General features: G+C 41.0%; 1 protein-coding gene and 1 long non-coding RNA gene across 2 annotated transcripts; both read right to left on the reverse strand.

Moving 5' to 3' along the window:
* Positions 1-6,436: 6,436 nt before the first annotated feature.
* On the reverse strand, positions 6,437-17,447 carry OSGIN1 (oxidative stress induced growth inhibitor 1). Its single transcript, XM_009469229.2, has 6 exons — positions 17,318-17,447; positions 12,977-13,079; positions 10,446-10,582; positions 9,932-10,123; positions 9,504-9,595; positions 6,437-8,830 (listed from the first exon to the last, which is right to left on the reverse strand). Exons 2-6 carry the CDS (start codon positions 13,059-13,061, stop codon positions 7,837-7,839), a joined length of 1,500 nt encoding a protein of 499 aa, XP_009467504.1. The 5' UTR covers positions 13,062-13,079; positions 17,318-17,447; the 3' UTR covers positions 6,437-7,836.
* An 8,657-nt stretch (positions 17,448-26,104) lies between these two features.
* On the reverse strand, positions 26,105-27,698 carry LOC148050991 (uncharacterized). The gene is made up of 3 exons (XR_015700808.1): positions 27,637-27,698; positions 27,386-27,448; positions 26,105-26,207 (listed from the first exon to the last, which is right to left on the reverse strand). It is a non-coding gene; the product is annotated as an uncharacterized LOC148050991 (long non-coding RNA).
* Positions 27,699-58,469: the final 30,771 nt, after the last annotated feature.

Here is a 58,469-nt window from a genome sequence, read left to right on the forward strand (position 1 = left end):
AGGGGACAAGCAGCCTGGGAACGGGCAATTCCACCTCCCTTTGATTCGCTTTCCTTTGTTTCAGGGTGAGAACATTTCACTTGGCCAGCTCTCGTCCAGCTTCCCCGTTATGTCATATCCAGATTACTCAGTGGATGAGGTATTTGGAGTGTTACATCAGACAGATAACATTTGTTTATATAACTTTATCTTTTTCTCAGAGACTTGCTTCTCCATCTTCCTGAATAATATTTATAGAAATATTTATATTTTCAGGAATGTGAGCTTATTTATATGAACCTCAGGATGACAGTCACCTTAACTATAAAATGGTAGAAGTGGTTGCTGCAGACCTCTGCAGCATCGACTGGGAACTTTTTTTGCTTCCTACAAACACCAGTTCACCAAAACCAGAATTATGCAGGGGAAGAAAACAGTTCTGGTGAAACACAAATCTGGAAAAGTCTCTCAGCCTTGAGAAGGAAGCACAAGCCAAAAAGGGAACCAGAAATCCACCGTAAAATCCCAGAGGTTACAGCGTCCACTGCAATGTCAAAGTGCTGCGTCTGAGGCTCTGCTATAAATCCGTGATTGAACACTGGTTTCTGTCTCTGTTTCTAATGAAAAATTTCCACAGGTCTTACTTCCACCTCTATGTAAAACAGAGGGAGGATTTTAAAGCTTTCATTTTCAGGGGAGAAAGCCTTGTTACTATTACACATTTGATCAGGTCAATATATTGCAGAGGTTGCATGCTGCCTGCTTTAACACGCTGCCTTAAACCATCTTAGTTATACTCTGGCCAGTAAAAATACTGCCAGTTATTCAGCTCCTGGGAAATCTCTTTTGCTTAAACTTTGTGAAAGTGCAATATGATAAGGTATGTTCTTGCAAATAGGTTACTTCAGGCAGTGTCAAACACATGTAATTCATTCATGCGAAACACCTCCCTTCCCTCTCACTGCTCATGTGTCTTATTGCTCATTAATTGCCTAAATTTCTTGGGCAGCTGCCAGAGATGCCGTGGCAAGAACAGCATTTGCAGGAAAGCTGCTCCAGCAACCTCTCTGAAAGGGCGTTTGGCAAACAGGTGCTGGAAAGGGCTCAGGGAAAACTTGCATTGCAACATCTGAGCTTGGAATCCGTGCTCCCACCACAGCACCCAGGACGGGCTTTCACCTTTCTGGCCATACCAACACCGTCCTTCCCAACCAGCTGCAGGAAAACTGCTGGGGAGTGGATCTCCAGTTTCCCTTTCCTTGCATTTCCCACATGCAGGGGCAGACCCTGCCGAACCTCTCCCACCCGCACAGCCCCCAGACCCACACAGACACCCACACGTGCCCTGGGGAGGGCTGCCAGCTCCGAGCAGGGCTGCCACCCACCACCCTCGTAGGAGTGAGCCCGCAGCACATCCCACCCACAAAGCTGTTCAGAAGCATCGGCTGTGAAATCCCTCTAGCCCTGAGCCATGACATGTCAGCATCTGCTGCCGCTGCTTCTTTTCCCAGGCTGTGGTTTGATAAAACAGTAAATCCAGCACTGGCATCCCAGCAACCAGATTAAAAAAAAAAAAAAGAAGAAAAAGAAAACTCAGCTGCACAGCACAGGGGATTCACATGGCATAAACCTTCCACCAGTTCAAATTTGCTTAGAAATGACACTGCTAAGTTAACTTTGCGCAACTTGACTTGTTCATCTTTTTTGCAGCCACTGTTGCAGCTTGGGAAGATAAACCTCTCACCCCCCTCCATGTCACGATGCCCATCACACGTACCCCTTTCCTTCCAGCTGGACAAGGCCGTACAGCCCCTGTGTCCCCTCTGGTCCCCAAGCAGGATGCCCTGCGAGGGATGGCCTGAATCCGGTGCAGCCCGTGGTGCTCCCAGCAATGCAGCCACTGGGGCTGCATGCACATTCAGCATCCAACCACTTTGTCATTTGCTTGTTTTTGCTAGACCTTAATGTTTAAACTGAAAAGTCCATTTATTACCCCAGAAAAACACCAAGGAATTTTTTCTGACACACAAATTCCCTGGCTTTTTCAGCTGAAAGATCTATCAGTCGGTTTATATTAGCTTTGAAAGCTATCTTTGCCTCTGAGATCTCTGTTCACTCGGAGTTATGGTAATACTGGATAACTCGGGTATTAATGCCAAGTTGCAAATGAGGTTTACTCTGCTGGGCCGGCTCTCAAAAGGAATGAATGTTTCAGGCCTGAAACTGTGTCTGTGGTCTCATTAAAAAGCACAGCTCTCCTGGTTTTCTATTTCTTTGCCATTAAAGGAATGATTTCATCCTGTCCTTTGCTTGTCCTCTGGTTAAAGTTTGCCTCCCTGGCAAAAGGTTCAGTGGCCTATAAAAGTGCAACTCAAATTTGGAGACTTACCCAATATAATATCCTCAAATCCGCACTTCGTCATCAGCAGTAACTTTACACGCTCACAACCCCTGTTGAACTGTCTCTTCATTCCTGGCTTGCAGTTAGCCGCTATTTCACCGAGCAAACCCCCTCTGACCTGGCTCCGGTCTAACACTGCAGCCAAATCAGCTCTATTTACCCCCGGAGATAGCCAGGCTGTAATCAAACACCCCAGGTCAGCCAGCCGCCACAGGGACTGCAGCACTTTGCAGCTGTGTCCCAGTTCATAAAGGTGGTTCCTGCGGTTATTTCACCAGCCCCTTCATTCCAGCGAAACCGAGATGTGGAAATTCACCTGCAGGGTAAATACCTTAAATCAATAGTGCTTGCACCTTCCCAGCAGGGTTTCTTGGCTGGCAGTGCCGCCTGTTACAGAGCAGGGCCACGCTGCCCATGCGCGCATGCTGCCTGGCTCGGGATTCCCCTCCTTTCCCTTATTCCCAGCTTCCTGCAGCGAAGCCGTAAAACCAGGCAGAACCATCAACAGCGCTTCCAAGAAATGAATGCAACCAGCAAAAATTGGGCTGGAAAACAAAATCCATTCTGCTTCCTTTGCAGAAGTTCATGGGAGCTGCCTGCTCTGCCCCTCCTCAGACAGGCTTCTGTAAATTGATATATTGGTAGGTCCTGCTTCTCTGAGCCAAGCCTTGCAACGTGGGTGCCCATAAGGAGCAGAAGGGCACGTTCATACAGCCAAAGGCCGAAATGCTGTGAGATGTTTTCTTTCCCATGCCAGAGCAGAATCTCTCTGTCTCCGAGCTGCACAGCAGAGGATCCAGGTTTTGTCCTGGCCCTCAGGGCTTGGTCCCCAGGGAGAGCAAAGGAAACTCTTCCTGGACAGCGGATCCATGCAGCTTTCCAGGCTCTGGCACATGGCAGGATCCAGCCAATAACAGCAACATAATTTGTGCTCCCTTTTCTTACTCCCCACTTAGCCACTCTCTAGCCAGGAGCTTGCTTTGACCCTCGTGGCTTACTTCTAGAGCCCTGGAAGTCAGATGTTTTTCCCCGAAGTCTCCAGGCTTGGTTCCAGCTTGAAACCCTTTCTGCTAGAAGACGTCCCCCCACCGTCCACCCCCCAGGTGCCCCCCAATTACAAGTAGCTTAGCGCAACCTCAGGAGCTGTTGGTTAGCAGTGATGTGCTGGCTGCTGGCCTGCCCACAAATATCTATATTTCACAAATAAACCAGGTTAATTTAAGCCACCACAGTCTGCAACAGTCTGACAGCTCCCTAAGGGCCCTTATAAAGCTAAGACTTGGGCAATCATTGGACTTGCAATATACTGTAATGCTCTGTAGACCTTTTAAATAGAGTGGTCTGGCCAAGATGTGGCTGTATTTAGTCCTGTGCTCAAAGACAGAAGTGTGGCCAAAAAATGGATGCTGAACAACCAAAGGGGTTCCCAAGACTATTTTACTGAAATAATTTCAATCTGGATGATGTGTAAAAGATGGCTTTTTTTAAAAAGAGGGTACCCTTCCCTTCATTTACGAAGCAAAAGTTCACAACGAACATGCTCTTACATCTTATAAGTCCTTCACCGAAGCAAAAAGTAGAAGCAGTAAGTTTGTATGTTAATTGGATAATAAAAGGTACCCGAGTTTAGACTCGTAGAGTCAGTTCTGCCACACCCGCAAGCATGTTTATTTAAAACACATCTACCTTGACTACAAGGACTCACTAGCACAATAAAATAAAAAAACGCAATTCTTTTTTTTTTTTTGTCTTGTTGGTAAACTTCAAATCCTTGTTTCTGTTCTGGGTGCATAATTTTCCACTGTTCCTGGCAAGTGCCAGCGGGTCTCAGGAGTTTGTTCTGCAAAGACACAAACTGGGCACTGATCAGTTCAGAGAGGAAACCAAAGGAGGCTGAGGAGCCCTGAAGAACTGAAAATGGGTGCCTGATGTGGAGCCCTTGTTGTGGAGTGACGAACATCACCTCTTAGCAGCAGCCGGAGATCTGAATAAAAATAAAGCTGCTCTATCTGAACTGAGCAGAGCAGGGAGTTGGCTGAGGCTTCCCAGACTGACCTGCTCTGGTCACTGCAGCTGCAGAAGGTTCCCACTGGGCAGCAGGGAGAGGACACCAAAGGACTTGCAGAGTGGTCTCCAGATGTAAATATCTAGCTAACTCACCAAGGTATCCTCCCGGCTGGGCTTCGCGTGCAGCAATGGAAACAGTGGTGAAAGCGTTTAGTATCTCGCCTGACAAAGCTGCGTCACTCCCACCGGTGGCGTGTGATCTGCAGAAGGCCCAGGAGGAGACTATTTTTTTCCTGGTCCCATCACATTCTGTAGGTCAAGGTTATAATGCACGGGTGAATCCCACACATAACAAAGCTGGTATCTGTTGACTCTCACAGCTGATTGTTTTGGAACAGTAATTCACATTTGCCTCCCTGGATACGGAGAACTGAATGACAACTTGGATTAGCGCTGCGCAGCCTCGCCCTGAGGACTTGCTGTTGATGAGTAAGCCACCACCTCTGCTATTGAGATCGGCTGCTTTGACATCCCTCCGGGGCAAAATGTAGGATATTTTCTAAGCATCAGTTGTGAAAAACTACTTCCCTTTCCGGTCCTACACAGGGCAGGCGATCACCTCATCCCTCGGGCAAGAAAGCCAGCTATTTAAAACACAGTCATCCAAGCTCCCCCGATGCAGGCACAGGCTGCCGCCCTAGTTAGGAGCTCCCCAGTGCAGGGCAAGTTAGATCACCGCAACCCAATACGGGATACAGGAACAATCAGCATGAACACTGTGACTCTGACAGTGACAAGAGGAGCAGCATTTCACTTGATACCAATCCTATGCCCTTATTCCTGATGCCCCTTGTTTTTTTAAGATGCCCTTTGGCTTTTGTTCTCCACTTCATTTGCTTTTGATGCAGGAATTTGAGACCTAGCTGAAAATGGTATTTTTAGAAAGGTGAGTATTGATTTTTTTTTTTTTTGAACACTGATTTTTTTCTAGCAAAGGTCAGCTGCAGGAGAGGAACAGCACAATCCTGCACTGCTTGGGACCTAAGCTCCTAAGAGGATCATAAGGCAGGGTGAAAGGAGTATCAGCTCATCTCTCCTGGGGAGTACCAAAAACACGTAAGATGGCACAGGACCACGTTATCCGTACTCAGGAATCCCCATATTGCCAGGATAACAGATTCAGGGAAACAACTACCACCTCATTTAGAGCAATGATGCCAAAGAGAGCCCTGGGGGCACTGCCACCCCTCTGGCCAGTGAGCAATTACACAGACCAGGAAACTCATCCACACCAGACTTCTGTGCCCACAAAATCCTGAGGGCCCTCCAGTCTCAGCTTTCAGAGAAGAATGAGGACTGGTGTTTTAACACATTGAGCCAGACTTTTCTCAGAGCTGTGCAGTAAAAAAAACCTCAACAAACAAAAAAAACCCCAAACAAACCAAGAGGCAGTAGATAAGCTGCAATAGGGACACTTCAACTAGTTAAAATACCTCACAATTCTCAAAGGTGATCAAATGTTGAATGGGGCAATCAAATGTTGCTAGTGCAATCTTCATCCTGGGGAGATATTCAAAGCTTTCCCCAACAAGGCACTGAGCAATGAGGTCTGACTTTAAAGCTTGCCCTGTTTTAGGGGGGTTGGACCAGAGACCTTTAAATGTCCCTACTGATCTAAACTGTCTTATTGACTTACTGGACTAGGCCCTAATTCAGGATTTTTCCAGACAGGAGAAGACAGTAGGTAACAGGAAAGAGATCTAAGATGCCCTAGGCAAGAACACACTTGGCAAATATCCTGGTTTAGTATTGCGTTTTAGCCTCACAAGAGAGGCCGACAAAGCACTCTGCAAGGATTCTCCATCCTACTGGAGAGAGGAAGATGGACAGAAAACAAATCCATAGTGTTGTGCTCCTTAGGGAACAGAAAGATGCAGGATTTGGCAGGCACAAACCACACCCTGGTGCTTGCCAGGAAGCTGATGAACAGTTCACTAGGTCTTCTCTGGGTCAAAGATTCAAAGTCAGAGTTAAAAAACAAACACAGACTAAGTCCAAAATCAGTTTATTGAAAAATTTCATATAAGAATAGTCAGTGGCCAAAATATTCAAGTGTGATACAGCAACACCACAGACAAGCTCCTTACACATCCCAACTTGAGGCCGATTCATTTACAAACAGCCACTGTCTCCACATACCCAGCTTTCCAGAGACATGTGCAGCATCCCATCATGTCAGCGAGTTTCAGTGCAGCACAGGGAGCAGAGTCTGTCTTTACATCAAATACAATTAGCTATGACTCTGATTTTTCCTGTGAGAGGTATGAAAGGCCCTGTAGGTCTGTTGAGAATGCTGTTTGCAACATAAGGCATCATTCCCACCCACCCCAGCTCATTCAAAAGACTGAATGAAAGACTAACAAAATATTTTACCAATAAAAATCTTTTAGAAAGCTAGTATAAAAAGTTGCTATACAGAGCATAAAACTATCAAAAAGTGACTGTCCCAATTTCCCCTTTACACAAATAGTATTCTTTAAAAAAAGAACCACATTACATTAGAAATTCACACAATATATAACATATTGCATCTTTCTGAAATACTCTGTGCAGCAGAAGCCCCATACAGTACCTGGGCAGTTACAAGACAGACCAGTAGCTCCCCTTTAGTTCTGCTGTCTCTACAGCAGCTGCCAAGAATTTGGCTATCACAGTTTTCAGATTTAGAAAGTAGAAAGCTCCAAGATGGCAAACCAAGTGTTTGTAAATCACTACCATTCCTTCTCAAAGAGAAAAAAAAAATCACAGGAATCTCTTGATTAAAAAGATCTTACGTATTACTTGTTGCTGGTGTCAGTGAGACAATACAGATTTGACTGTTTCTATGTCAGTTTTTATTTGCGGAGTACCGCTTCATGTGCCAGAGAGGTACCTGCAGCATCTTTCAGTGATTTCTGGTCTAATAAGAACATACAGCTGAGCCACAGGAGCAAATAAAACCACATCAGCTTACATTGCTTCATGAAAAAACACTGTAAGACACTGACAGATACAGGGTTGTCAGCCTGCTGCCTGGAAATAATTAACATGGATTGTTCCCCAATTCAGTTTTCAGCAACCTGGAAGGTGTTACATAGAAGAGCAATCACTGTCTTGCCCCCTGCTTTTCCAGGCACAAGACTCAAAGCCCCTGCAGCCTTCAGGCACAGCTATGCAGGAGAGGAACTGAATCCCCAGGGACTGAAGATACTGCCGTATGTGAAACCCACTCTGTATTTGGTGACTTAATCTTCTCAAATAACTCGGCAAGAACTTAGTAACTCTCTGCATAATCTTGGAGAACACCAGGAGTGGGCTTTACATTTGAGGATGTACAAATCGGATGACTTGCTTCTCTAAGAAAACAGCAGTAACCCATTCAGACACAGTCAGCATAGGGATTTTTTTGGTTAGGGGGGATTTTTGTTTGCTTTCTTTAACAGAGAGCTGGCAACAGCCAGAGCCCCTCCCTGTACAAAGCGTACAAAGTTATCTCCAGCTAGAGGTCCTAGAGCATAAAGCCCTTTCTCCTGAGTGCATTCATAGGTGAATGGGTCAACATCTATGGGATTCCTCTTTGGACTGACTGGCTGGTCATTGTCCATTGCCAAGTCAATGCCATTATTTGGCAGAAAGGAGAGGTTGGGGTTTGAGCCCGTTAGAACAAGAGCCATAGAAATTTTATAAGCTTTCTGGTAACCATTCTTGTCTTGAAAAATACATTTCTTGTCCTTGCCGAAGGATAGCACATGATGTTCAGGAAGGCTAACGTAACACTCATAGGGCCCAGAACAAGCAGCTGACTGTTCTTTCATCATCTGATGGACTTTGTGGTATTCAGGGTACATCATTTTGGGGAGCTGGTTAAAAATAAGACCAGGATCACTGACTCGTCTTCGAAAAACATGGATTACTGGAATATTGCAATGGTGAGCAAAGAGAATCGCATCAGCAGCTGTCAGACCAGCACCTACAATCAAGACTGGATCTGACATGATGCCAATGATGTTGTTCTTCACTGCTTCCTCTAGGGCAGACAGCTGGTGATGGACATAGGAAAGGTTCTCTCCCTTGACCCCAAGCCAAGTAGGACTATCATATGTTCCTGTAGCTAAGACCACATTCTCTGCACAGATGGAGAAGGGCTCTTTATCACCTTTCACAGTTTTGAAAAATCCATCCACCTGAAAGACCTCTGTACTTTTCTCATTGAAGTTCCAGAGTGAGTCACTATTCTCCTGCAGATCTTTCTGTGCATGGTTGGAGATGCTCTCTACACTTACTTTCCTCACAGAGGTCACAACAGTACCACATCTGAAATTCTTCTGCAGTCCTTTCTTCATCACATAGTGTTGGTAATATTGAGCAATGTCTTCTGCTGTGGCTCTATTGTTTCTGAGGCATCTGTAATATAGTACAAACAAAGGTCAAGCAGCAGTTAAGTAAGAGACTGGAATTTCTCCCCTCTTCCACTGAATGTATCCTAGAGCCATCTATCCTGGCAATACCAGAGAAGACTTATCTAGTTTCCCTGACTTCAGCAAAAATTATTCCTGGTATATAAAGCTAACACTCAGGTCCACAAGCTGTTGGGCAGAGGCAGCTTTCTTTAGCATGAATCCCATCCCTAAGAACATGGTTGCTCATTTAAACCTTCCTCTCACATCTTGCTTCCATTCCATTTTTAACTCCTGGACTTTAAGATTAATTGTTACACATCTCAAGAGCAGAAAGCACCTCAGAGACTGCAGAGTAACTGAACTGATTATAGTTGTCATTAGGGACAGCAGCAGTAGACACAGAAGTCAGATGACCATGCCTTTACCAAGCTTTATTCAGAACTCATGATTGCTATGATCCATCTCCCCAGTGGGTGTTGAGAACAACACATTCCAAGCAGCACTGCAACTTTACCTGAATCCCTGAATGGATTTTTACTGGGGGGTGGGAGGGTGTTCTTTCTCTCACTAGAATCATCCATTACCAGATGGGTAGCTACATTCAAGGAGTCCACTCCACTCCAGGTTCTCAGATAACCTCCAGATGTTTGCAAGTAATCACACCATAGATATCTTACCTTCTCTTTTGCTTTAGCCAGTCTTTGAACGGGAGATCGGGGAGTCCCATCCATTCCCCTCTGCTCAGGGTAACCATAGAGCCCTCAATAGACTAGAACAAGAAATACAGTAAGAAGACTTTCAGTTATTTAATGTAAAAAGTGAAATGCAATTTTGTCATGTTTCAATATGGCACAGATCATGAAATCAGTCATTTCCTCTGATCTGCTGTCATGGATGAAGCCATCCATGTTCTCCAAAAAGAACAATAGACTGGAAATATAAATGCCTCTCATGCTTTTTTACCCTTTTAAAACTTTCACTTGTCTATATACATAAAATCAAACATGGCTGACCTGCACATTAGAGGAGCTTTTGCCTCTCCAGTCAACACATTTGGCTATCTTACAACATGCAGACCTAAACAGTTAGGCTTCAATGCACATACATGCCAGGCACCTCCAGGAGCATTTCTGCCAAGAACCAGATGGGGGACGACTCTGTCAGCCTCGTGCCACCAAGTGAGGACAGACTCTGCTGTTCCACCAAAGTCTGTGTCTGGACGCTGAAGAGTATCAAACAGAAGAGCCACAGGGCTGTGGGATCGTCCCTCCAAGCCTTCAGACAGATACTCCAAATCCTAAAGAGAGGAAGATTAGATGTTCAAAATGCATGTCCTGCCAGGCAGCAGACTACTTGTTACTCCAGTATTTCCAGTCAGTGGTTTTGGTGTTCCGTGAAGCTCATTTACTGGCACACAGACCCTGTTATTGCCCAAGGACTACCTCAAGGATCTTTGCAGCAATGCTGGCATTTCATACAAGGAAGATGTGAACAACTAAAAGTACTTTGCTTAAGGCTCATTCTGTCTGTGTACTTTGAAAATTCAAATGAGGTTATCACTTATAATATACCCCTAGGATGCTTTACTATGATGTTACACTGTTTCTCTTCACACAAACCTGGTCCAAAATGGAGACATCTGGTGCCTCTTCCAGTTTCCTCTGAAGAATGGGATGAGGATGAAGAGAGTCTCTTTTGAAGTAAGGGATGTAGCCTGAGAGCAAATAGGAGAGACAAATTCCTGAAGGTCCATTCCCTAAAAAGACACAATGGAGAAGAATTTATACTCCTGCAGATAAAGCAGTCCTTTCAGAAGGGTTTCTAATATCCAGACCAATTCAAAGGATAAGACACTGCTGCAGATACAGGGGACTTTCTATTCCAGGTTGACCACTGACCTATTGGATGGAGTTAGGGAAGTCATTTTACTCTTATGTCCCCTTCTCCTCCTCAGTTGTATCTATTTGCATTGTAAGGTCTTCAGAACTTGCTGAAAAAACACTGAGTTAAACAAGCCAGATGTTAACCTCACCTGAAGCTTGAAGTCTCCAGCATGCTGATGAATTGAATTATTGAAACAGCTCTGCTCAGTAACAAATACCATCTAGTAAGGGATATCTGACAATAGCAGTTTTGACTAACTGCTCTTGAGGACACTTTCAAATGGGAACCAGCCCTACCATGGTATCACAGAGTGTGTTAAGGAAAAAAAGTCCCTCTGCCATGCCAAGACACCCCCACCCCAGAATACAGCACTTTGAACAGATTGCTGGATGACTGAACTCCTCCTGCTGACCACCAGCTGCCAGCGGAAAAACTTGATATATGTGACTCCAAAGCCCAGTGAGAGTAGCCCATGGAAAGTTTGCACATGGCTCTTCTCCAGTATGTTTAATATTTTACAGTGTCTGCATAACTAGGTGTCAGCCTCTCTGGCTGCTCAGGCTTTGCTGCTCACTAGGATGTGACTAACCACCATTACATAATGCAGTGACGATATAGGGGAGGAGAGCTGAAGTGACACAGCAGCCCGCAGCAGGCTGCGCTGACCCAGTGCCTGTGCTGCATGAGTGACTGGAGCAAAGGCTGCTTCCTGGGGATTTGAGACAGAGGGAGGCTCAGGCTGTGAAGCTAACAGCGAGCTGAGCTATGTGAAGGGCAGTACACGCCACAGCTGGGGCCAAAGTCTGCTGTGCTGAGCAAGGACCAGCAGCTGCAGGTCAGTGCGTGGAATATTCCACTTGCAGGAAAAGTTATCTAAAACCAACAGCAACAGAAATTAAAAGCAAACTAAACTGCAGCTATGGTAAAATGTAACACCTTTCAGCTTACTCCTTTGCTTTAGGAAGTACAAGGAGATACCTAAGCCAAACTTAAATCATTTAAGTGCACAACACTCAGCAACACACACAGAGGACTTACTCGGAACCACACCTAAGTTTCATATGGATAGTCACAAGCACAGCTGCCTCTGCGGCTCAAACTATTCTAGAAAGCAACTGCTTTCATGAAGCTGCCCAGTGCAGCAGAGGGAATCCACACCCTTCTCAGAGCAGGGCCTGGGGAAGCAGCTGGAACCTGCACACAATGTCCAGCTGCAGTGAAACAGCTGAGCTGCTTCAGTCCAACAGCCTCCGTGGAGTGCACATCTTCACACTGGTGCTTCTGAGGCTTTCGCGATATAGCCACATTGGGTCCCTGCGTAGGTGCACTAGGGATGTACCAAAATGTCCTCCCTCCTACCTAAAGACTTGTTCAACTGGGCAGTAGAAAGTCACTCTCAGACTAGAACCTGCTGGTAGTAGTGTCCTTGTCAAACTCACTGTTAGCAAGGATTAAGTGCTATTTATGTGATGTACTAACTTTGGACTAGCTCTCTTGGGGGCCATAAATTAGATGGCAGATAAGGAAGGAACCCAGCTCTACAAGGCATTTAAACACGTCAGATGAACAGGGTCCAACACCTGCGCTTGAGCAGAGCTCACGATTGGTCACAGAGGGGAAGGCACCGACATGACTACTCATGCTTTACTCACATTACAAAGCTCTTGCAAGGGAGACAAGACAGTTACTACATAACTTGTTTTCTAAACTGGTAGAAAACCCACAGCTTTTTACCGTTCTATTAAATCTGTATAAAATCAGTGTAGCTGACTTGCATTTTAAAAGAAATCTGTGAAAAATTTCCAGATGCTTTAACAGCATCTGAAGCACTTTCTAAACACACACCATGGGGAAAAGAAGATAACACAAACACACCTTCAGTTCAAGCACTACAGATAGTTAATCAGCTTGCTGTGAAGTGGTTATCTGTAGTGAAAATGTTTCAACCCCTTCTAGATATCCAACAGAGAAAAAACAGGCCCAGCTGAACTGATGCCCAAAAGGTTACCAATTTTTCTATTAAAAAAGGTATGTGTTTTAGTTTGTCAAATACCTACTACTTCCTACAAGTAGGTTCCTACTTCCCACAACTCTTTGTGGTCTGTCTTAGTACTAGAGATAGTTTGGCTGTCAGGGAAAGGAGACAGAAATAGCGGCCAGGCATTTCTGGTTTGAGTAAGAACATGCAGAACAAGAGCCGAAGACAGTAAGTCCAAAGCAACAACAGCACTAGAGAAAACAGCAATGCTGGCAGGAGAAAACTTACCTATGATCACGACAGGCAGCGGCTTGAACCCACTCTTATTTTGGGGTCTGTTCAATAATGCATACATCTTCCCGTCTGGAAGCATTTAGGTCCTGGAGTCTACCTGTTTAAACAAATAAGGTTTGAATTATTTGCTTTTTTGACAAAACACACGACTCTCCATAGCCTACAAACCCAGGCTGATCTAAAGTACTATCCTTGCATTGCAGACCACCACATGACACTTCCACACTCAGGACAGACCTACTTAATCTTTTTCTCCTCCCGCCCCCAAAACCAAAGGATGATTCCCTGATTATACCATAAAAATAAAGGGAGAGGACCCTTATCTCTCTCTCCCACACACAAATTCCAGGCCTTCCAGAACAGCTGGCAACTTCAGTAACCCTTGACTACAGTAACTGATGGCTGCAGCTTGTTAAAGAAAACTTTGCTTCTGACCATACTATGTAGAAAAATATTATTGCCATAATTATCATGAATCCATTAATGAATGCTTTGTACTTTTTAAAGCAACTTGCGCATTTCTTGGTAAGTAGAGCAAACCTCACTCAAGACTTCTCCCCGAAGACTGGAAATCTCTTGGCTGCATTTTCAAATATGTGCCATTCCACCACTAAAGGGTTTTGAGAAGTGCTAGTTTAGTTCCTGAACCTTCTTTCTTAATTTTCCAGAAACTAGAGAGTTCTAGGTCTGAACAAATAAATAACAGCAAGTCTTTAAACAAAATATACAACAAATTTATTATCTTGGAGGTTAAGGTGTCATTAGAGTGGAATCTACAAAACTCATCTGATTGTTGTGCAGATATTCAATGAACAGTGAATCAAAGTTTTTTGCCATTCCTGCAGGAATCCTACCACCATGTCAAATAATGACTTCTTTAGTTTTTCAGGGAATTCAACTATACTGTCACTAATCTAGAGAAGTTAAAAAGTTATCTGTACCATAGTAAAAATGAAATTTTCAAAATTCTGCATAAGCTTTTAAGTTATTCCACAGAGAACAGTCTTTTCTAAAAACATTACTCTCATTTTGGAAAGCTAAGTAAAAATTCACTGAATGGCATGACTTTTTTCAGTGGGGCATGCTCTCCACACCCTTTTCAAGTGCAGAAAAATCTTTGGCAAGCACACTGCACACTCCCATAAGGTCTGGCACATCACTGCCTCTGACACAGGTATTGCAGCAAATGTCATCCTACATGTGTAATGCTCCACTTTAAGCCTGACATTTACATCACCAGCAACTACAGTAATGCAGTAAGACCCTGGTGATTGAGTGAGCAGCCAGAAAACCACTGGTGAGTTTAGGATTTGCAGAATACCAGGCTTCAGAAGTCTTTAAGTGCATTTGCCTGCAAGGATGTGACAATTCTCATGTATACCAATATACAGCCATCACTAGGCTAGACAGAGCTATTCCAAGAGGACTGGGTTCATCCAAGTTAAGGCATGTAAGGCTTACAAGTTGAATTCAAAACTTTCAGAACTAGTAGCTTTGTCCAAGTTTTTGGATTACAATTCAGGAATACTTACTGGTTCCCTATTACCGCTTAACTAAGCATTTGTCTAAGAGACTCATGTATTTTGCCTGACAGGGCAAAAACCACTTAAAATAGTCATGCTTTCTAATTTAAGTAATTTCAAGCATCTAGCTTTGAAGGGAGTTGGATTTCAAGGGAGCTTAGGTTCCCAGTTTAATTGAGACTTGAAGGTAGATGCATACACTACAGAAGATGAACACTTTGTGTGTTGTGTCTATACCGAGGCATGCATCAACCCCTTAAGGCATATTAACCCAACCCTGGTAGCTGCAGGAGCACAGCCTAACTGCTCAAGTATTTCCCCAGCCTTTTGGGTAGGTTCTGCCACATGAACTAAAACCTGCACCACCTTCAGCAGATTGTCGTGTAAATTTACCCCCAAATAATTCCCTACCCCAAAGCTCCAGAGTTGCAATTGGTAGAATTCAGCACTAGCACTTAGAATGGCCAGAGACACCAAAGGAACAGGACACCTGTGTGACCAGTAAGGTATTCCCCTCAAACCAGCTAAACCACAGTACCTATCTGAAGGTTAACAGAGGTTTCTTCTCCTTGGTAACAAATAAATTCCTCTCCATAGCTGTATTACATAAGATGACAAGTTCTTATTAATTTTTCCTATTACAGAGTGCACATCTTATTTCTGTGAAACTATTGGGAGTCTGGAAGAGGGAAGAAGGATTTCTAGAAGCAACCTTCCAGGTTTCTGCACCATAGCACTCTGCAGCAGCATGCATGGAAAGACTGTATGCACTCTGTAGACAGTGGTAACCCAGCAACATCCATGGGATTTTTGCTGGAAGCAAGGACTGCTGAACCAACCCAGTATAGCACATGGCAACAGTTCCAGGACAGCAGCAAAGCCAGCATATAAATAATGAGCCTGCAAGCCCGTCTGTAAGACTTGGGCACAAAGTCATGCCGTTGTGTGCCAGCATTTTTCTGGGGGAGCCTGAGGGGGGTAAAAAAGGCACAAGACAGTAAAAGTCGGCCTGGCAGTCTTGTTTGCTTTACAGGAAGGTTGCCTTGGCTCCTGGCCGTTGCACCGTGCCACCCTACCCCACCCTGATATAGAGCAAAGCCAGCAGCCGCAGGCTCAGTGATAACGCTCTCATTTCACCCTCCTCCTCCATTCTGTACCTTCTGATACATGAAAAAGGAGCATTTGCTGGAATTAAAACAAACACTAATGCCTAGAGGAGCACAATTGTTATTTGATGAAATTACTAGATCTGTGCACATACATGACCATTTTTTATAGACTATGGTTTTATTCAGCATCTGGGTTCACAAAACCCCATAATGACCATTGTAGTGCTACATGCTTTGCTTCCTGAAGTTTTGACACTGGACAATTCTATAACACAAGATTAACCATCAGAAATACTTCTGTTTATCCTAGCATGCCTCTACAAATGGGAGAAGTCCCTTCCACATCCTATAGCTGCTGTGTCTGTAATTCGTAGTTAATAATTCTTCTTTTCAGGTAGAAAGTGAACCAGATGCTAAACCTGTTTATAGCTATTCCCATCCTGTAGGCTAGATGTTTGACTTCTGGGGGTAAAACCAAGCTCATAGCATCTCAGGCATTTCAGTTTCAGGCCAAATGTTCACTTTTCCATTAGAAGTAAAGGTGGATTTTTTTTTGCAATCTTAGGATCAAGGGACCACATATACCTCGATAACTCATACAGCTAGTAGTGTAGCAGATGAAAGCTTGTTCTTACAGAGGCTATTGGAAAGCATACTGGACGTTGAAGTTCATTTCAAATTATACGGAACTAGTTAGCAGCAAGAGAATGCCTGAGCTAGCAAGAAACTCAAGACTGCTCTTCTCACCCTCCTTTTATGTAGAGTAGGCTGCTGGGCACTCACACTTAGTCAGCTTAGTGACACTGATCCCTGTTCTGGCTCCTGCTTTAGGCTTCCTACTTTAAATGGGTGTCTCTTTCCTCCTCTTCATTTGGGAGCATGCTGCAAACTCCACAATTTATCTCCTCGCTGCTTCCAAAGCATTTCAGTGTCTATGTGATGTTACATAATTGTTCTGGCTTGGAAAAGCACCCAGCTCATTCTGGGCCAAACTCTGCATACCTCCCTGACACAGCCTTAAGCCTAGAGGGACTAAAACTCAAAATGTCGGTCAGTGTGGCCCCTGGTAGTTCCAGGCTGCACAACTGAAACAGGTTTTAAGTAAGTAAAAGAAAAAGCAAAGATGCGTTTAGCAAGACAGTGACACTAAATGATCTTCAGCAGAAATAAAAAGCCAGGTCACGTCAGCCATATGCAAACAGCTCTCCCTATAACATCAATGAGACTTTGCTCAAGTAAGGACCACTAAGTGTGGCCTGTACAGCACATGGGGAGAGTTCAAGAGAGCAGTGCAGTCAGTATATATAAATAATGGAAGTGACTGAAAGTTACCATGACACTCAGGTTTAAACAAGAACAATGCTGACAAATGCAACAATTTTCTTCATCTTCTTTTCTTCATCAACCCACTCATTTCACCAGCAGTTTTTAAAATGTAATTAATTAGTGCTTTTAAAAAGCAGAAATCTCAAGAGCTTTTACATTTTTTACTTGCCTACAAGTTTCAGAAATTTCCCTCCATTTGCATTATCACTCTTACATGCCAGGCCAGTTACCCCACAAACACAATTAAAGTATGTAGAAAAAAATTCACCTTTATGGTACATAAAAATAATACCTTCCTAAAAACATCCCTGTGATAATTCAGAAAGCAAGGTTACAGTATGCCAGACAGAGCTCTACATTTACTTATAACTTCTTACCTTTAGCAGCAGGACTGATGAGAAGCAAGATCTTTATGAAAATGCCTGTATAGTCAGGAAAGCCAACCAAACTACAAGCCTTGAATCCTGCCTCTGCTCTAAGACAGCTGTTTAAATATAGTAGGCTACCAGCACTAAGAGAGGAGAGGAGGAGCTGAAATGAATGGAGGCGGAGCAAGGAAAATACTTATAAGCATGAGTCAGCAGGAATATTTTCCTTCCTAGCTTGTGAATGAATGATGTAGTGATTTTCCTTTAGTAATGTTCAGCTGACTACATGACTACAGCAAAAGCAGGCTTATAGGAGCCATGGATGGCAGAAGTCCTGCATTGAACAAGTATCTTTGTTTTTAACCCTCAGGGCAAATTAAAACCTGAGACTTCATAAAATACAATGCTTCCTGTGGCAGAACTGGGTTTTTCCTCTGTATTTAAAAGAAAAACTGCTAGTTATAATTACAGGTGATACTTATAAAAGTGATAGGATACACTGTATGCTTGTTTTAGAGCTAGTGATCTTTTTGGCCACAAAAGGACAGGAAAATGTGATGACTTTCTTCCTACTTTGGACAGTTTGTGGTTTTAGTTTCACCTTATTATTATAGCATAGATATAGTGGGTCTGAAAAATACAGACTTCAGTTTATATTTTTTCCTTCAGTGAGATGAAGTCTTATAAGCCTGTTGCGCAGTAGCAGTAAAATGAGTCAGACAACTTCCTGTACTACTTACAACATATCAGGATTTTCATCCAAGGTATCTTACTCAATTCAGCAGAATAATCAATAAAACTTGCTAAATTTAAAGTGCCCTTAACAAATGAAATAAATTTGTGCCAAAGCATTCAGTTCAAGTAGGAAGTGCTGCATATTTTTGTCTCTGAGTCCATCTGTTTTGAAACTAGTTTCCAGGGAATCAGGAGGACTGCTGATACTCAGTTAAGATGCATACTTTCAACCATGTGATATAAAAGATAAGAACAATTCATGAGAAGGAATTCTATACTCTCAAGACCCACATCAAGGTAAAATACTTCATAATCTATTTTAATTCCACCAGAATAAGTTGTTTTAATAACTATGAAGCCATTGTTTCGCTTAAAACACTAACAGTGACCCCTCTGAAAATCTGACTCAGTAAATACTTTGCAGACTGAGGGGTGGGTTTAAGGTCCCTTTCAAGTTGTTTGGGCCTTTATCCAAGGTAGCATTTGCACAGAGGTCTTAAATAACTCATACTGGTTTTTAACAGGAGCAAAGACTTTTATATGCATTATCCAGATATTTATTGGCAGGTAACGAATGTATCCTTATTAGTCAAGGAAAAATTAAGCTTCCAGAGAAACTAAGGTATTTGTTTAGTTAGGTGATTTAAGACTGTCCTGTTACTAGGTTTTTCAAAAACTATCTTCAATATATTGCAGTGTTGCATGTCAAACATTTTAGAACAAAGATGTTCAAGTCCATACTTGCTCATAGCACAGATACAAGAGGAAACCATATGATGGTTTGGCAGGCTTTATAAGCAGTAAAATCAGGAATACCTCCTGTGTGCAAACCTGCAGAAATAAAGTTGCCCTCTATGTACAAGAAGAGGAGATATCTCAATTTCCCACTGGAATTTGGAAAACTAGAATCTCTATTACCTCTGCAAATAAAGCCAGGATGCCTTTCCAAAACCACAAGCTCTATCATATTTTTGCACACAGTACAATTCTTCACAGGAAAGTGTTCATGTACAACAATAACCCACTGTCCTGTATTTGCTTGTACAGTAAGACCATTGAATACAGCAATTTGGGGGTCTCTTTTATAGATATCCCAACAAGCACATCACATCATAAAATATATATAAACGTTTCTGTTTCTCCTTGTGTACCTTGTCTGGAAACAAATAATTCAGCCCAACACTTTGTCTGCACAAACTTTCTAGAAGTAATTGTGCAATCTGCACTTGGCCTGGCAGCCAGCCCTTGACCTACTAATTTATGCAATTCACTTAGATCGTCTTCGTGATTTACTGCAAACAGTATCATTCAGATTAGTTAAGTGCCCAAGTAAAAAGCTTATGTAGAGATTTCCAGCATGACTTTGCACTATCTGTATTCATAGCTGTCAGAGTATGCAGCTGACTAACAATACTAACTTCTTTCTTTGCACAAACTGACAAAAGCATTTTATTGGTGCACAGATTTAAAGGTCTTTAGAGAGCTTCAGATTTTTACAGAAAAAAAACTCTTCTAAACCACTGGTCTGTAGGCTCTTTCATTGAGGTGTATTGCACTATACTCCAGCTGAGATCTGAGGAATCCATATCTCTATCACACAGGATACAAATAGATTTGTCAGACTTAGTGGAAACTAGCAATAAAATGAATTATTTGCAAGGGTTTCTCTTCTGTTCTTTAAGCTTTTTCCTTTTAGAAGTAAAATAGTAAAGCTTAGCCTCTAATGAACATTATCCAGAAATCAGATCCTAAGCTAGATTAGCAAGACACCACCAAATGATCTAGCAAAAGCAAAATAATACTTAGGCAGCAGCTTGTGAAAAGCTTCTCTTTAAAAAAGTTGTGGTTTTTTGGTGGGTTTTTTTTGTTTAAATGGGACCCATGATATTAAGGACTACCTTCACATAATGTAAAGGATCAATTCTATCTTCGACTGTACTTGCAAAAACACAGGGTACAGGGGTAGAGCACTACATTTGCTTTTATATGAATGAGCCTTGCCCATAATATAATCATAGCTAGGCAAATCATCCCCTATCAGCGTGTATGGAGGAATTCAAAACACTGCACTACTCATCGGTCCCCACCTGAGAAGGTTTTGGCCTGAAGAAGAGGGGCAGCCTTCACTAATAGTCATTTATTCCACCTTCAAGTCATATTCTGCAGTTCACAGTATCAGCAATTCTGGGTGCATTTGTTGCCAAGGTCAGTTTGTTTCCCTTTAAGTCAGCTGCAATATAGTTCTCAGAACTCCAACAAGTTGATGCTATGTTTTACCAAGGTAAAATTTGAAGAATATGCCAGGAAGCATGGACAGAGCCATAGCACTGTTCTGGGGGAACATTTTGCACCTGAACCATTCCTTATTGCAAGAAATTTCTTTGTTACCAATTGACTTTTCACTTCAGGTCATTAAGTTCTACACATCCATATCCTACTCACACAACCTGTCAGATAGCCCTGATTCTGCTGTCTCCTGATTTGGGGGAGCTTAAGGAGCAACATCCCTCTGATGTCAGAACTCATTGCTGCTACCTCTGCTGCTGACAACTCATGGCAGAACACTTCTTACAGTACCACGCAAGCATCCACCCTCCCCTGTAGCCAGACTTAAGGTATACTATCACTCTGCCAAATTATCATGACATACTACATTGTTTCACACATTAGAACTTCATGTTCTGCTGGTTTTTTGTAATTAGAGGAACATTCCCAGTGTGATCCTCCATGGGCCACAGTAGTACTTTGATGCTTTGGTGTTTCTTTCCATTATGGTAAAACACAAATATAAAATCCCACATGTTTTCTGTCTAAGGGAACATTAAGTGCTTCACCCACCTCTCCAGTGCAGACCATTTAATCTAAGGCAGAATCTCAAATTCAAGCATTTGAAGACCTGACCAAGTATTTTGGTTCTATATGATATCCATGCAGTACCTGAAATCCAGCTTCACTCTGCTACTGCCAAAAGCATCTCCACCTTTTTCACACAGGAAAAATTCTAGTTACAAAACTGTATGTTAGCTTATCCACCAAAACCAGGAGCCACATATTTAATGACAACAAATGGTTTGACATCAATATTGAAACATTTTACCTGGTTTCTTTTTGCTTCAACTAGAAAACCCACATTTGTCACCAAGACAATAACCCGGACCCGCATCAGCAAGATGCTCCCTATAGATGTCCTGGCACCCTCCAAATCAGAAGATGCAAGCTGTGGCCATGCCACCTCTGGCAGCAGCTGGATCTCTGAAGTACATTACTTGCTCTGCTAAATGATAGAGGTAAAAAAAGCCATGGGGAAGCCTAGATAATTGCTAAGCTTGACAGAAAAAGCAGCTTAGGCAACTTTGCAAGTGTGAGACCCAGTTCTGCTCCCAGTTATACTTGTGACTTCCTACATGTGTTTGTGCTTTCACATGACTTCCTCTAAAGAAAGATTTGGCCCAAAGCATGTGTCCTACTTTCCTGTGCCCCTGCCAAGGCCATATTTGTGCTGTGTTCAAACTTCTTTTTGCAGTGTTTAGGCAGCTGGGTCCAAGGGGAGACAAGTAAAGGTTCACTGCACCCATTTGTTATTCAAAGGAACATTGACCTCCCAGTCAGATAAATGATTGAAATGATTTTGTCCTAGTAACCTGGAAAATTGTTTGAGGAAAGTAAAAAGCAAGACCTTACATTTTGCTGGAACTATTTTTAAAACAGTGAATTCTGCTTTTCCCTGCTCTCAATTCATCACCGTGAAATTGTTCTTTGTCTGTTCCAAGAGGGTTGTCTTTCTAAATCAATGAGACCAAACCAAAGATTTTCACCAGCCTTCATTGCCCAGAAGCATCAGCCACTTCCACCACTGTGTCCTGAAAACATCTGTTAAGAAATAAACTTGGGAAGGTGAGAATCAATCATACTACCTAGGAGGGCTATGAAGCTCTACTGTCTGCATTCATGCAGTCATATCTTTGGCTACTCTGCAGTAAAGACTTAATGTGGGCATTCCAGTGCATACTAAGAACGCTTTATTGGGAGACCTCACACATCTTATCTACCCAGGCTAACGGAACAATAATGGAGACCATTAGCAGAGATCTAGCTAGTCTGCATAAACACACCCTGAAAAAGATGCTTCTAGCAAGCACAAAGTAGCCCACTATACTGTGAGATAGCAGTGGATATCTTGTGAAAATACAGTCACTCTGAGTTCACATGTGAGGTGTCCATGTAGAGAAGTAGTGCAGAGTGCTGGGTGGCTGTGCATGCATTTCCTCTGGTGCCCCTTAGAAAAATGGGCCAGGATCACTGTTCTCTCCTCAGATGACAGTGTATGGGGATGATAATCAAATCTAGTCTGCTTTCTACTTCCCAGCACATATGCTTCCTTTCAAAAACTGGTAGGATGCAAAGTACAGTCCTTAGGCTCAAGGGACTACAGCCATGCTTGTTTCCCAGAAGGACCAGGCCTTTGCAGATTCCTTGTTCCCCAAGTGCAACACACAGAGGAAAGCTCAGCTCACATGCACTGCAGAGACCTGCATCATGATCTCAACATTGATGTGGTTTGGGGAAAAAGTAAACACATGCACTGTCATTTCAAACAAACAGCAGCTATCACCTAGTCAAAGATTAAACTGCACATGAAGCTGGTAGGGAATTTTCATCTTTATCTTAATGTCAATATATTCATAAATATTTACATGAGTTCAGGATAGCAGGATCATTTGAAGACACAGCCTTTAGCCTCTACAGTCTTGCAGTCAGTGTTTGGTTATGTTCTTTTAATCTGTACTGGCAATTGGCAACTGATAGCTTAATTTAATAGCTGCTGTATCATATGATGATATGCCAGACTTAGCAACTTGGCAAGCACATGCCCCAAAGCAGAAAATATCCCACAAAAGCCAACGCTCATAGCTTCTTGACTGGAATAACCAATAGAGAAGAAACCTTGAAATAGAAGGTATAGCCTAACTGTGAGCACTAGGCATCTTTTCTGTATGTATTTTCCCCTCAAGCCAAAACAGTGATTTTCAAATAAAAGTGGGTAGTTCGAAACTGGAGAAGAAGCATGTAATGCAATGACGTACTTAATTCAGTAGCACAAAATTTCATAAGGAGGGCTGCAGAAAGCCTTTGGAGATTCTTGGATTCATTTCCTTGCCACAGCTTAAGCCATTCTGCAGCTCTTTAGCCTAACTTTAAAGTTTTCTTTCCTTCACTTCATCAAGAATCACTTAATCACAATAAAGAATTTAGTAGCATTCCTGAAAGGCTTAAAACACGCTAAGGGCACCCAGAGCTAATATAGCCAACATCTATTTCCTCAAAGAATAATAAGCATTTCTGCAGCAGAGCACAATAGTTTTTACCTGTGAGTGTTTAAAAAAAAAAAAAGGACTGTACTGGAGTTATCGCACAGCTTCCTACCCTCAGGGTTTATTTTCACCTTCCTCTGAAGCAGCTGATACTGACTATCAGAGGTAGATACTGCTTAGATCCAGGTCACCAATTCTGATGTTCCTGACTTGCAACGTTTTCTTTCTGCTGTAACTTTAAGAGCCTCTCCAAAATTTTAAGAGATTTTAGCATTCAAGTCCCTTTCTCTTAAGAGGGCTTTCATGCACATTGAAAGATCAGCTGAAGTGATATATTCAAATGTAAGCTTTTCTTAGACCCCAATTTCCCTTCACAGTAGCATCACATGCTATAACACTGACTCCCTGAAGTGAAATTTCAAGTCCCTTGGAACTGTTCCACATAAAACTGGACAAACGAGTATCTTTTTCAAAGACAATCTTATCACTCAGTCACAGCATAACAGCAATGCATTAAAGTGTAACAAAATTATTTCATAGGTCAAGGTTTCTCACTTGTAATTGACAGCTCTGTTTCTAGACTAGTTTAAGGAAGCTGGAACATGAAAGGAGCACATTCTATTTTACAGCAAGTGGCAGCTATTTTGAAATACATGCATATATTCCAGGATCATTTCTGTGCTTTGGGAACATACAAAGTACTCCCTATGAACTCTGAAAAGATTTGGCACAGTTAATTTGCAGGAAAGAAAGAGGCAGGATTTCTGCAAAAGAATAAAGCCATTCAGTAATAACTCCCCAATGCATTTGTTTTAGAAATACCTAGCAATTTGTGTAATTCCACATTTAGCTGACAGTCATCCAGTTTTTGCACATGTCAAAGCTTAAAGCTCAGCATAGGTCAACGAAACAAGTGTGCAGTCCTTCTGTAGCAAGGATTATCTTTCAATATATGTATTCAGCATCTAACAGATTAAGAACCAAAATACCCTGAAGATCCTGTTCAAGTTGCTTTTTTGGGAGAAATTTCACTAAAGGTGTCTTCCTTGCTTCTCCTCCCCAGCTATTTTGCCAAAAGCTTATTATTCTTGTTTCAGGTATATTTTTTCACTTGAATTACTTTGGGTTTGGTTTGATTGTTTGGGTTGTGTCATGTCCCTAACCCTCGTGTTTGTTGTTTGTCTTTTTTTTTGTCTATCAGGCAGCTATTTCTAGACTAGAGATCAGAGACTCTAGATTAGTCCTATGCCCTTGCCAATAATTATTCTATAGAGAGAAATAACTTATTTATAATCCACTTGCATTTTTGGCAGCTGTCAGACCAGCTGCAGCATGCCCCAATTTTTCTGTTTTTCCACAGAGAAATTGTCCCAAACAGGGATGAAAAGGAGGAGTTGTTTCCAGTTCTCTGGTCAATATTTGTCTTGGTTGTAAAAATGCTAAGTTTGAATCATCAAGCAAAACCTCTACCAAAGAGCCTGAGGACTGTAATATTAAGTGACCCTTTACCTCAGGGCTGAAGCCACACAGCAGAGCTGTGACAATGAAGTACCTGACTTGCTCTGTTTATCAGTCCAGACTGATATGTGCTCAGCAGGGCAGGATGGTATGGCACCAAGGTGACCAGAAGCACGGGCTATCTTTGCTATCAATTCCCTGGGAGCTCTGACCAGCGTGTTATCTAAAGCCTTCTTTTGCACTCCTGACACTCTGAAGGTTAACATTCAAGGCTATCAGCAATAACTGCAGATCAGAGATATTCTGCCATGTCATGGGGAGCTTATGTCCTTGCCTGTGCTGTCACAGCTTGCTGTGCCTGAACACGTGCCTGAGTTGTCACGCTAGGTAACTAGAGCTCACTGTATCTGCACTGTAGGGGCACAAACACGAGGCAGGCCAGACTGACTCAAAGGGTCCATCCAGCCTGGTATCCCATCCTCAGCAGTGGGCATTAGCAGACACCCACAGAAGAGAACAGGACAAGCATGTGATGCTTGTCTTGTGTCTTCCCCTACCTCCAGCTATTTGCAGCAGAGGGAACTGGCTGAGATCTGATGAGGTTTGTTCACTTCCTAGTGCCTTCCATTTATTTTCATCTAGTTGCTAGTAATTTCACATGTGGCCTCTAGTACTTGTATTGAAGTGAGATTACACAACTGATCCCCCTCCACACCACTCAGCTCTATATACTTCCACTATATTCCTCTCAGTCTTCTGACTTATTCCCAATACAGAAGCTGTTCCATACCTTATATCAACCTGTTTTGCCCCCTCTAGACCTGCTCCAGATCTCTCATATGCCGAGATGAGAAAACCAGCACATCATCCAGTAATCTAAGCACATACGAACTATAGGTTTATGCAGTAGCCCTCTGGCTTGGCCTCCATCCTTTCCTAGCACTTGATTTGCTTCGCTACCAGTAAGCACTGAGCTGACAGTTCCACAGGACTATTTATCATTACCTTAGATTCAAGTTCAAGCTAGTCCATACTTTAGCTGATCTTCTTTGCCAGGACCTGTGCCAGAGTGTGAGACAACACATAGGAATTGTGCAAAAGTGTGAAGTAATATGACAGTACAGAAGCATTGCACAGCTTGTTCTTCAAACCAATGCAGTCACCCTGGTGCCTGATAAAAAGCAAAGTGGAAAGCCTTGGAGACTTTCTGGATACTTGTTGTTCACAAAGAAACCTCAACAAAATAACTGAAGTGCCAGCATGTGGGAGGAACTATGTTCTCACCTTGTACCGCAGGAGGAAGGTGGCCTTAAGTAAACACGGTAGAGAAGTGTGAAGATCTCATGTTGCACTCCATCTCCTGGCCTGATCTTGATCTGCTCTTATTCTCTCACCTGGAAAAAGGCATACATGCAGAGCTTATACAGAGTCACTCCTAGGTTTGCCTCAGGAGTGGCTGTTACTCATGCATATGTGAAAGAGACAAAGTACATGCACGGCCAGTGAATGTACTAAACCCTTAGCTAATCTAGAATAGACACAACGGATATTAAGCAGCACCAAGGTAACGTGCAAGACTTCTAAGGTGCTCCCTACCCTTATTGCAACCCAGAAACACAGACAAGGCTGTTGAGCCTGGGAGAGCCAAGCGTTCTGTGTGTCTGCCACCCACACTGCAATGTTAAACCTCCTTTTGCATGCAGGCTTGCTAGAAAAGCAGCCCATTCTGCTGGCCTTCCTGTGAGTTTTGTTTCTCCACTTCAGGTGAACAATCCCAGCATATGACTAAGTACTGTAGTACTGTTGTACTACATTCTCCATCTATTGTCTCTTACCCCATCTTCCACTGTGGCCTACTGTGTATCTTCATTCTTCTCTCCCTGCAGACATTCCCTACTCTTTTCTCATCTCTACAGAACCCACTGAGTTATGTTAAAAGCTTTTCTACTAGTGACCATGAAAAAAGCCAGCCAGACATTGATAAATGTCTCAGCAGCAACAATAAGCCATGTGCCAGTTGTCGTGCCATGCTCATGTTTGATGTCCCCAATATGGCAAGCTGTGACAGAAACCTTAATTCCTAGATTTTTGGCACTCAGTATTCAGTGCATTGCAGTGTCAGTGCCTCTGGAAAAAAATCAAGTCAAGCACTCTGCCATGGGCATGTTCTATGGCACTTAGGAATTCAGTTTCTAGCCCAGAATTGCTCCAGCATGCTGACTGGCACTGCAAAATGCTACTCTAAACACTGTTGAGACTTAAAATTTCACCAGAGACTTCTTATTTGTAGTGGAAAAAGGATCAAGACTCCAGAATTGAGAGCTGAGTTTCTAGCCAAATGTTTTCCACTGAAAGTACTGTTGAAAGAATTTATAAATTCAGTGGAAAACGCATAATAATTTCAGTTACATCTAAATATTTAGAAATTTTAGCACCAAGAAAGCACATTGTTTCTTTACTTCTGTGATTTTTTTTAAATTCTAAAAAATCTAAGCTTAAGATTAAAAAGCCAAGCACAGTAACATGCTTCACTCAATTCTAAAAAGGATTTTCATTTTCTCACATCACTTACCACACCTACCACCATCAGCATACATGAGTACACCTGACACTTTATTCAACTCTTCAATTCAGCCTGTGAATAAAAATATCAACTATGACCATAACTATATTGGGAAATAAATTGCCCTTCATACAAGCTTTACAAGGTAGCAAAAACTATCACTGTCAAACAGTTATCTTGAATTACTTTCCTTTTCTGTTTCATGGATTTTAATTTGTATTTAAGCGTACATTCAATTACAAAAGAGCAGCTGCACTCACAGTTGAGGGTAGACATGTGATCAAGTACTTTTGCTGAGGAAAGTATTTGTTACAATGCATAGTATCCTCAAGTTCTTTGCTGAATCAAAGCTTTCCACTTCAGGTCAAATGTTATGGCAGTCATTGATCTTAAGACAGAATGAGACAAAAGTAGCTTTAGCAAAATAATTTTAGTTACATGCATCTATAGAATCATGCAAGCTCACCATATATCCCTCTGTTTTTATGAAATTTTTCACTGGTGTTATTTCTATAAACTATTACAATGGAACATAATTTTAGAAAATATGCATGTTTTTAGTTTCCCATAAAACCTTGCTACAGGATTGAGTACCACTTAGCTTTGAGATGCTTTCATATCTTGAAAGTGAATTGCATTCAGTATAAAGTCTTGAACTTGTGACAGCAGGACAATACTGCTGTTAGTCTTGGAACACCATTAGGAGTCAGAGTGTCATTACTAAGCTGTGTCCTGAGTGCACTCAAAGATTGCACAGTTCAAAAATATACAAAAGTGTAGTAGAAGAGAAAAAAGTCTAATCAAATGACTGAGTGGCACACGAACATATAGCAGAAATCCTCTTATAAAACAATAAGAGAATTTCACAATATAAGGAAAACCTCTAATCTTAACAGGGTGCCAGTTTATCACGAGTATCATATAGGTGTGACTGGGTGTCAAATAAGTTTTTCAGTCATTTAAGGACACAGAAACAGTTCAGAGAGATTAAGTGTCTGCTTAGTAATTGCCATAACAGAGCCAAGGAGTGAACCCAGATCTCCTGGCCTGTGCTTCAGCCACAGTGCTACTCTAGCACAAAAATTATCCACATTTCTTGGTGCCCTAGAAGAGAACAACCTCTGTTACACCTTTCTGTGCCTGATCACAAATACTGAGCATCTCATTAAAAACTACTAAAAAAATTTCTAATACAATAGACTAAGTGATTCGTAACAGTTATTTACCATACAAGTTCATTTTTAGTTATAGAATATGACCCCCCAGGAATGAATTCACATTTGCATGCTGTGAGTAGGTTTTTTTTGGCCTGAGATGCCTGTGCAGTCTCCTCAGCCATGCAGCATCCCGTAACATACCCAAGCACTGTTCAGGCATGTTCTGCTGTAAACAGGCATCTCTTCTGCCACAGTTGCTAAACCCTTTAGCATCACCAGGATGGAGTACATTTTATATCAGTTATTCTTGCTGAAACTCCCCAACAATCCCTGTGTAATAGACCACTACAGGAACAGTCTATGACTTAGATATTCCTGCATCTTTATAGCTACATTATTTTCCCATTTCACATCTCTCCAAGATGTTGGAATTTTCTACAGAATTGCAGATTCTACAGAAACTACAGAAGCATTTATTTCCTGATATATATGTGAATAACTAAAACAATCAGTCTATTAAAGCAAGTTTGTTGAACTTCGTGTTAAAACTATGTTAAGCTGCATTTATTCTGGAGGCATGTTTGTCCTACAGGTTCTGATCTTATCTTTAGCCTGTACTGAGAAATTACTTCCATGAACTCTGGAAGGTCAACTTGTTAAACATCTATCCACTCTCCCCCACTCTTCCTAATCTTCTAGCAATAATAATTAACTTAATTTTCTGAGAAGGGGCTGGTGACCTACCCAATTCATGTTATGTATTTCAGATGACTCATACTATGCTGCCTCCAAGGCTTTTTCCCTACAGAAATTCCTTACTGAAACTTACCAAGTGATTTTTTTTTCTGTTCCTTATTTCTTCAGCCAAGAAGTAACATACTTTTCTAAAACTTGCAAAAGATGGCTTCATGCCCTGGTGCAGGTATAAGCTCATCCAAAGCAACATGCCACAAAGCAGAGGGCTTGCATTTGGGACTCTGCTGGGAAATGAAACAATTGAGGCAAGCAGAACTCCATGCCAAACATCTTCTGCCTAATATCAGCTCCAGTCCTTTAAAGATTCTGCCGAAGTCTTTGGAAATCAGTTGCCCAATACCACTTTGGGAATAATATTGGCATATTCACTGGAGCAGAGCAGATATTTCAGCAGCTTGCTGAAAGAGTGTTCGGTGCATCAAAAGAACATGCCTAGCACAGGAAGGCAGGTTCACTAGTTACAGCTGGCAGAGGGAGAAAAAGAGCCTTAAGGGAAATAAGCCCATCTCCACCTGATCAGGTGCCACAACTCCTTGGAGGAAACTTGCTAGTTTCAGCAGCAACTGGCTTCCACCAGTGGGGAGAGGTATCACACAATACATCCTATTCCACAGGACATGGCTCACTACAGAATCGCTCTAAAAACTGGGAGATACAAATCAGTGTATTGCATTTGAATGACACTAGCCCACATCTCCAGAGATGCCTTGTCTACTGAGGCAATCACCTGTTGGGAGGCAAGCACGTACCCACATCCCTCTAACTCAAAAACAAAACCTTGCTGGTTTGTTTATTTAAACTCCTAAACATAAAGCTGTTTTGAAAGAAGTCCAACACATACAAAAAGTATCTGAGCAACACATTAAAACAAGCCTGAATTTCAAGTTTATAGAGTTTCATTATAACAGCCTAGTATCAGGTATCACAAATGAGTTCTTTCTGGCTGAGTATCAGTGATAGATGAGAGGGAATTTGTTAGCCAAGATACCATACGATAGCTGCCAAATTGCATACAACCGTAGCCAGTTAGTTCCTTACTTTCAGAAGTACATTTTTCATAAAACCTAGGATCATTTTCCTCCTGGTTTTGCTCAGTTTAGTGTTGAGCAAGGCAGTCAGTCTTGAAGGTTTAAAACAATAAACATTTTTTCAGCTTGTAAATGCAGCTCATACATGTTAATTACGCACTTCAATCTCCTCATCTGAAACACTAACAAGAATTAGGCTGTTGGGGCAGAAGGTGCCTGTCAACATTCCTGAAAACTTACTTTTGGAACACCTTGTGTGTTTTGTTTTTAAGAGGGGTCTGAGCCAAATCACACCACATTAAATAGAAAGGCCTGTTGAAGCAAAGGTAAGCATTCCAATTAGTTTCAAGGGCATTTGGATTAGCCTTCCTATATAATTGATATATTATGATGTTTTTGTAATATAGGAAAAGGTACGATGTTTTTCCAGACACCAAGGCAGTAATCTCAAAGTCTTAGGAAGAAACCTGGTAAAGAGAAGATTAATCAAACTAGCATCAGATTGCTCCTTTTCTAGTAGGGCTTTGCGTTTTCCTAGAAAATGCACTTGCATTTCTACACATGGAAAAAGACAATATTAATAATGAGCATAAGTCTTTCCTAGACCTTTGAGCTGGACCAGTCTCCCTCCATCCTACATCTACCCAAGGAAAGCCTAGAAACACGTTTTCCAGTCTATGTACATAGGAAAAACACAATAACACTAACCAGCTAAAGTACAGCTTATGGCTCTGTGGGCTGCCAGTCCCTCTCCATTTCTTAGGGATGTGCTCCTAACCTCTCTCTGGAACAACCTCTACCAAAGACATTTATTCAAACTCTTCTCAGAGGAGAACTGAAAGAAGGTGCATGACTACTCATGCAATAAATACACAGCCCTATATGATGCAAGAGTATTAAATGTTTGTGCAAAACATTGAGTTAATAAATAAAAACAAACAGACCTTAGAAATCTTGACCTGCTTGCAGCTGTATTTATCATAGCAGCTTCTTTAAGTTATAGCTGCAAGTCTTTTCTTCCCCTGACTCACAGCAGCAGCCCGTGCAAATAATTCAGAGTTGATCCGACCACAGTCTGTTGCAGTCCACCACATGCTGCTTCCATTTATGTGAAAACAGGAGTTCAGAGATCCCTTTCTTGCTTTCGAAACATCTTCAGCTGCTCTTTCAATTCCCTAACTGCTGCTGAGAGCAGTACAGATGGGCTCTAGTTTCTCCAATCTAACATCTGCACATTTTTAGTCCCTGGCAAAAGCTGGGCAGGCAACTCCTAAAGTGCCAGTTTGAGACTGACAGGTACATTTTAAACTTTTCAGCTCCAGGGTTTTATTCATGCTGACAAAGCCAGGATGATGCCCTCAACCACACTGATGAGACCATACTGATCACTTCTCTTAGCTCTCTCCTCCCTGACTCATCATATTAAATGTCTGCCAGCAAGTTCACTTTACCCTTATTTAACTGCCCCATTCAGGGGCAGTTTTATTAGATCTCAAAAAAAAAAAAAAATCAAGTTGCATCTGAAAAGGCCTGTTTATATTATAAGCTGGATTTTACCTGCATCTCACACACACACACTGACCAACCAAGGAATGGGCAAATAGAAATCTCATCATTGGTGATTAACAACCAGCTATTTCCTATGATTCAGTTGGCAGAAAACACTTGCTGAAAACAACTCACATACGAAGCTCAGCTGCAAGCAGTACTGAACTCAATCAAGACAACAGTACCCACAGTTTTGCAATCACATTCCCCTCACTTCCAAGTTCAATTTTACTATATAATCAAGGAATAAGACTCAGATCTCAGAATTCAAAAATGGAAAGGGTTCCAATGTTTTGTTGAACTGGAAGTATCTAATCTGAAAAAGACTGAGATACTGTGAAAGATAAAAGACTCACACCCAGAGAAACTAGAAGCCTGTTACTTTGCAAAGGCATCCAGCTTCCTAAGATAGTGAACTATATTAGAGCAGAAAACATTGGCACCTGGTCTGCCCAGGGACATGATCTCTTATTGACCTGTGCATCCTCAGTCAGATCAACAGTAAGTAATGAGTCCTATGAGAGGGATAAAAAGGTTTTCATGCTTGTCAAGGATTAACTCAGTTACACAGCTTGTTATAGCTCCCTGGATGTTCTCTATTCACTATCCAACACTCAAATTGTTGGAAGATGCAACAGTACCAGTCACCTTAGAGTAGCAGAAGGGGCTTTACCTCTCTCTCTCCTGTGCTTCACAGCACTTTTCAGCTATGCTTAGATATTAAAAGTGTTAATTTAAATTCAGAATATGATTATAAAAGCAATAGGTAGAAAGATTTGGAAGTCCTGTATCTTGACACAATCACTCTAGCATAAAAAGACTTATTTCCTGACCTCTTTCTATAGCAAGTGGGAAGACGCAGAGAAATAACAGAAGACATCTCTGAAAGGAAGAGTTTACACTGTTAGTTAACAAAAGCATTACCTGATAGATATAAGTAACCCAGATATTAAGGTTATCTCCAGACTGGAGTGACATTTAATAAGTCACTTGAGCTCTCTGAACTTCCTGTCCTCTGATTGTAGTTATATTGCATGGGCAGGGAATATTTTTCAAAGCATGTTTGTACAGCATTGAGAAAAATGAGATTGCAATCCCTGTTACAGCTTCAAAAGCTAATACAAACAGTTTAAACAGATCATTTCTGCAGACCTATGATGATGAACATCTGATTTTTTTTTTTTTTTTTACCACATAATTAGAGGCCTTTTCCAAATATGTAAGTATACTTTTCATGCTTCTGGATGAGTAATCTGAAAATCCCAGCACTTGGTATATTAACACCACAATAGAAACTGAACATATTCCAGAATTACATATTCATGGTTTCTTGAGGGCTTTTAAAGCGATATAGTTACATTTGTATTGAATCAATAAGATATATTACTCTCCATAAAAACACTGTCTCTCTTCCTGTGGTATTTCATTGTCATGTCTCTAAACCCAGCATGGTTCCTGTGAACTCCAGCTGACACACTCAGAAGACTTCTGGCCACATATCTGTATTAAGTGGCCTGCAGCCATACCTCCTAAAACTTTCATCTCATACAGCTTCACAACAGGACTGACCAAGCCATATTTAGATGGAGATTTCCAAGGAAAACAGCTTAACAAGCATAAAAGCTGAGCAGGATAGGCTGAATGAGGTTACACAATATGACTGCATTCAGAGGGTCTGCACCTGGGGGTACAGGTGTCCATTCTGATTCCAGTCCTAGAGACTAAAAAAAAAAAGCAGCACATCATTACAAATTGAGATATATAATGCAATATGGTTTTCTGTATGTTAGTACTGAACAGATTCCATCAGGATGCTTGAAGTGCCATCTTGTGGAAGGTCAGTCTGAGCTACTGAGCAACATTAGCAACCAAAAAACCACTGAATACGTTTTAAGTCCAGTTACAAGAGAAGTTCAGACATAGTATCATCATCAAATTCAGATTTTATCATTACAGCCTGAGGAATTAGCAAAATACAGTAACATTCAACAAGCTGCTGGCTCTCAGTCCAGTATTGTTTGGATTATAGATACATATTGTGAAGATAGTTTAGCTAGCCCAGCTCAATCAGAAACCATCCCACTGCAGCCAAAAGAGCTAAAAAAACAATAGATGGTGTGAAAAGAGGGCTCTAGACTGGTATGAGGTACTTTCTGGATGAAAGGCACTATGTAGGAGACTTTGCTTTTGAAACAGTGTAGCTGTCAGTTACAGCAGACAGAACAAATCCTGTGCTGACACCACACCACCGCATTCCCGAGGAAGTAACAATGCATGATTTTGCTGCATAACTACAAGGTGAATAACAAACTCAACTCCAGTCCATATAGCATAAGCGTAAGCCAAGAAAAGGTAGGCTGAAGTCTGCCTCATGAAACTCCAAGAAGAGCAAATGTATATTTTAAGATTAAGTATTGTCTTTTCAATAAAAGGAGGCAAGAAAACACCAAGGAATTCTTTAAAATAGCACACTGGGCCTGTAATCACTGCCTGCATCAAACCAACACAGCTGCTCCTGCAGAAGGTAGAGGGGAAGGTACACGACACAAGTTACACAGCTAATAAATAATAGCAGGCATTGCACAGCTGCAACATTATATAAGCTTAGACTTTCATATGTTTAATAAGATGTACTTTAAGATGATGAGGAGAAAACCCTTAACTATTCACATCTCGAGAAGACATTAAAAATTAAATTTACAACTTAAACTATACAAAGAAGAAAATGTTCCAGAAAAAAGAATTTTCCATTTTATTTACCACATCTACTTTTCTCTACTGCAAGACTGAGCTTACAGAAACTTTATAACATTCCAGTCCAATATCAGAAGTGTTCATTTTTAGGTGATATCAATATTGTTTATGTACAGTAGTAAGGCATACTGTTATGATTCCCAAATATATATATATATATACACACACACATACACACACACACTGAGACACCACTCCAGCCACTTCAAAGATAACTAACCAGTTTACTACAGATACCAAGGCAATAATAGAAAGATCAGTGTGTTTTACATTATAGCGTCTTCATATTAGCTCCACCTTTCATGTGTCAACTACAAACCAAAGCATTTCTGGTATCATTAGTATGTGCATAAAGACAATTAAAGACCTGTATTTTCCCAGCTACGTGACTTAAAAATCACAAAGCCCTTGTTTCAGAGACTACACCCTGACAGATATTATGGATTTCAGTAGAATCTGTACTTTGAGAATCACTGAAAAAATAGTTTAAAAAAATGGCCTAAAAGCAAACTTAAGTGCCTGTCATTAGGCATTCTCAGTCAAAAACACGGGCAGAAGTTTCAAGTCGCTAACACTTCCCACTTTCAGATTTTCTATCAGAAAGATAACACCAAGAAAATCAAAACTTTGTTCACAACAGCTGCCTAACATTGCTTTAGAGATTAACTGAAGTGTTAACATAGAAAGGAAGGGTTTGTCTCACACTATGTTATTAGCACTGCATTTAGTGCAACTGACAACTGGATGTTACTGCAACACAAACACGGTTATCCAAGGCTTGATTTCAGCTCCTGTGAGTTCCTGCCCTGGCAGCTCCACAGAAAACAGTTACATATGCAAGATGCCCACCGCTAGCCAGAGACCTGAAATAAAAACATATTTCTAGAGAGGAACACTCAGCAGAAGATTCAGATCCAATTAAGCTGTCACAGATGATATCACTACTATACAATTCCAGATGGGTTTCAAGAACTATTTAACCCATATTTGATCTTGTACTGTAATCCTATCAAAAACTAAAGAAATGTTCAAGTAATTTGCTTTTAATTAATGCTCATATTTAAAAATTAAGTCAGCATTGCAGTTAAAGTGAAGAAGCCTTGGCATAAAGGAGAAGTAATGTTAAGAACCCCCCCATGCTTGTTCAGTGAATTTAGTCTCATTGCACAGGTTCGTACCCACTTTGAACAACCTTAAAATCTCAACACAAAAATCACTTCTATAAACTGTGTTCTACTGTAACCCCCAAAGCCATGCTGTAATTAAGAAAAGGACTCTCAGGATGTGGTTTGATGATACAAGCCATCAGCAACAGAAACAGCTAAGTCATCCTATTTGTCCACCTTTCCTGTCAGTGGTTTCTCATCCTACCCACTCTGCCCTCAGTTGTATCACCACAGTTTGTTGTGACAGTCAATTAAAATCAGGAGCACACTCCTATTTAAAAAGAAAAACTTGCTTGCATCTCCTCTAAGCCAGTAAACACCAATCCACTTTGCCTTGTGGCTTTAACCACTATATTAGTCATCATAGCACAAGCTAGGTTCTTGCTTTGCTTTTCATCTCATGATTAATATTTCCTTGCTTCCAAGCTGATTAAGAATAATGAAAGATAAGGTAGTTCACAAAAATCAGTAGCTACCTGGAAAAATAGCCTTGAAACTTTGTCTGAAGGCTTCCATGACCAGGTCCAGGGCGGACAGCCAGGGCCAGCTGAGAGCCCAAATCATAAGAAAGTCTCATGGTAACAAGGCAGATCCAAGGTCAAGCCAGGAATTCAATATGCAGGTCAGGTCCAGTGAGGATAACCAAGGTCAAATACAGACCAGTGATTGCTAAACAGGTCCATAGTGACAAGGTCAGGAGCAGCAAGAACCAGTACCAGGCACCAAGACTAGCACATCCACAGCTCAGGCAAGGACCAGAGGCCCAGGACTGAGCTTAAATGGGCTCCTGGGCCCATGGCGGGGGTGGTGGTGTGTGGGATGGAGATACCAGGTGAGGCTGCCCAGGGCCATTAAAGCTTGCCCTCATGTTCTCACAATTATAAAAATAAGCCCCATCAAGACTCCTATCAGTCTGCCCAGGAAGGCAAAGAAATAAATCATGTCAGTAAGACCATCCTAATACTCTGAAACTCATCTTTCCACACCAAAAATAAGCACATTCAGGAGAACATGGCTAACTTTTCCTCCTCTTGCTGCTTGCTGTATGGATAAATAGATGATTTCCATCTTCACAGTTATTAATCTGAATGGCTCATAAGCACTACTGTTCTCACTAAGCATATGAAATGACTGAAGGGCCAGTGAAATCAGTACAAGTCTTTTCATTCACTTCAATAGTCTGAATCATGCCTCAATATACTAAATGAAGCTAAAAGGAAGAATGGAAGAAAGGGAAGATATGTTATGTATGATCTTCTTGAGGAACAGTCCTTGAAAATTTCCTAGCATGAGATAAATAAAAAATCTGGGTTTTAACAGTGTGCAATTGAGTATTGATGGTTGTCCCTTGAAAGCAGGGCAGACAACATGGTTCTCACGACTAAAAGGAGTTATTAAAGGAATAACTACCACAGAGACTAGAGCATGCTGGAGGTGAGTTCAGGAACAACTTACGATTTTTAACATTTTATTCAGCTCAACCAGATTGAGCCGTCTCCAGAACAGCTCTGGATTTAATGGAAAAATTTGTCTATGACAGTATGCATAAAGATCAGTTTATCCCATGTTCATCCCATGTCACTCAAACATAAAGCCAATTTTCTTCTGCATGAAATAGGATCTCTATTTGGTCCTTTCTGCTCTCCTGCCAGTGCTCTGACCAAAACATAATCTCGACACTGAAATTCTGAATTCTGGATTCTGGGGACAGGTAAAACAGTTACCTGAATCACAGGAGCAAGTTAGCATTCATTACCTCATCACATTACTCTCCTTATAGAAAAGCAGAAAACTAGCCTGTTTGGCATGGCAGAACATTTTATCATTCTCTGGGCAAGAGGAGACTGAACTTAGCTGTGTAGCTTCCTGTAATAAAACATACAAAATTAAATTCCCATGAGTTTCTCACTAATAAGTCCTCTAGGCAAAGCAGTTGCAGAGAGCACATGACAAGGCTACCAAACACTAAGAAGATCTTAATTACTCTCAAGAGAGAGAGAATGCCTCAAGCCTCATGTGAGGATGAGCTCTTCCCTATCACCTTGTCTGACCCTCTATACGTCTGCTGGCACCATGAATTCCCAAGGCTCCTTCATCCCACTGGCACCTCTGATAATCCCCTTTCTTCCAGCTGTGACACACAGGGTGCAAAAATTAGGGGTGGCAGCAGCAGTGGATACTGCCCAGGTGCCATGGGAAGCAAACTCTGGACAGCAGCTTGCACAGCCTGGAGTCCCAGGCAAGTCTCACAGGTATTGACTCTCAAACCCAAATGTTTCAAAATGCCACAGATGAATTTCTGTTCCTTCTGGGAATTTTCTGCCTGTTTAAACTATCTTTTGCTCTTCTGAAGCCTTAAATGGGCTATAAATCCATTGTTAAGAAATGCTTCTTACTTCAATTTGGTGTGAAGGTGTCTCCTTCCTACCTCATAATTCGCTTCCATACCTAACAGCAACATATATGCAGTTACTTGCTGTATTATTTGCCTTTAATTTAATTAACTTGAAAAAATAAAGCAAAACCTTCCTGGCTGAAAGGTCTTTCAACATACATGAACTTTACCCAACCTTACCTAGCTTCTACTTCAGGATTTATATCCTATGTCTGTCAGCTGCCAGAGTGAAAACTTTGACTATTTGTGAAGACATAGAGTGTAATACTGGTTCATAATTCTCTGCTCTCAGTTGTGCAATGTACCCACAAGGAGAATACTCTTCCAGGTCCACCCAAACATCCTCAGAGAGCTAAGATCTCTGCCTACCTTCAAAAAGGAAATGGAAGACAATAAGAAAGTCCCTATTCCTATAGAGTCCAAAGACTTTACTAATATATAGAAAGGTTTGTTAGTCAAGATTTATACATTCACTTTATCTCATTAGAGAGAAAAACAAAGTTTCACTCTATCAGTTATATCCCAATGCCAGTGTTACAGGCAGAACGGGCTTCAAAAAGATAACTTTTTTCCATTGGGTTTTTTAATCATGATTCATAGGACAGTACTGCTGCCAGGCACATGTTTTAATAGAAATTGAAAACAAGCTAGCCTGAGAATGGCTGTGTCTATTCTGGGTTCAAATAAGTTTAAGTAACTTTTCTTCACAGAGTAGTTTTAAAATTATCTCTGGCTTTTGTTTTGGGGAAATCAGCAGCCAGCTTCTTTAACTTCTAGTCTAATAACTTGAGCACAATACTATATGGACATGTATTTGTACCTCCAGGAGCTGGTGAAATAATGGATATTTTATATAGAAGAATTTTTATATTAATTCTAAATGAGATAGGAGCATGCAAAGATATTTTGAGAAATAAAATCCATTGGATGAAGGAGCCGTTTTCCCACAACATGTAAACAGTTAAATAGCTTTAACTGACATTCTTGTCTCAGCTCAGATTGGATCCTCTATCCTTCTCCATCCTCCTCATTGCAAGCATTCATTTATTTAGGAATTTTATTTACTGTCTAATAAATATTTACTATACTGGAAGCTAAAATACACCCAGATTAGTGTGTTGTGCTAAATAATGGTCAATGTCCTCATTGTTTTCAAAATCCAGTGTCCAAATAAAAGTACTGCAGAGCTGAGTTGAAGATATACTTATAACAATGTTGTTATGTGGAAGAAGGAAATGTAGAGAAAAAACCTTCCTGCAGAAATTTAGATAGTGAAAAAGGTAACTTAAGTCCACCTACCCAAGACAGTGTTAGATAACTGGAGGCAAGGAAAAGAAAACCAAAAACAACCATAAAAATAACTTGGTTTCCTTGTTAGAAGGCATTCCAAAACCACGCGTCGTTGGAACAATCCAAATAACAAATCCCCCTTGTACGAAGCTTTTCTGGCACCTTGGTCCAGATCTGCTCCTGCTCTTGCAGCTAATGCTGCACTCACATTCTTTTAGTCCCTCACATTGCTAAACATATTACTTCCATTTACAAAAGCAAAATCTTATTTGTGCAAGTTTTTTCTACCTGCTGGAAAGTGTCAGGGCCATGAGAGCACCAACAGGTCCTAACTGGCCTCATCAACCTAATCTGGGGCCTCCACCCATGCACCGTTGTCCCACTGGCCCAGGAACTGCATTTAAACTCAAGGCTTTGGTCTTATACCTTGTCTGAGCTGTGCACAGCCTAGTGCCTTACTGTTCCTGTCTTGCTCTCAGACCTATCTTACTGCTTGGGGCTTGTGTAATAACTCTGCTCTCCTGTTCAGGTACAGGAGGACTGCAGCCTTTGCTGGGAAGACACTGCCCCTGCCTCCTCACCTTCCTTTGCAGAGCATTGCTTTCTTGCTTCTCCCTGACAGCGTGCTTGGTGAGTACTGTATAAGGAAAGCAAGTTGTTGTAAAGGTGGTGTGGTTTAACCCCATCCGGCACCTAAGCACCACACAGCCACTTGGTCACTCCCCCTGGTGGGATGGGGGAGAGAACCAGAAGGGTAAAAGGGAGAAAACTCGTGGGTTAGGACAAAGACAGTTTAATAGGTAAAGCAAAAGCAAACCAAGGAATGCATTCACTACTTCCCACCGGCAGGCAGGTGTTCAGCCATGTCCAGGAAAGCAGGGCTCCATCACGCATAACAGTTACTTGGGAAAGCAAAATGCTGTATCTCTGAACCTCCTCCCTTCCTTCTTCTCCCAACTTTTATATGCTGAGCATGATGTGGTTATGGAATATCCCTTTGGCCAGCTGGGGTCAGCTGAAACTCTCTCAAAGGGAAGGGGGCTGAGGAAAGATGTAACCACAGATCTCTCCAGGTAACCTGAGCACTCAGAGAAGGAAGAACCTAGTCAGGGTCTCCAATTTGCTCATTGCTGAAGCTAAAGCCACAGCTGGAATCCTTCAGTGGGCTCTGCTGTGTGTAATGACATTTTCAGCTACGCAAGGTGCATGCCTGCTGATGGCTTCTGAGAGGAAGCAGTTCCTTAATAAACAAGCTGAATCTGAACAGGAGATTGGAGTTTCTAGGTACCTTGGGAAACCATTCTTTTGCTATGCATCTATGTTGCTCAGTTTGGCCCTTTTCCATTCATATACAATGTAAGCTTTTAAGTGTTTTTCTAAGTGTTACTGTATTTACTTATTCGTAATACATATGGAAGTAACAGTCTGTGTCTCAAACCATGTCTAAAATGTCACTTACGAACATGAAAGATGCAGTCTTTCATTGCATACATTATTAACTCTCATCCTTGTGAGCATTCTCCAAAAATCACCCTCCAGCGCTTACAGTTTTATCAGAATTCAATTGCTTTCTGCAAGTCAGAACCTAAAGGATATAAAGCAACAGTGTTCTGTAATCCCAATAACTCCTACACTCTGATCTTTGGTCCAGAAACAGATTAGGGATATGTGTTCTAGATGCCATAGATTCATTACCTGGGCTTAAAAAATCCTTCTAGTTTATATTTTAAGTATGTAGCATCTTGCAGACAACAGGCAAACTGAAATCAAACCTGTCCAAAGAAGCTTAAATAAGCCTGCCCATAGATGCACTTTGTTACTGGCGCTTACAGCTCACGGCATGAATTTGGCATGTTAAATATACAAGTGATCTCAGTCACATGCCAGTGCAGGCTTTTTCCATCCAGTATGATATGCACAGGATACCACAAAGACTTAAGTATATGCTGGCTTCAAAGTAAAACACCACGAACTCCCAACAGGAATAAAAAGGTCAGTTCTACTCTAAATAACACCAGTGATAAGCTAGAATAGTCACAGAATGCTTACTGCAGATTGAAAAATAATGTAATGATGTACCAAATGTTACCCCAAGAACTTCTGTACCATAATTTCTTATGGTTTCTGAAAGTTGCCTTCAGATCCTGTCCAGAGTCTACCCAGAAACCAGATGAGGAATCAGTGATTCATTCCCAGTTCCAAGAATGAACCCACATACTGTTTCTAGGTAATGAATATACAGAAAATAAAGTATAGTCCATAGAAAATAAGAGAAATTGAGAACACTGTGACCCACACAATGACTGAAAGAATTAGGCTTGCTCATTCCAGAGAGGAAGGGGCTGAGGCATGATAATGGATTTAAAAACATAAAAGGCTGCTGCAGAGCTCTGTGCAGACCAGATAGGGCAGGATGCAGTGCTGTAAAATTACATCAAAGAATATTTAAGTGGAGCATTTGGTAGAACTTTCTCAGAAAGCAGAGTCACCCATGTAATAGATGGCCTGGAACAAACTGCCTGAGGAGGAGGCCTTGGAGTCCCTGTCACAGAGGATTTTTGAAAACAGGTTACAGAAACATCTTCAGTGGAAGACAGATCTATTGATCTGTCTTAGAATATGTGGATGGATCAACCTTCAGATTGCTGCTCTAAAGCCTAGTCTGGGGGGGAAATGTGAGGTGCCAGGATCAAATAATGAGGAACAGATATTTTCTGATTTTGCTCTTTGACTATATTGCTACTTTAATAGCAGACCTGCTTCTCTGAACTTCTCAGACTTGCAGTCAAGGTATTGTCCTTTACACTGGTGACACAGGCATCAATATCCTGGTAACCCTCTACAAAGAAACCATCATCTCCGGCTGGTGATCATGCTTTGTGCTGAGTAATAACAGTATCTTAGTAATCAAGTGACAGCAACTTTCAAAATTCCAGATAGGTACAGAAGTCTCACAAGGGCTTCAGTAAATTTCCAGTTCTTTACGTTGATTATGAATCTTAGTTACAGAACACAAAACAGTCCCTTACCATCACTTTCAACATCAGTTGCATTTGCTGAATATGAGGCTATCAGATTGGATGTTAATAAAGAAATCACAGTTTTTGTATGCTTTTGGTGTTGGTGTTTTTTGTCAATGGTAAGGCATATTCCCAGTACCCATACAGTGCTATAGAAGTAATTATTCTCAAGCACAAAGTGCACCTTGAGGGAGAAATAAGAGTGTTTGTTAGACAGCTTTTGAGAGTAGACTATAACCAATGACACATCATGCAGAGGCGGATCTGGAAATGTAGACAAGCAGTTCTTTTGACCTTCCTATAGACAAACCTGGTTTAAGGAAATTGGGAAGGTGTCTCATTGGGCCCACCTCTACATCAGTCCAAGACAGCTACAGTGGAAGAAACAGCACAGCCAGTATAAATCTACTAGGGCTTCTTGGTTTGGTTCTACATCCTGCTCTTTCCACTTTTACTGAGGCAGATGTTGATTGGGAACCAACAGAAAAGAATAAGGAGCTAGGAGAGAGAACCATAAAAAGGGACAAGCCAACATAGCAGGCTGGGAAGACTTTAAAAGAAATATCCTTCCATAAATGTCTTGATTGCCAAGACTGCTTTTATCAGGGAAAAGGAAGAAAATATCTCAGGCTAAGACTTCAATTGCAGGATGAGTCTTGATGAAATCTTAGCTATTGTATTCGTCCTGCAGCAAGAATTAGAAACTCTAAGCGAGAACATAGAGGGCAGTCTAAACCCAAAGTGAGCTCTTTGACAAGCAGGACAATGATCTCCACAGGGCCTTAGATAAAATGATTTGCAGAAGGAGGGAGAAAGTTGAGCCCTGCTTTTACCGTGAAGGCGGCTGAACACTGGAATAGGTTGCGCAGAGAAGTTGCGGAGCCTCCATTCTTGGATATATTTAAAACCTAACTGGACATGGCCCTGGGCAACCTGCTCTAGCTGACCCTGCTTTAAGCAGCGGGGGGTGGACTAGATGGTCTCCAGAAGTTCCTTTCAACCTCAACTATTCTGTTCAACCACGCTGAATTTAACACCATGTTAAATTATCCATAAGTGTAAATTTTAGCCAAGGCTCTCTTCTGGATAGAAGACAAATAAAAAGCTAAATTTCTTAGTCCTCAACAAGTGATGGTGGATAATTTTGTATATGAATCATAGCAGATTGCCCAGAGAAGCTGTGGATGCCCCATCCCTGGAAGTGTTCAAGGCCAAGTTGGATGGGGCTTTGAGCAACTTGGTCTAGTGGAAGGTGTCCCTGCCCATGGCAGGGGGGTTGGAACCAGATGATCTTTAAGGTCCCTTTCAACCCAAACCATCCTATGATTCTATAGCAAAAAATGTGGCAGAAAAGAGGTGTTTGAGCCTCCCACATACAGAAAACCGTAGAGAGGATTTGGAAAAACTTCCAAAGATACACCAAGGGGAATGATCAGAGGGAGGGCGGACAACCAGGAAATCACTGGAGTCAAGGGAGCAGGAGGTTTCAAAACTGTGTTTCAGCATGGTCAGGGATCATGAGGATGAAGTACCACTCTTGACTGAGTGTTCATTGTAGACTTTGGCAAGAACAACTATCGACTCAGGAAATAGCTCACATTTTTTGCTTTATGTAAGTGCTAGCTAAAATACTAAAGCAATGCTTTGTTGTTTGGGGTTTTTTTGGGTTGGTTTGTTTTTTTTTTTTTTTTTTAAATCACTAATCATCTTTTATAGCCCAAGTTATTCCCACACACAAAAGTTTCTGGGTAAAGTTTCTGAAAGCATGTAAGACCCTTGGATGTTTCCAAAAAAGCTCATCTCCATTGCTTTGCACTGTCCATATTGCAGACAGCTGAACACTGAATCTGGTCCAGACATTCCTAGCTAACTGAAACCATGACTGCAGCACATCTGTGGTGCAACTTGCTTGAAAACATCAATAGGTTTTTGCACTTATTCCCGTTCTTGACTAAATCTTACTCTGTTACTGCTGCTCTCCAGCCTGTGCTGCTAATGGTTTGCTGTCTTTCATAGCTGAAGGACAGTTATATAAAGGACTCCACAGCACTTGCCTGCTAGTATCAGGTGGGAATTTATCCAAGGTGCTTGGTTTCTTAAATAATTAGGAACAGAACAGACTATAATGGAACAATATAAAGGACTTCCAATGCCAGGGACAAGTGCCAAAATCACTCTGGAGCGCTCATGTTAAGATTTCCTGGGACAGTTTGGTTTTCTTTATTAACTGTAGGAATTTTTTTCTCATGCCAACACTGATGTGTGATCATAATATGTAAAAATCTACTATCGAAAATCTGGTGAAGTTCCAAGAAAGAGTTATACAAGCTCCATGGATAAAGTGATGATGAAAATACTCAGTCCTGCTTTGAAAATGTTCAGCTAGCGCTGAATTCAGCGGGATCCATAATGACTGGAGGTTTACCCTCCCTATCCATTGCAGAACTGCAACTGGTACAGGCAGATCCACATGTTTGTTAGAGGTTTATGTTGATACTTTTCTCTATTTGTGCCGGTAGCTCAGTTTGGTAAATAGCTTGGATGGGCTTTTCAGGGAGCCTGAGGACTCACAACACCAAACAGCTGCAAACCGTTAGTTACAACGAGAAGAGAGAGCTTGTGACTTCTCTTGAAAAGAAGAGCTAAGGATGCAATAATCCAGAAGGTCCTGTTAAAAAATACGGCCTAAAGATGTTAAGCTGTGGTTAATGTAATCAGTCACGTGAAGAGTGCCTTGCTTGGAGGACCGAGCATGGGGTGCAGAAAGGCCCAGAGTAGCTTTGGTATTGCTTAGTCTCAGGAGCTCAGGTCTTGACCTCACAATGCACCTCTTGAATTCTACAACCCTCCTTAGGCAGATTAAGGACACACTTAAATAACCTACTAGACTGCAGCCAGAATGAGCAGCACTGTGTAATCAAGCCCAGAAATTTACTTTAATACTAACCTGGCTCAGTTGTGATTGGAAATAATCTCTGTGTAAACACTGTTCAGAAATGGTTTGGACGCTGACCCTGCTAGCTGTTTGGCAGAGGTGAAACCCTTTTGTCTACACAACCCCCTTCATTTCAGTGAGGCTCTGCCACTTATGTCTCCCATAACCCAAATTCAGGTTTAAATCCTTTTTGCATTGCTCTCTGCGAACAAAGGAGGGTAACAAAACTCTTCTTCCTTGCATGTGTGCTATGGTTTTGGCAGGCTTCTTCAGAAAAGTGGGGTCGTGCACTGCTCCCTTCTCTCGGTCTCCCCTAGGTCTGTGCGTCCTGACTGACCTCAGTGCAGTCTTTAACATTTTGAAAATCATAATCACTGGGTCCCTGTTCTTTTTCTTTGCTTATCCCTTGATCACTGTTCTTACAGGATTATGCTTGGGAACAGAGAGATCTGGTGCTGTGCTTAATTATTGTTCCTTTTAATGGACAACAACCATTCATCACACTTTTCTACTGGGGAAGTTCACCACATTTCCAAACACTCTCTAAAACCATGATTAAATTGATGAATAACCCCTGATAACACTCCAAAAATTACTGAAGTGCAATGGGCTCACTTTTTTCAGGATTGCATAAAAATGCTTATTTATAGATCTGAATTTAAAGTTACTAATGAATCTTTCTGCTTAAATAAGGAAAAACAAAGTCCTGGCAGAATACCACATTTCTTCATCTTTCTTCCAGGTTCAATAGTCGGCACAGGGTAAACCATTGGGTGGAATTACTTCTCATCTTGACAAGCATCCTGAAAAAACTTTCAGATGCCTGATGCTATTGAGTCAGCATCACCAGATCTGACACCACATCTTGGACTCTTCTATCCAACCTCACTTCAGCATGGTGTTGAAATGTTGCAAGGATCTGTAAGGTGATCAATGGTGTGAGATGCATAAGTATTCTTAAACAAGTAAGTATTATTAAGGCACAATACCTAAGGAGTAACTGAATTACAAATTTATGGCACATGAGCTGTTCTTTATTAACACATTATTTGACACTTAATGTGTACATTGAGAAAGAGGTCCTTTTGCATTATTTATAATAAGTAATTTTGAGATTCAGAATTGTTTGATTTGAAAGGTAAAATATTGTGTGGATAGTTTTTCTTTAATATTTTTTACATTGCTCAAAAGAATATCATCAGTTTGTCCTGAACTGCTTTACTTGTCCCATGTACTGCTGTTGGGCATTTATAAATATGATAGAGCAAATAATTTATATGTGGAAAGGACCCACTCATGACACTTGCCTGAAACACTGGAAAATAAGACTGATGCTCTTCCAGGTTACATTTGCTATTTTGCAAAACTACTTTAGGCCTAATATTTTCTCTGCAGAAAATGTGGCTTTCTATGTAGCAGATGTAGTTTGGCTACATCTGAAAATGCTAATGTATTAAACCTAAAATGATTCAAGCACCTGGGGTATGATGAATTTCCACCAAATCCGAGACAGCTCTAACTGAATTCCTGCCTACAGTCCTGGTCCAGTACTCCAGGACTGGGTGTCTTTCCCATCCTTTCCCCTCCAAACTGTTCACCTCTGTGGTATACTTCTAGATGTTCTCCAAATCAGTGTCTCCAAAACGGACCCGCCAAGTGGACTCAACCCAACACTGTGAGCTGAACTGCTTCAGGATCAGGCACCGGGTATGTACATGACTCTTCTGGTTCCTTAGCAGGCGAAGTAGCCCCAGGACTTTGCCCTGCACAGCATGGGCATACCAGCTATGGGCACATCATCAGCCCCACAGGGCATGTGCTTGAGGATCTCCACCATGGAACTGGGAGCTTGAGCCTTTTGGGTGCCCTGTTTCCAATGAGACACGAACCTGGGCTGACTTCTCTGTAAAACTGATTCTTGTAAATTCTGTGGGTGTTAAGAGTGAAAGACATGATGTGAAAATAGCTGCCTGTGTTATATCTGTCTGTGAGAGTTTCTTATCAGCCTGTGAAACTGTCAAGACTAGGTTTTTCAAATAGCTGTAGAATCCTGGGAATACAAGTTCTGTATATATAGCTCATTTGGTGCTTTTTCTCTGTTTCTAAGAAACAAAAATTCAGGGAAATGTTTATTTCATTGAAAACCCAATATTTCTTGTGAATTAGAAATCCTTTTGCTCAGGCCTATCCACCACATGGCAACATTTATCCAAACAATGCAGCAGTGACCTCTGCTGCATGGCTGATGTTATTTCATACTTGTTCTGCTAAATTAAACCTGCTGTTAATACTCTTTCAGATAAGTTAAACCAACAATTTTTTCAAAAGCAAGTATTCTTGCCTCAAGGTAAGAGCATTCCTCTTTATGCTAATAGGAGGGCTTCAAACCACAGAAGATTATTTTTCAAGTTACTGGCATGAACATACCACAACTATGTTTTAATGCTTTCATTGGTTATCAAAACCAGTATTAGCATTAAATGAACCTTGAACCAACCTCATAAAATATTCCTGTTAATTTCACTGGGAAGGAAACTGAGGCACAACCCATTGGGTGACTTGCCTGCAGTCACACCCAAAAATGAATGGCAGAGGCATCAAATTCACGGGAAATCATGATTTCAAGCCCTGTTCTTTAATCACAAGATCATCTCTCCCTTTCCTCTGCAGGATCAGCAGAATATCAACCAACTGTAAACGGCATATGTCATGCTTGTACATTACACTCCACACTGCCCATGTGACAAGGAAAAGCGATACAAACTGGGAAAAAGACAGGATGCTTGTTTTCAGGTCTTCACTCTATTTGATCATATGAGAGCAAAAATCCCATAAAGCAGTCATACGCTTCTTGATTTGATCTTAATGAAGTACTGAGCAACCATAAATCCCACTAAGTCAGCAGGAGCAACATGTAAAACACTCTGTCCTGCCCCTTTCCTCCCACCACTAACTCTTCTTCTCTCTGCACTCAGTCCCCTAAAGGACCAAGGACCTGTCCCTGTATTGCATACATGAGGAATCTGAGTCTGGCCCCTGCAACAGTCCAGCATTACTGTACGCTGCCCGGTCCAAAAAAATTAAAGCTGGCACAGAGCAAAGCTGTGTGATCCCATGCTGCCTCTGTGTGGTGAAACAAGGCTGGAGCAAGCAGCAAACTCTCTCAAACCCTCCAGCCGTAAGCAGAAAGCTTCTGGGAAGTGTTGTGAAGTTCTTGCTCATTTAATACTGCCAGTGACATCCAATTCAGCTGATAACAGGAGTAAAGAGTTTTCAAAATTTGAATCTCAGATATGCAAAGGCAGGCAAAGGACAGTGAGCAAGTGTGGCAAGCTGGCTTGCTGGTGGTATCACTGAAACACTGATGCCAGCTGTGGATTAAGATTTCACCTATGGATTTCCTCAGGAGAGCATTGGAGGGTAGGCTTTATGAAGTGTGAGTGCTCTGACTTCTCAGCTTAGACTACTGAGCATCCAGGGCTGCTATAAAGATCCCTATTTATACATCAGTATCAGGAAATTATGGAAAAAATACAAGGTTTTTAAAAGACTATAAAATGAAAGCTAGTGCAATATACCGTACTGCTGACCAAATGCAGCTGTTCTCAAAATACTTAACACAAATTCTGGAAGTTCTACTGAGAAGAACATGGCAAACTGTTCTGCCATCAAATCAGGCTTTGCTGAAAGAAGGAAAACCCACAGAACTTCAAAAGTATATACTGAGTGACATGCTAAAAGAGACCAGTCTTCCTGCCCAGAGGCAAAAGGTATGTAGATGTATCTAATCATATGGGCTTGACTACAGGCAACAGCCACAGTGATAATGATTTAAAAAGAAGCAGATGAACCCTGATCTATCCCAGTACCTTGTTTTTGGATAATCTGGCTGTATTTTTGCTAGCGCTATGCATACACACATGTCCACACTGTTTCAGATTGTAAGACCTCTCTGCATCGTTCAGCTTAATCCCCTTGCTCCTATATTGCAGGTGAAAACTTTACCTGAGTAACATACCTCTTCTAAAAGGCATCTAGTTATTGTCTGAATAAATCAAATGGCAGACACTATACTCCTGTACCTGTTTGGGTTTATTCCTATGGTCAATCACACACAGTGTTAAAAAGGTGTGCCTCTGTTTCACACTGCCTGTTTCTGTCTCCGGCCATTTGTTCATTACTGTGTCCTTGCTTTTTCTGTAAAAGTTTCAGTCCCATCTTCCTTCCTCATAGAAGAACTTAAAACCTGTAAACAAGTTATTTCTCAGTCTCTTTTTGATACATGAAACATACACATTCCCTAGTGTCTTGCTGTGAGGTGTTTTTGCCGATCCTCAAGTTTTCTGACAAATCATTCTTTGCTCTTTCCAGTTTTTCAACATTCTTTTCAGAGATGTGCTGGAGCTGTGTGTGGATTTCCACCTTGCTGGTGCTCTCTACACAAACATCACCACCTTGTTTCTATTTCCCTTGCCCCCATTTCAGTTTTGGATGTACTGCTTTCCAGGATAAGTCTTATTGTCTAGGCTAGCTCACTTTTTTTTTCCTCCATGATGCGTTAGCTTCAGCCCTACCCTTATGAAAAATGCATTGTGCTAGAATGAGCCCAGCAAGCAAACAATCTAGTTCTCTTCTGTATGGCTTTTTAATATTCTACCATTTTTTGCATCAATCACAAAAGTTTATCATATTTCACATTTACTCTCTGATTAGATAAGGGTATCAGGTCCTCTACAAACCACTGTGAAGCCCTACTAGTGATAAATCTGATACAAGGCAGTTCTCTCCAACAACTACTTTCTTAGATTTTCCTGCAAACTAGCTCATCATCAACTTCATGTCGGCTTAACATTTGTAAAAAGCCTGTTTACTCTTGTAAAACTATTTGAAATGTCATGGCATACTAAAGCTCTTAACAAAACTGTTTGTTATATCTGTGCAGCTGTACTCTGAACTTGCAATCTCAAAGAATAAAGTTAGTTTTCTCGGAAATAAGTATTTTCTATCAATATGTTAGCTGACATTATATTCTGATTACTTCTCAGCTGAATCTTTTCCATGCTTTCCTATGATTTTGCTCAAAACTTATGTCAAGCAAACTCGTCTGCAGTTACTACTTCATTTCCTCTTCGAATCCTGGCAACCAGGATTCGCCTTTTGTAAATCCTGGCACCAACACTCTTCTGGTTTCACAAAATTCTGCAAGTTTTACAAAACATTTAATGCCTGCAGCATATTTCATGTTTGAGCCAAGTAATAATCTGGATTCATATGTTTGAATGCTTTGTTCTTCTGCCATATTGGCACTACATTTGTAACACTCCTTGGAGCTAAGTGTAAAAATATCCCAGAAAGCTGGGATAAACAGGTTATCTTAAGAATACCAAGCAAATACATACTCTGTACCAGTAAGTACATCTATTCACTTTGCATTCCTCAATATTGTCCTCTAAATGGGATTCAAATGTGCCCGCAAAGCTTGCTAGATCCATGGAATGATCTCCTATCGTGACTGATGCCAGGGTGGTGTTCATAGCAGCAATTCTGATACCATCCCTCCTCCAGGAGTAATATGTAAATTGGTGGCTTTTCAGTTTATATCTTTCATCTGTGAACTCAGTAAGTTTTATCTGCTTGACTTTTTGAAACAACAAAAAAACCACACTAAATATTTCTGGAGACAACAAATGGATTATCACCAGTACTCTAAGATTTGGCAAAACTAAGTATCTGGAGATCAGAGATCTCTTCAGCAGCTTTTTTGAGAACTTTTGGTTGCAAATGATTCATAGTCAAATGAAATATATTTCTTAAAGCTGACATTGTTTAGCAGTCTCTACGGTTACTTTAGGATTAAAGTGTTTTTTTAATCCGCAGCTTATACAAGCAATCAGATTCCTGCTTTTGTCATCAATATGCAATAATTTATTTATACAGAGTTTTTAGTACTGATTTCTGAATTACAAATAATTTTACCACCACCATCTAAGAATGAGCTGTTGCCATTGCTACAATGAGACAGGCCTGCTCTTTTCCTCCTAACATTTTTTTCAGTTTTACACCCTGGACTATGTGAAGTAATATACCACCTTCATCCTCGGTTTCTATCGCAGCCATTCAGGTTTAAGCTGCCCTCTCCAGCAGTCCCATCCAGCCCTCCAACACATTGGGTTTACTTTAACCAAGCTGAACGTAGTCCTTTCAGTTCAAAGCATGTCTGACAGAAAGCTGAAGAGAGCATTAAAAGCCTGTTGTAATATTCAGAAAAGGGAGAGAAACATTCTCATCATAATCCTCTATAAACACATAAACTGTTGGTCCCACAGTTTTGCAGTCTCCTAAGGCTCCTACTGTTTGTGCAGCCCTTTGTCCACAGCCACCACCCTCCCAGATGCCTGCTGGAATCCTCTAACCTTTCTGCCTCCCACAGCCTCAAAAAATTACCTCTTCTGACCTTAGAATTGAAGGCTTCTGCTCCATTCCTCACCTACCAACTCTGCTGTAAGCTCAAAATCCAGTTCGTATGCACCTCCCTGCTTAAATCTCTCCATAGATAATATTAGAAAATGCGATCTTCTTGTTTACCATGTAACTCCCCTTCTCCTACTATCTCACTGTTGTTACCACTATTCTTGGTAGTGCTTTCCACCTCAAACATCTGTATATCTCTCTATCATTTCATCTTATACCTATTTGTTCAGCACCGCTACAGTGACATAGATCAGAGGAACTATGATCAGAAATTTTTGGGCTAAGCGCTATAAAGGCACATCAGCCTTGCTTCAGCCACAGCTTACAATCCTCCCAAGCAATGAGGTAAAACAAAGGGAGAGAAACCAAACTTGTGGAAAAGGCAGCAAGAGAAAAGAGCAGCTATATAATACAGCCCAGCAAGGGAGACAACGTTCTCAACATATGAACTGTCTGTTTCAGGGCCAGAAACAAACCAACAATTTTCCACCCTATTTTTTAAACTGTAATATTCCTTACTTTCTGCCTTACGTATGCAACATTGCTAAGCATCTTGAGATTAAACTCGCAAACAGAATCTATAAAAATGAAAAGCAATTATGTTACTGTATGCTGAAAGGGACAGTGTTCCCTCTAAAGTGAATCTAAAAATAGCTCCCGGATTCTCAGAATGAAAGTGGATGTTTTGTAAGGCTACAAAAATTTACCAGAAAACCCCACTGATGAAATAGCAGGAAAAAAACTCCACCACATTTTTCCCAATACTGAAAGGATAAGAGAGAGAAGTAGTGGTAATGTGGTAGCTGGACAAAATTAAATTATGTAGAGGTGCAACAAGGTAAAATAAAAATAGATTTTCTTTAATACCTTTTTGCTCTTGTGGATACAGCCTTGTGAACTCAGTGTCTTTAAAAATAAGCTATGCTTTTCAATTCTCAGATTTGAATGCTCAAACTAGCACATGTGACCTCATAAACCAAAGCATCGCTGTCTTTGCGATTCAGCATATACACTGATTTTTCAAAGCATGCATAGTATTTTCTCGGAAGACAAAACATCTTTATTCACCTTTAAGTATTTCTTCTCATTTCATTATACTCATCCTGTACATGGAGTACTTAGCTTCTACCACCACAAGTCAAGCGGTAGTCAGTAGACACTTGTGAGTGGTCACTGTATGACTGCATAGAAAGCTTCATGAACAGGGTAATCCTTCTCCATCTGCCAAGCAGCATTGACACTTGAAGACATCTTTTGTAAAAAGTCACATGCAGTGTTTCGTGAACACCATTCTCACATCAAACCTGATTCTAGTCATGACTTTTGTGATTTTACATACTGATCAGACCTACTATCATGTACAAGAACAAAGCCTTCATCTTCTAAAGTCTCTAGTAGACTGTAATGTGTTAACTCCCAGTTTAGGAAGAAGCTAGCTCATATGAAGCCTATTAGAAACTATTTAGAGAAACTTGTGTTCTTCTGATACTTCCCTCATGGCTTTCCTCCTGCTGATGAGTTCCTCTAAATAAATCATGACTGTTTTCTCTACAAGGATGCCACAGACGTGAAACTTGCAATGTCTGCGAAACAATGCCTGTGCTAAAAGAAACAAAACTTATTCACCAGTCTGTCAAAACATGCTTTTTTGGGCGTATCACCAAAAAGAGAAGGGAGAAGACACTTAAAGCACTAAAATTAGAGACTTTTTCAGAAGAGATAACAATATTAAATTCTGTAGCTTTGGCCAATAGCTAATCATAGCTGCATAAAAGTAGCATTATAGCATACAATACTACTAAAATTATTCTTTCTAAGATTAGTGTTAGACATTCAGAAACAGATCATACCAAAGCCTACTGAACAATTACAGATTAAAAATTCATTATAGCTTAATAAATCCACATTAAATCCTTTAATACAAACTCAGTACTTTCAAAGGGCCTAGCTATAAGGAAAGATAGGCAATGACTACTGGAATTTATCTTCTGTCACAGCCCTGAGAGCACCAACAATCCCTAATTGTCCTCATCGGCATCATCTGGCACCTTCACCCACGTGCAGTCTGCCCATTGGCCCAGGAACTGCATTTAAGCTCAGGCCCTTCTCTGAGCTGTCTTGTTGGTGTATTTGGGTTCAGCCTGGTATCTTGCTGATTGGGATTTGCCCTCAGACTTGCCCCTTTGCTCAGGCTTTGCATGTTGACTACTAGACTTGCTGTGTTCTGCTCCACTTGCTTGGGTACTGCAGTCTTTTCTGGTAAGGACATGGTTCCTGCCTGCACCCTGTCCCCCATGGCTCCTGCTCACCTTCCCTTGCAGAGCAGCCTACTCTTGGAGCTCTCTGATGCTAATAATAATGAACGTTGACTAAAAGGAGCAACACAGTAACTTTCTTTTGGTTAAACAAACATTCTAATGGATATAGAATAATATCAATATAGGATAAATCATTACGGTAGCCTTTCTCTTACAGTTTGTTTTTGTTTCTCTGAACAAAAGAAGTAGAATCAAGATCATGTGAAGTTAGGTGAGACAAAGAGCGGCTGGGATTGACAGAATTGAAAACTTATTTGAATTGTAAGTAGTTGTATTGGTGTTGAAACTAATATAGCATGATTTTCTGAAGACTTGCATCTTGTGCTTAATAATTTTTTTAAAATTCTGGTATATTGAAGCTGCAGTATGAACATAGTGACAAGTAGGTATCTCAAGTATGAGACTCTTCAGAGTCTCATAAGAACTTACCTCCTGCTGTAAGTCTGCTGACTCATCTTCATGTGTGCTCTCTCTTTCTGTCTTCTACCAAGCTCCTTATTTTCAAACAACTTTAGAGAAGTCAGTATCTTTGGGAATCTTCTTCCTGAGTAAAACATAGTTTAGACTTCTAAAATTATTACAATACTATGGAAAGGGTACAGACTGAGATGTGCTATGATGGCTTTAGCACTGTGTTCCTTGTAGACCAAGCTTTAGGGAAGCTCATGAACTCTTGCTTGTGAATTCTGAGAATTCAACTACACTTAGAATTGCTATTAATAAACTGTGATATATAATGGTAGGACTTAATATTTCTGTCTATCATTGTTGTCTGCCTTTCTGCTTCATTCACTTCTATTTCCATCTATGGTATGTTTATAACACATGTATCACAATGTGACACTGCAGAGAGACTCTAACTGCACTGTTGAAAGCATCAGGAACTGAGCTTTTACAGTTAACAGAAGCACAGTGAAGTTGCCAGTTCCAATAATTTTTGACTCTACTAAAGATGTAGAACAGGAATGTTAAGCAACTGCTCTCTGCAGGCAAGCAAGAAAAGGCAGTGATGAAATTCATGTGAGCCTCTGACCCCAACTTCCTCATGACATTGCGGGGAGGGAAAAAAACCTATGGAAAAAACACTTAGATAACCAAAATTAAGGTTATCTGATGAAGCCATGTGTAACAACTCAAATTGGATTGACAGGCCAAATTTACCTCTTTATTATGTATTAGTGACAACAGGTATTATATGTAATTTAAAACTTAAACATTTAGAAAATGATAAAGCTAAAATTTAGGTGAACCTTTGCAAGCTAACTGCCTGTATCCTACTCTATAGTCTGGAGAAAATAAGCACAGAAAAAGAATATATATTTTTTTCTAGACAATGCCATATCACAGGAAAGTTACAAGCACAAGACTAGATAAAATTCAGGATGCTAGTATAATACTTCAAAAATATATATGGCCATAATATATAATATTTAGTACCTAATAAATTATTTTTGAGTTTGATCTTTCTGATGGCTCTGCTTTCTAATGTTGTTAAGCAAGACAGCAGCTAGTGATGCAAGTGCATGTACAAATCTGAGCCAGCTGTGGAAATCCCTGTTTTAGATTACACTAATAGTCTTTGCAATCAAGACTAGAAGGCAAAGATACTAAAAAAACCCCCCACACCAAACCAAAACAAAAAACCCTTAGTTGCTTAACCATGACTATGTCCACATTTATTTCATTATTTTTATTACAATGTTGTTTGCATGTATCACTTTTCACTTGGGAGGTAACAACAGACAGGTTTCTGGAACCAGGCAGTCTGAGCAAAAGCAAGCAATTTAAGCAGTGCTACTTTTCTTGCTATTAGATTTGAATGTTACACATGTAAAACTATCTGTAGGGAAAATCTCAAATGGGCCTCCCTTCCTCTTGATGCCTCTTGAGATAAATTTCATCTCCACCAACTTTCTTACCTGAATGTGTACATAGCTAGCCAGACTCACTAGAAGTCCTTCGTCTTATATAATAAAATGCACCAGATTTTAGCAAGTGTTTTCCACACCAAGATTTAAAATATTTGACGGCTTTGTGTGGCAGCCCTAGCAAAAGATCTAAAAAAAACCCCTCAGTTTACTTTTCTTAGTGGAGATTTTTCCTAATTTTTTCAACAGTTTGAAGCTAATTAATAACAATGTTAAGCAGTTGAAAATGTTTGATGTCATGTCCTTTCTTAGAACTACATTTCACAGTTATTTTGCAGAAAGTTTGGGGGGTTTGGTTTGTTTTGTTTTGTTTTGTTTTTTCAAAAAAACAGAACAACTATAATCAAGCTGTGCTTATAGGACCATGTCCAGCTGGGCTTTAAACATCTTTAAGGATGCAGACTTCAGCCTCTCTGGACAACCTGTTCCAGTGTTCAATCACCTTTATAGTGTTTTCCTATGTTTAAACAGTTGCCTGTATTTCAATTTCTGCCCGTTGCCTTTTGTCCATTCACTGGGCAACACTGAGTCTTGCTCCATCTTCTTTACTTTTTCCCATCAGGTGTTTACATACATCAATAAGATCCCTCTAAGCCTTATCTTGAAGCTAAGCAATCTTCGTTCTCTCAGCCTCTCCTTCTATGTCAGATACTCCAATTGCTTAATTATCTAATAATCTTCCTGACCTTTTGCTAGACTCACTCCAGTGTGTCCATGTCTTTCTTGTACTGGGAAGCCCAGAACTGGGGATGCAACTCCAGATGTGGTCTCACTGGTGCTGAGCAAGATGTCTCTTGACCTACTGGCAACATTCTTCCTAATGCAGCCCAGGATGCTTGTTGTCCGTCTTTGCCACAAAGGCACATTGCTGGCTCACATCCAGCTACTTATCTACTAGGGACCCCAAGGTTCGCTTCTGCAGAGCTGCCTTCCAGCTGGTTGGCCCCCAGCATGTACTGGTGCCTGGGGTTATTCCTCCCAGGTGTGGAACTTGGCGTTTCCCTTTGAACTTCATGGGACCCCTGTTTGCTCGTTCCTTCATCCTGTTGACTTGCTTCTGAGTGGCAGCACAACCACTGCCTATTAATCCAGAGAGTCACTAAATTTGGTGTACACACTGCCAAATGTATGCTGTTGTATTTTGCTTTAAGAGGAAAATATTATCTGGAGACGTGCATACCACTGTGCAAATATACTTAATGCCAGCTGCTTCTCACAGTCATGAACCTGAGCCTACATCTACCATCTACGTAAGCTGGAAAGACCATGGCTTTTCCTGAAGCCTGTTACTGTCAAGGGTCATCAGCTTCTCTTGCACAATTTCTAAATGTTTCCTTTTTAATGATTTCCATACAGCTGTCTGTTTTGCTACCTGCTCTCCTGTACTACTGAAGCCCAGAGGAAGTGGGTGGATATGTCACTTCAGGACATGGATAAGCCTTGGCCGTTTTTTGACTCTCACAGTACAATGGGGGAATTTGCAACAGGTAATTTTTTTTGTTGCTACTTCCTGGAAAGAACACAATAGAACAAAGTCCACTCTGTACAGCCTGTTTTCACTCATGCCACACTGCTATTTTCAGCTTTAAAAAACAAAAGGCAAAAAAGTACTTAAGGTGATATTATTAGAAGAACAGTTTACTTTTCAGTTATGTTCATCTGCCTGTATTAAAATGGATAGTTAGATAATTGAGAAGTTAAAAAGTCAGAATATCAGTCCCAAAAGAAGATTATGCTGCATTATTGCAACATTTTCTTAAACCATGTGACTATTAACTATTATATTTTTGGCTCAAGTGTCTTTGCTACAGATGAAATGCTGGCTTCCAAAGAAAGCTAGCAAGATAGCTAAACAGGCAACACACTACTGAGGACAGACAGCACTTGGGTTCTCCAGCCTGTTTGGATGCTGCCTACACGTCTCTCTCGATGTGTGTCCCTCTTCTATCATCACTTTCACAGGAGAAATTACAGTGGTCTTCGTGGGCTAAGCAATTAAAAATTTACTGAAAGAAAGTGCTAAGCAAAAGCCAAAGATTGCAATGTTTAGCCTCCTTTGAGGAGTTTATATGCCATGTTGCCATCTCAAAACATTCAAAAATACAGCGTCTCAAACTAATATGTTTTCAATGAGACTGTGTGTAATAAAAACCAATGTCTTGTGTTCTTTTTAGTTGTCTTCCAAACTGTTGGGTCTGTAATGAATACAGTTTCACAGGGTTTTGATCGGGCAGCCTCCAAATGAAAGCTCAAACTTGCTGTTAAAAATATTTTATCAACAAATTTTGAACATGATTGAAGTTCCATACGTAGATTTTTTTGGTATT

The sequence above is a fragment of the Nipponia nippon genome, unplaced genomic scaffold (genome assembly GCF_047370975.1).
Source record: "Nipponia nippon isolate SJK-2023a ecotype South Korea unplaced genomic scaffold, ASM4737097v1 scaffold_7, whole genome shotgun sequence".
Classification (NCBI taxonomy): Eukaryota; Metazoa; Chordata; class Aves; order Pelecaniformes; family Threskiornithidae; genus Nipponia; species Nipponia nippon.

Coding starts and splice junctions, on each gene's coding strand:
- OSGIN1 (XM_009469229.2), bottom strand. CDS start 13,061: ATGCTTCCAGACGGGAAGATGTATGCATTATTGAACAGACCCCAAAAT. Junction 10,583..12,976: donor GCTGCCTGTCGTGATCATAG/GTAAGTTTTCTC, acceptor GTGTCTTTTTAG/GGAATGGACCTTCAGGAATT. Junction 10,124..10,445: donor ATGTCTCCATTTTGGACCAG/GTTTGTGTGAAG, acceptor TCCTCTCTTTAG/GATTTGGAGTATCTGTCTGA.